The following is a 72,089-nucleotide window of genomic DNA, read 5'->3' as shown; positions in this document are numbered from 1 at the left end:
CAATCACAAACATTTCAATTAACTTCCCTGTAATTACCGGTATTTCATAATGTTAGGTGTTTTTTTACTTTCATAGAGTTGTGAGAAAAGAAAGCTAACAAAACGAAACAGTCAATTGCTAATATTAGTTTCGCCTGGTTCAAAATCAGAATAATTCAGTAACCATAAGTTGCACTAAGATCAAAACATTTTTATTTATTTTATACAGCCGTCTTGTTCAAATCTCAAAACTTCAAAAAATATTTGGCACCTTTTTTTGTCGCAATTATCAGAAAATGTGAAAATTATTTAGAATTCATTTAAACATCAATAGCGACACTTCAAACTGACGTGTTTTGACATTGACCTAATTGTCATCAAGTTATAAAGGGTGATTTTTTAAGAGCTTGAGAACTTTTTTAAACAATAAAACGCATAAAATTTGCAAAATCTCATCGGTTCTTTATTTTAAACGTTAGATTGGTACATGACATTTACTTTTTGAAGATAATTTCATTTAAATGTTGACCGCGGCTGCGTCTTAGGTGGTCCATTCGGAAAGTCCAATTTTGGGCAACTTTTTCGAGCATTTCGGCCGGAATAGCCCGAATTTCTTCGGAAATGTTGTCTTCCAAAGCTGGAATAGTTACTGGCTTATTTCTGTAGACTTTAGACTTGACGTAGCCCCACAAAAAATAGTCTAAAGGCGTCAAATCGCATGATCTTGGTGGCCAACTTACCGGTCCATTTCTTGAGATGAATTGTTCTCCGAAGTTTTCCCTCAAAATGGCCATAGAATCGCGAGCTGTGTGGCATGTAGCGCCATCTTGTTGAAACCACATGTCAACCAAGTTCAGTTCTTCCATTTTTGGCAACAAAAAGTTTGTTAGCATCGAACGATAGCGATCGCCATTCACTGTAACGTTGCGTCCAACAGCATCTTTGAAAAAATACGGTCCAATGATTCCACCAGCGTACAAACCACACCAAACAGTGCATTTTTCGGGATGCATGGGCAGTTCTTGAACGGCTTCTGGTTGCTCTTCACTCCAAATGCGGCAATTTTGCTTATTTACGTAGCCATTCAACCAGAAATGAGCCTCATCGCTGAACAAAATTTGTCGATAAAAAAGTGGACTTTCCGAATGGACCACCTAAGACGCAGCCGCGGTCAACATTTAAATGAAATTATCTTCAAAAAGTAAATGTCATGTACCAATCTAACGTTTAAAATGAAGAACCGATGAGATTTTGCAAATTTTATGCGTTTTATTGTTTAAAAAAGTTCTCAAGCTCTTAAAAAATCACCCTTTACATTCAAGACTTTGACTTCAAAGCATTCTGCATTACCTTCACACTTGAGATTCAAATTTGATGACACTCGCACATGTCATATGACGGAACACTTTATATTTACGAAATTGTTTTCTTAGTGCGTCTAGAAGCATAACATTTACGCAGAGGAAAAAATGTGTTTATTTTCAGCAGTGTTCCGTTTCCAAAGTAACTCCTAATGGCTACTTGACAGCAACTATGGTGAAATTAGCGAGCAATACATCAAAACCACCATATTATGTGTTGAGATATTCTTTTAAGGAATAAGTTTGCATTGAGCTACAATTTTTTGAATAATTTTCTCAGCTCTTCAGCTAAATAAAATTAAATATCTTAAATATGAAATGGATCATTTCTGTGATATATATTTCGGAACTAACACTGGTGTGGGATTCAGAAATTTGTCGGGGCCAAAGCCACGCTGGTCTCGGCATGATTTTCATTAATCTTGGCAGTTTTTTTTCTTCTTTTTCATTAGTAGAAGGCGTACTTTATCTTCCCGTACGTACGAACTTTGCCTAACCATGGCCCATCTATTTATCTGTATAATCTATGGGAGCTTGCAACTGACAGAGGACGAAAGAAGGAATTTGTTGACGACGACGCGTATTTATTGTTATAGAAACCGTGGCCTATCTTCTTGGCAGATTTTTTCGTTGCTGTTGTTGTTGTTGCTGTTGCTGCCGTTATCGGCCTACTGTGAGATATCGTCAAAAACATTCCTGCATTAGCTCACAGCGTAAAAAATCGTGTTGGGGAAACGCTTTATCGCCACCGCAACGAACGAGGCCATGGCCTTTGTTAGATCCATGAGTCCCCCCTCCAACCCTGAAAGGAGAATGTCGATTTTTTTTTCTCGAGCAGATCAACCAACCGCGTTTTCCCGATGTTATCTCATTTGCGTTTTGTTTTTCCATTCCGGCAGCCGGTGGGATTTGGAGGTCCTCCTGGCAGAGGAACAAATCTACATGCGCACTTATCTGCCACTCGTGTCGGAGGAAAGAATTTCAATTTAGATGAATCTTCCATAATTTAATTTAAATACAGATAGCCGTGTTGGTGCGGTAGGAAGAAAGCATGGTGCCTCCAGGACTAATGCACGTTTCAGATTTTTTTGCGGAAAGATTTAGGAGAATCCCGAAATCTAAGTAGAAATAAAAAATTCTACAATTTATACATGAAAAAAAATGCTTAGAATTCCATATATTGTGTTTGACAGGAATGGAACAATTGTTGTGTATATTATTTTCAAGTGAAAGAAAAACTGCATTGTTTCGTTCCGGGCTTTGGAACATTGCATATGATAAAATAAATAAAAGCCCTGCCTCCGGATGACTGACGTTCGGTCGGAATGTTTCCCCATGTCGAACCACTTGTCGGGCCAGCTGTGCGTGTACATTTTAATGATGATTATGATCCTTTTAGAAGCAAACAACGGTCGGTGGAAGATTTTTGCACCCCGACCCTGGGCTCCGACCCCGGGATCCGACTCCCGGATGATGGAGGACTCACTGATGGAATACACTAACTGCAACATCAAGGGCCAATTACAATTCATCATCTACATCCGTAGCGTGCCTCCACGTACCGCCACTTCCAGCTGTAATCATCGAATCAGCAGCCGGCCTCTCAATCATCTTTTTTTTCCCGGTTTCAGTCAAGTTTGATTTTTTCGAGAGCTATTGAATGCTGAAATCACTTTCTTTTATGTGTATAACTGATTTTTTTTCGTCTTCCTGGTATGTACGGTCCCAGCAAGATTTGCTGATGTCACAGGAAAATAGGGAAAAACTGTCCCTGTTACCATCAGGAAAATGACAATCCACGCGGGGAAATTCGGGATCAAAAGGAACAGTAGGATCAGGAATTTTATAAACTTGTTTGCGACTTTCGTTGACAAGGCAAAAAGACACTCGGCGCTTTGACATTGTTGATGAGACTGAGACTGAGGCTGAGACAGATCACTGACAGGTCGTTCGATGAATGTGCAAATGCGAAATGCTGACTCGGTTGCGCGCCAAATCTCATTATCGCAAGTTCAGTCGTTCGGTTTGAAAATTGATCAACCTGTCCAGACCCTAGCTGTGTTTGACTGTTCTTCCTACCGTAAAAATATCTACCCAACCATAGTTTGGTTAGCTAGCAATAGAAAATAAAAATGGCGCACCTCCTTTCGCACGGAATCGATATCGGTTTCGGGCCGTGGATTGAGGTTGTCATAGAGAACCAGAAAATGGAATCAAAACACACGGCACATTTTCTAGGGCCAGGAAAGGAAAAAAATGATGGTGGGTGAAAATCACCCTCGCGATTACGTTTTTTTCGGTGCTTTTATTTTTGGACATAGCAACAACCCCTCGGGATTGAGTTCCCGCGAATCGAAATGTATTCCAAATGCCTGTTAGAGGGTAGTTCTTTTTCGATGTAACGAGGAAAAAAAATGGTGCTTCGTTTCTCATACCCGTTGATTGATGTTGTGTTTTGCATGTATGTTCTTTACGATAAAACATGTTTTCAAGTATTTTCTAAGGAGTGTAGTAATGACAAAGAAAAATTCTGGTTTTGGGGATTTCGTAATTTAATGCCAATTTTTATTATGATCTCTGAATGCAGTATTGTTTTCCTCATCTGAAGCTGCAAATAAAATGTTATGGGTTAAAAATCCTCGGAAAATCGAAAAACTTTGAAATATTTTCGCAGAAACGGTTCGCATGATCGTATTTGTTTCCAAAGCTATTTAAAGAATATACTGCTAAAATCTCCACTTTTTTTAATGTTTATCTCTACATTCATTTCAAGTTTCGAAACGCATTTAAAAACCAAATTCGCTTCATTTATGCTTCAAAATCATAGCGCATATATGTAGCGTCGTTATATAACCTTGGAAAATATCGTCACATTTTAATCTTAAATGTAGAACCGTTTATGTAAAACAATTGACGTATAAGATTAAATCTTATATGGAGCAAAGCGGGTCAAAAACAATTTTTTTAGATCGTTCTATACAATTACTTAACGTAACGAGTATTTAGGATAAACATAGTTTTTAGTCGGGTTAGTGTAAATTTTTATACGCAATAAATATCTCATTTAAATAGTGAACATAATTCTTCCTATAAAACATTTATTCAAATAATTTTTTTATGATTAGAAGGGACTGGGGTCCACTAGGAGATTGTTAGTACCTATTATCTTTCTCCGGACAGTACCAGCCTAGATGCCTTGTAGAATCCGGCGGAAAAAATGAGCCAAGAATAGATCCACTGGGTTCCTGCTTCCATGTCGTAAAAGGCGACAATTGCAGGAGTTCCTTTTTCCTTTCAGTTATTAGATATTTTCAATGTTTCACTTCTGATTACTCTATTTTACTAAATTATCTCTTCATTTAACCTATCAATTTCCGTCTAGCTTCGGAGAAAAGTTTTATTTGGAATGTTTTCTTCTTCCATGTTTTTAATTGTCTTTCAGGATTATGAATTGAATGATAAAAATCAACTATTGCGCAAATCCGTTGATATTACAAAGTTGATAACAGAGATTACATATATCGGTATATTGAAAACATAGACAAAATACTTGATATTAATATTTCAAACAATAAATTATTATTTTTCTCGGTAGCCGGCTGCCCAGATCAACCAATATAACCAATTAATAATTCTAATAAATAATCAAAATAATAAAGCGGAAATACTAAAGAATCAAGACTCTGTTGACCTTTATTTAGTGATTTAAAATGATTTTATAACAACTGTTCAGAATATGTCAATGCAATGAATCAACTATTTTGTCTAAATCCTATACATTCGTTTATTTTGTATCACGTAATTTCATTTATAAAAAAAGGGAAGTTTTTATTCCTTACGCGATAGTATTGCAATTTTTTCTTCCGCTTCCTCGAATAAGAACTGTGAATCAAGACTTCCCGGGACTTCATTACACTAAGGTCTTTTTTTATGAAACTTTTTTATGCGAGTTTTCAGAGTTATGCAGTTTTCTTTTGTGTGTTTTTTTTTATACGAATTATCAGAGTTATGCGGTTTTTATGCGAAGTTTCAGAGTTATGCGGGTTTTTCTTATGCGGTACGTAAACTTGCATAAAACAAGACTTCAGTGTATATGATATTTTTGAAACGTTCACTCGGGAAGTCAGTGGATTTAGTGGTGCATCCGAGCATCTTGAAACCGGAACATACTGAGTCGCGCGCGAATAATACCAATACTGAAATATTTATTAACAAATATCCTTCTTCCGTGACACTTGTGGAGTGCGCAGTAGTATATACGGCCTCTAGTAACAACAAGTGTTGGACTAACATCCCTTCCCAATCCTTAGACGATCTACGTTCGGGCCTGGCCGGCGCCGGTACTGATCAATGAATTCTGGGGTTACCAGAAGATGTACATTGAAGGATGATTTACCAGTCCCAGGTTGGATCATCTAGAAATTCCCTGTACAATTTCAGCTAATCCCGATCAGTAACGCAGTAGCAACCACGGGTGGTCGCTCAAGCTCAAACTCAAAAAAATTGTTTATGATTAGAAAACGTAGTAGCTAGAGAGACAGTTCCTCTTCGTTTCTTTCGTTGCTATTATTACTAAACATACTAACACTTAATGAATACTTATTCGTACCATACCCGATCAAATGACCGGATTTGGTGTTTTCTGACTAAATGTATGAAATATGAATGTTAGAATCGAAATAGAAACAAAACATAAATTCATTAATTAAACGAAACAATATTTTGAACATTTTTTTTGCTTAGATCACCTGGTAGTGTGATAATATCTTTCTCTTATCATTCAAGTGGTCGTATTATACATGTTTTATTCATCAAGGTAATTTTTGACACAAAATCAGGTGGATCCAGTAATATCCAATTCGATTCGGGTAGTTCACCAAGGTGTGATTCAACGCGAGTGCGATTTGGTGATTGCGTATCCAATTTGATCATATCTCCGGAACCGGAAGTGCCCGCCACAATTTATTCACATTTGATTCATCATCACATTGTAGCTTTTAAATAAGTCTAAATTTGTCTAAATCGGTGGAACAAATATTCAGGCAATAAAAACGTCGAAATTTGCGCAGCCGAGAGCTCAGTAATCGTCGCAGCAAAATAAGAACTATTTCGAATCTCGGCAATACTAAATTAGTTTACTGTCAATTATTACCGAGTTTATCAGCAGCGGTAAAAGCGATTATGAACGTAGAAAGGAATTTTTCTCTGATATGTTTACGTTTCGTCTTTGACTCATCAGTGCATAGCAATTCAAATTGAACTGCTTAATGTAAGACTCGGCAGTTCAATTTGAACCGTTGAGCAGACGTAAAGTTGCACTGATGAGTCAAAGACGAAACGTAAACATATCAAAATCGGTTATGTGACCTAGCACAAAATTTGGCCCTTGAATTAAGATTTTTCTTTATTGTATGAAATAAATATCACAAAGGCTAAGGTTTTTTTTTTTGTTTCAATTATATAGGTTTTAACATCTTAAGGTCATTCGCCTCTTCGGACCAGAAAATCTTTCTGGTCCTATGTGCGGGGTTGGGAATCGAACCCAGGTTATCTTTCCATGAAATATAATAATCTCTTTCCTTCATCCAATTTTTTAAATTAAATTAACACTTTGTTCGAAATCTCGCCAACGGATTTGCTGATTTTGGGATATTTTCCAACTAGCAATCTGCAACTACGACTAAACAAGTGCACGAACATACTTTTTATGTTATACTGGTTAAAACAAGGTGACAGCAATGTTTCTTCATAACAACGAAATAGTTATTAAGCCTTGCAATCACCGCATCTTTTTTTCATATTGAATTAATTATAATTATCGCTATCGTTACTTAATCCAAACATATCTTCAATCGAAGCTATGCTTTTAACCACTTGTTGAAAATAGTTTAATTTCACGTCTAATCCGCAACTAGTACTCATACGACTAATCCCAACTCTGTTGTAACAAGAGTAAGAACATGTATTTTTTTAAATTACTCTGTTTGAAACAAGGTGATAGCCTTGTTTCTTCATATCATAGGTACTGAAACAATTATCATTTATAAGATATCGTTACTTAATTCGAACATTATTATTCACATCTTTTAGCTACTAGATGAAAATAAGTTCATTTGCGTTGCGGAACCATTACAAACACGCAAATCGTTACTGTCAATTGATATAGTAATAACATAGATAATCCATACAATTTCGGCACTGATTCAGATTGCTATCGGTAGGTTTTCGTAACGTAATAGAAACGAAAATGCAACCTAGAAAAGTTTTGTTGGTTTGAATATGAAGTATGTGAAACCTAAATAAAACCAGAATATTACCTTTTCTAGAACTAATTTTTGTAATTTACAACAATGAGAATTTAGTGTACATGGATTAATTTCGAGCATTCGAAAAGTATTTGATTTTGATTGAAGACGCATAAAAAACAGTTAATTACAATCGAATTTCGCTCGACAGTTTAAAAATTGTGGTAGAATTTGTAGATCGGATCAAGTTTATAATTTTCATTACTATCTTCCTTTTATTGTTGGTAGAAAAGCATTCTGGATTCATTTATTGTTTACAATGTCGATGGTGACTAAGTTTTTACTACTTAAAACAAGTTATTTTCATGTTATGGAAAGATAAATTATATCAACCTGGCATTGCAACGTAACGACAACTTATTTTTAACCGATCTTCAATGTGTTACTAGTCACTAACAGGAACTGCGCCTTTTTGAGTCACGCAAGCTGTTAAAAATTTTTTTTTTTATTTAAAATATATTTTTATTCAGGCCTATTTACGGTCAAGCTTTACGTGGCCGATTGAGCCGATTTTTTAAATAATTTTGAAATATTTTTTAAATAATCTTGAGTTGGATCTCGTTGTCAACCTTTTTCTAGGGGAGAGGAGCTTCCATTTGGATTGAGGGGCACTTCGTTCGTGGTTCGTCTCGTCATCCATTGTCGCATCGATGGTATTGTGGTCGATTTCCGTCTTCTTTTCGTTGCTAGTTGCTGTAGATGCACCTTGTTGTGTATTGGTTGCAGGTGCTGGTTGGTTGGAGGAGTTGTTAACTGTAACTAGTGTACTTTGTTCTATAGGGGATGATGATGGATTCGTTGAAGGGTTGGTGGCTTCATTGTTGTTGGTGGCTGTCACAGGTGTACTGGGGTTGTTTGGGGTTGGTGTGAAGGAAGCACCGTTGTCTCCTTGTCCAGTTTATCACATGGCTTACCGTAGTGAACAGCTTTTTGGCAATATTGACATGTGGCCATCTGATTGTCATAGGTAACAAGTGATTTGCACGGAATTCTTGTATCCTGACCGAAAGTCACAAAAGAAGGTATAGGCCTCCTCAAGCGCATGCGTAACAAACGTACGCCATTCAGAAAACCGGGAAAAAAGTTCTTCCACTTTCATTTTTCGATAGAGAGAATCTCTCCGTATTGGGACATAGTTTTGCGAATATAAGGATCGATGACGCTTGAGGGAAGATCATGCACACGCATTTCTATAGCACTATCTTCCATATATACTGGAATGTTGTACTTAATGTTCTCGTGCTCCACATAGTGCACATTGTTATTGTCTTTTGCGAATTGAATTGCATCCAACACTTTATAAAACTGGATGTAAACAACATTATTTGTCTTATTGCATTAAAGTAAATGCACAAGTTTAATGTCAAGATGAATTTGTTCCTTAAGCAAACCTTCAAGTTCTCATATCGAAGGTCGAATTTTGCACTGCCTGAAGACCGTTGTATCGTGTCGAGTAATGGAACGATACAAAATCCGGCCAGTAAAGGGTAGGACCATTGTGTGACCTTAGAAGTGGAGATTGACGCTTTCTTAGTCCTTTCATTCACATATATCTGCCCGTTGATCGTTCCGGTTGTTTTAAATAAAGTTCTTCGCTATCGCTATCGTTTTCTACGACATCAAACTTATGATGAGCAGTGGAAAATACGAGTCCCAAAAGATGTTCTTCGTTTCGTTATCCATGATGAGACAACGCGGTTTTATCACCTTCTGGATGTAGGGCTTCCGCGTACGTATTTTTTCCAGCATTTTGAGCTTTGTACCACATCACCACTTTTTTCACCACATCTCTTACAAAACTGTTAGGATTCCTCTTGAAAGCTTGAGCTACCCGCTTGGTATCCTTTTTAATATACGGAGATACATTTTGAACACTTATTCTCTTCCGATGAACAGTTAAACGTTCACCGATGATGATAAGATGAAAGTGATCTGGGTTTCCGAGGTACGAGAGCGACATCAATTGACGCTACTGCTGTGCTTCCAACTCCATCATCGCCACGATTGCAATCCATTGTTGTCATTTACACATTGTGAACATTACACGTTGGACTAGTTTCACCCAAAATTTTAATTGAAAATACTCAATGGGTGGAAAGTTACATCCGTTTGGAAGTGATGTAATTTGATTCCATACACTCTTTATTGCATGGTTCATGAATCAAGTCCATAAAAATCAATGACTCCTAAAAAATAAGTTTCGTTATAGAAAAGCAATTTATTGATCTGATGTGTTCTATGTAAATGTGGAGCTTGAAATTAGGCTACCAAAATACTTAAAAGTAAAAGAGCTAGATTTGGCATGCGATAGTTATTCCCTTCTCTAAAGATAAACTTAACACGTTGAAGGAAAAATTCTTCTTTCAGTAAGACAGTGAATCGGAAAGACATCCCACTCGTTGGTAAACTAGATTCCTTGCTTGGCCTGGACCCTAGCGTAGTTGGGTTCGTCCGCACACGTGGCATGGCAACGGGGGATGAAAATAATAAATTTCTGTTTGAAATTAGATAAATCGGCATTTTTCATATTCTAGACTATCATCCTCGATCTACGTTTGAACTTAAGTTCCCCGTTTTCCGATAGAAAAATGTTGAAACGCACGATTTGTATTGCTGTGTGAAAAATAAAAGTGTCCTGCCTATTTTCTACTATTGGCCTTCCGCCGCAAACGCACAAGATAATGGCCGTTCCCTGTTCCGTGCTCGGTTAGCTGACAGGCAGTAAAGTAGGTGGTTGAGTCACGACCCGGTAGCGGAATATTTGATCGTGCCTGATGGATATTAAAATCATAATTTATGTTTACGTTTATGTTGGTTTCTGGTTTTGTTGGTGCTGCGCTGGCTCAGCTGTTGCCCGAAATGCCTGTTTTTTTTATTTTATTTTCGGGCGTCGTCCCTGTTTATAGACGCTATCAGATTTCAGAGCACGAATTTGGGGGTCCTTGGAAATCGTAACTACTTTACGGAAACATGCTGTCCTGCCGAGATCAGCACGTTTCTCATCAATGATTAATTGCCGGAGCACGCAAGCAATTAAAGCTGGATTAGTGCGGTGAGCATGTTTCAGGAAAAACTTCGATTGAGAAGAATTTGCATACTTTCGTAAGTGGAAGCTAAGGCCGGAAAGAGTCCGAAGAAAATAATCTTTTTTTTTTCGTTGGTTTGCCGTTTGTTTGTGCCAAAAAATACAAGGGCAAAATAATTATCCTGTCAGAAGCAGACAGTACCCTCCTAAGCAAACAAAAACAGCAAAAAACTTTTCTTTCCTGAAAAAAAAACGAAAACAGAATCCTCACTCATTTATCCAAATGCATTCATCATTCATCTCTTCGTAGTCCTCCGGCTTGGCGATAGCAAAGTGATGAAGATTTACATGCCGCTCCGCCGAAAAAGGGAAATTAAATTAGGCGACATTTGTCTTCCCCCTTTTGTTGCCCATCAGGCGTCCACCTGACTTCCCGGCCCGGTCGCTGCCTACGCTGACTACGGAGTTTGTCATGTCCAAACCAGACCAAACCACCAGGAACCGTCGGAGGAGGACGTCAAACGAATGCATCATCATTATCGTCAGCACCCATCAGCAGCATCTTTGTATGCTAAGCGAGTGGAAGAAGTGGAGAAAAAAAATAACGGTCGAATACGCCGAATATGGAAACGTTGTGATAATTATTTGTTGGAGGGATTAAGAGATACTTACAGCTTTTTTTTCGGAGGTGTCTGGTTTGACACTTCATTAATTACAATGTAGCTTGCTGACAGATCGGGGGCGTTTGGCCATCAGTCAGTAACGTTCGAAATTTGAGAAAATTTCAATAAAATATTGATTGGCTGGTATTTCCTCACAACAGGATACGTTTTAATCGCGGTCATTAGGGTATTAGTTTTTCTTCCTTTGATATATTTGATATGTACATTGTTATATTAGGACAAAACAAGCATGATTATAAATTCTTAGGCCACTACCATTAGTTTTGGCATTGAAACACATATTTTGATAATATTTGCTTGGTTTTCTATGATATCCTTCAGTAGAGTATGTTTTTTTTATCCCTTTTCTAAAGCTTCGTTTATTTAAAGTCACTATAAAAATGACATGCATTAGATAAAAATCTATTACCGGTACCATGATTTTTTCATCGATAAATCATGAACCATGTCTTCTCATGAAACTTCAGCAAAAATGAAGCAAAATGATTGATAGCATGAAAATTTTCATGGAAGATGTGTTGTTGTTCATGATATCAACCGTTTTGCTCATGAAATCTTGACTTATTATTCATGATAGACATGATTTCATGGTTTTTAATCATGCTACTGGGAATTGATTTTTATACGTGTATGTCAAAGCGAGACCAATGGGATCAGTCACTAGTCGCCTCGCATCACATCGAGTTTTCAATACTGCAATACTGTAATTTGTTTGGAGTTGTTTTGACAGTCGACGAGTTTTATTGTTATTTAAAAATAGTAATTTCATTAAAGCCAAAAACGAAAAAAATTCCCTAAAAAATCAAAGAAAAGTTGATCGAGTGTTAAGAAACTAAAAATGCCTCCAGATTACACGGTGAAATATTGGATGCGAGCGATTCGTGGTGGTGCAAGATACAGGTGAGACAAATATAAGGCAAGATACAGGTGAGACAAATATAATTCTCTTGTTTTAGTCAAAATTGTCACAGTAAAAAAAGACAAAATTAAAATCTCCAATCAGCGTCACGCCAATCACGCCGGAACAGAAAGTGAGAATAGACTTGTGATGCGGTGTATGTTGTTTTCTGTTGGATAAGTTTTCATAAAAATGGGAGTATAATTGAATGCTGTAGCGGTCAAGTAAAGCGAAACATGCTTGGTTCTTCTAGTCAATTAGGCTATATCTTCATGTGATTTCACATGAAAAATAGTTTAATTGGCAAAACAATTTCCCCGGTAACGAGCTAGCTACCGGTTCGAGTCCCGTCTCTGCGGTAAAATTTTCGCGGTTTCATTACATAGTTGTATTCGGGCGACATTTTGTCAATCTGTTTTCCTTGTTAGATCTTAACAAAACTAAAACAAATCGTCTAATTTTGAGTTATTTGGGGCTATCTTATACAACTAATAATTTGATCATATTTCCGTTAACGTGTAGTAAAAGTTATGTTGTCGTGTAAAGTACAACAAGAGATATTCACGATTAATTCTACCCATTGTTGTAATTTCTCCATATAGTCCCAATAATTATTGAAATAAATTTCCGACCACACTAAATCTGTCTAACAAACCGGTTATGAGATGTAGCTTTTAGAATATTTTCAAGGAATTTTTGCTTAGGTTTAATAATGCTAGGTTTGAAATAGCAAACTAATGATGCAAATTGTCCTAAGGAGTGTATCGAAAATAAGCTATCCACAAAATGTTCCTTCAAATTATGATGAAAAACGATATTTTATTCAAACTAAAAATGGATCTTTCATTGTACGAGGCTAAACTTGAGCATAATTAAAACCGGATGAAATTTAAGTTATTCCTTCATGATTTTTCGAACTTTTGATCGAACGCTCTTCATCAAGTTCCGGACAAGTGTTGCATCGCATTTTTTGGACGCTTGAGCCCAAATTTTTTTGAACTCCTGCATGTTCCCAGATACCTTACCAGTCTTCTTGAAGACCCTTTTCACGATTGCCCAGAAACGTTTATACCCTTTTCCACAAGCTAATTGAGAGTGGTTTTGGGATAGTGAGGGATAGTGTCACTTCTGGAGACACTCAGATCGATAGATTTCTGCATTTATAGTTCCGTAGTGTAAAAAGTGATTGACTTTAAACCACAGGAACATATTGCTTGCCATACCAGTAGCTTTCGACCGAATTTCTCCACTTGAATCGACCCGTCCGCATCGCTCACATCCTCCCCAACGACGACGGTAAAGTATTGTGGACCTGGAAGGGTTTTTGAGTCCTCCTTTACATAAGTCTCATCGTCCATCAAAACGCATGCATCCGGACTCTGCAAAAGACGCGAATATAATTTCCGGGCCCTTGTTGCTGCACGCTTCTTCTGTTTTACACTTTGTTTCGAGATTTTCTGCTTCTTCGGATGATTTCGCCTCTTGATACGCTGGATCATTCCGACACTCGTTCCTACTTTTTTGACCAAATCACGTTTTGATATTGATTTGTTCTTCATGATTAGAGATACCACTTTCTGGCTAAGTTTCGGGTTGGAAGAACCGGGTTTTCTGCCTCTTCCTGGTAGCTCACCCAAACTTATTAATTATGGTTTCAACACTGGCATGATGAATTCTAAACTGCTTCGCCAATTTTCGCATAGTAATACCCTTCTCACTTAGCCATGTGTCCAGAACCTTAATTTTCACTTCCTTCTTAATACGCGACATTTTGAAAACGTAGAATTTCAACCGCACAAGCAAGTAAACAAACGAAAGCTGACAGCCAAACGCACAGCATGCTGTGATTTGAGCATAAAAAACCATCACAAATACATGCGTACAACACGAATGTATGTGGATAGCTTATTTTCGATACACTCCTTATTTGTTCATTGAAAATACTTATGCAAAATTTGAAAAAAATATAAAACTTAAAAATTAATTCAACTTTCGATTTCATATGGAATTGCTTTCTTTAGACCTTTCCTTTGAATCTGCATTTGTAATAATCGTTAGGGACATTGTTTTTCACACACACTGATATTTGCTGATCTCGCGAACTGATTCGAACTGTTCATGGCCCCTCAGGCTTCGGTTCAAAAGTCGGTTTTCACGTTGATAGCATTTCATTTTGAAAAATGCAAAAAATTAACAATTAAAAGAGAAAACAACTTCAGTAAAAATTCTAAGAATGTTTTCAAACTGAATTTTTCCTCAAGGGGTACGCACGAAGTTGCTTAAACTAATTAATAAATTTCTATTGTCTTTCAACTACATTGAAATGAACAAATGCTCATTACAAAAGTGCTTTAGTCTAGCCTTGAATATGATACGAACACTGATACATTGAAAAGTTCACAAAGAATATCGATATAATGGAATAACGATATAACTGAACAATAATCTGAACCTTGGGGACGGGTATAGCGTGATGGGTAAGTCGATGCCTTTCACGCAGCCCGCCTCTGTTCGATTCTCAACCCCGCACATAGGGCCAGATAGTATTTCTGTGTTCAAGCCGTGGGTTGCTACAAAATTCTTTTTTTTTATTTCAATGAATTTCATGTCATGGATTTTTAGACACAATATCAAATGTTCTTCACGTAAATTTGCGTGAATTTGACGCTCCATTTATGTGCATCTAATAAGATGTAAAATTGTGTGTATGCTTTTGTGAACTATCCGAATCAATCTGATTGAATTAGTGTTAAAAATGTGTCTAAATTAGTGTGAGCAATTATATTATTAAAACCTGTTTTAATCCACCAAGTGGTGTGATGACTTATATTTAAAAAAATACCACAGAAGATTTTGTCAAATTTTTTTTTTTTTAAACTTGTATGAAATTAAAGACTTTCTTTGGGTTTATTATAACCATTTCAATTTGTAAACAGTTATGTCGAGTTAATAAAAATTTTTCTTTATTATTCATCGTCGCACTGAATGACGGCTTAAAATTTTAAACACACTATACTCTATAGTTCCGGAACCGGAAGTCGGACCCGACTAAAATTCAACAGCAACCTATGAGACTTAGGTCCTATTTTCATTTGAACCTAAGTTTGTCAAAATCGATTAAATCATCTCTAATAAATTCAGAGTTTTTGACCACTATTTTCTGTTTTTTCGGAACTGTGAACTGGGAACCGGTATACCCGAAGTCAGTTCGTTTAGTAAGTAAATAATATAGCCTACAAAAGAACCTCTTAACGCCCAAGGGAAATATGTTTCCCTGCTATAAAAATCGTTATAGATGCTTCAATAACTATTAAATCGATGTTTTTTTTACTGAATGTTAAAGAAAACTTATTTCCAAGGCGACAAATGTGTTTCTGAACGAATAAGTAAAAAGAACTATCAAAATCGTAGAATGCCATAACTAACTATTTATTTTAACTATTCTGATAATTAAAGCAATAAATTACATTACGTTATAATAAACCCAACTCTTCTTTTATTTATTTCTAAGAATAATATGGAAAAATATTTCCCATGAAATTATAGGAAACTTACACTCCCTGCTATGTTTTTCTATGGTGATATTCTCTTAATTTACACCCCCAATATTTCGTCCTGCACATCTTATGGTCGTGAAAGGGTTAAATCAACTTTGAGCCAAACCTAAGAGAATTTAACCCTTTTGGTATCGTCGATCTAAATGACGGTGAGCAATTTAGAAACACACTTTAGCCTATGAAAACAAAATAAAATTCAATAGCAAACTATGGGACTATGAGAATTTTTATTTCAGCCTAATTTTGTGGAAATCGGTGAAACCATCGCTGAGAAAAATGAGTGACATTATTTGACATATACTCACACATACATACATACAGACATTGCTCAACTCGATGAACTGTGTCGAATGGTATAGGACACTTAGTCATCCGGGTCAATTTTCACTAGTCAATTTTTCAAGTGATTGCATAAACTTTCTATATGAGAAATAAGGCAAAAAGTATACTTTTATAGAAACGAATGGTTATCATGATTTTGTGATAACACTAACAAATGAGCACAAATTGTATAAAAGAGAATATCAAGGATGGTAAAACTACAAATGCTTTCAGCTGCTAATGCCAGTGTGCCTATATTAACTTTCCTTGCAAATTTTTTAGTATAATGCAAATGTTGTTTTCAAAAATTCCTTCTGATAAGATTGGAAGATGGTTGTTTTAGTCATAATGTAAGATATTTAAAAGAAATGATTACCAATTACATTACAATGCGCTACCTCTAATAAAAAATTAGCTGTCATTTTCATATTTGATTTAATGCATTTCGTTGCGCTCGGGTAGGCGGTTCAATGGGATCAGGGTCATTTCGCCGAAAGCCATTTCGCCGAAAGCCGTTTCGCCGAAAGTCATTTCGCTGAAAGGGTTATTTCGCCGAATCCTGAAATCGTCTTGAAATTGTAATTAGAATTGATTTAAATTAAAGACAAACGAAAGATGATAGCGTTAACGCCCGTTATGCTGACCTACCATTGTACTTCTTGTTGTACTCTTGAATAAAGATTGATTCATGAACCCCAGAAAGTAGTTCTCAAGAAAACTTGTTGACTATTAGCTAGTCAGCATCAAAGCAATTGCATAGGTGTATCTACCAGGCAAATGTAGGTGGTATTTTCCGTTTATTAAGTGAAAATGAAAAAATATCTAATGCGGCTACGCCACATCGTTTGGGATCATGTGCTGCCCGACCTCGCTACCGCTCGTTCGGACTAAAGCAAAGAAACCTAGCTTTGAGTAGACCTGGCAAACGAGGCGGTTACAGGTTTGTATGCAAGAGGCCGCCGCTTTCGACGGCGGGTCGGCGGCCGACTCAGCTGGTGTCGGTTCGGCGGCTTTGTGCTTGGCTTCGGTTATGTGGCGGTTATGACCCTTACGGCGAAATTACCCTTTCAAATGACTTTCGGCGAAATGGCATTCGGCGAAACGACTTTCGGCGAAATGGCTTTCAGCGATATGACCCGCTCCCGGTTCAATGTATAGGGCGCTGGTTTTACAAGCCAGTGGTCGTATTTTCGAGCCCCGACCTGGAAAGATTCTTAGTGTCAGTAGAATCGTACAAAGTCTGTTGAAACAGAAAGGCCAAATTCCACAGAAGGAATGAAATGCCAAAATTTTGGTTTGCGCTTTAATTTCTTATAATTTTCGTATACAAATTAAACAATACACAATTTTTATCCCCCGAAACATACTTACCTTTCAGACTTTCTCCTGAAAAATATAGATATAAATGTGGCAAGGGTATGCCATACGAAATTGAACGAAGCAAGCTGTGTGCTTTGTTCGCAAAGGCGGTGGTGTTTTCTTCTTCCATATCAGCACGTACCGATGCGCTCCGGTTTTGCATCATTATTTTGCATGACGGTCTGAAAGTTTCGACACTCAGTGCCCTGTAATTAAGGAACCAGAAATCGAATCTGGATGAAATCGCACAATATCCTTAAAGACAATAAGAGCTTTAATTTGAATTATGAATTGTGAAAATTTCTTCAACCGTTGCTGAGAAATCGAAATGAGTTCCGTTTTTGGCGCTTATCTTCACTATTGTCGGTGGATTCGGAAGCGAAAGCCGGGGACTAGTTGTAGTCCCAAAGTAGGTTTATATATCTACTAACGAACAAGATCTGCCAACTAGATGAATCTACCAGTAAGGTTTACACAAATTTACACTTCGTTTTGCTATGGCGTGAAAAAATACTCATGAAATCCAAAAATTATCAACTTATCGCGCTGTAATACCGGAACCGAAAGTCGGATCTGGATAAACTTTTCGGGGATTTTTTAAAACAATTTCAAGACCTTTTCTTTGGATTTGAGTTTGTGAAAATCGGTTGGGAAATTTTCGATAAAATTTGATTTCACATATCACCCTGTAATTCCGGAGCCGGAAGTCAGATAAAAAACATAACAAGTTATGGGACCCTAAGACATTTCATTTGGAAGGTTTGTGAAAATCGGTTCAACCATCTCTGAGATGGTTGTGATGTCGCATATCATTCGACGAACTGAGCAAATGTCTGTGTGTGTATGTGTGTATATGTATGTATGTATGTATGTATGTATGTGTGTATGTGACAAATAGAATCATTTGATTTTCTCAGAGACTGCTGAACCGATTTTCACAAACTTGGATTCAAATGTAAGGTCTTTCGGTTCCATTGATTGCTATTGAATTTTATCCCGATCCGACTACCGGCTCCGGAATTACAAGGCAATATGTGCAAATCTATGAGACAATGCGTCTATTTTCTCGGAAATTTCTTAACCGATTTTTACAAACTAAGATGCAAATGAAAGGTCTTGAAATTCTTTGAAAAGTCTCTGAAAAATTGATCCAGATCCAAATTCCAGCTCCGGTATTACAGTGCGATAAGTGAAAATTTTTAATTTCTTGAGTATTTTTTCACAAGCGATGGCGATACGAGGTGCACATTTTTATAACATTTGCTGGTAAACTCATCTAGCTGGCAGATCGTGTTAGTTGGTGGATATATAAATCTACATAGGGCTACTAGTGTCCGGTTTCCGCTTCCGAACGCACCGGTAATAGTAGAGAAAAGCTCCAAAAACGGAGCTCACTTCGATTTCTCAGCGACGGTTAAACCGATTTTCACGAACCATGATTCAAATTAAAGCTCTCAGTGATTCAAAATCGGCGCGCATCGGTACGGTCTGGTACGGAAGAAGAAGAAGAAAATGCACTCACCTAGCGTGCTTTGTTCAGTTTTGTATAGCGTGCAGGGTTGCCACATTTAAATCAATATTAACTTGACATAACTGTTTACAAATTGAAAAGGTGATGATAGTTTACACCAAAGAAATTTTATGATTTTATTCAAGTTTGAAAAAGAAAATCTTGACAGCATTTTCTAGTGATAAAAACTATAAGTAATATGAGAAAGACATCATTACACCACTAGGTGGATTAAAAAAGGTTGTTTTGTTCCACTAGGTGGATTAAAAAAGGTTGTTCCCTGTAATTCCGGATCTGGATAAAATTAAATACCAGTCTATGGGCCTTCAATTTGAGTCTGGGTTTGTGTAAATCGGTTCAGCCATTACTGAGAAAATCGAGTGATATTATTTATCACATACACATAGCCACACATTCACACAAACATATAACACTGACATTTTGTGATCTCGACGTGTCGAATTGTATATCACACCCGGGCCTCTGTTCAAAAGTCGGGTTTTACAGTGATTGCATAACTTTTCTATATGAAAAAGGAAAAAAGGTAAAAAATGTTTTTGTGAGACTATGGCGATGACAAGAGAAAGGCACACCACTAGGTGGATTAAGAATAGGTTTTTAATGTTTACAGTCATGCCGTTTCTGTCGCACCATTCAATAACGCTGCCAACGTCCATTTGTAAGGCACAGCAATCTACAGACTATAGAAGGCGATTATTTTCTACATAGGTCATTCACAAACAGTACAAAAAGTAGTGGTCCAGGATGGCTTCCTTGAGAAACACCAGGTATAATATTGAATGAATCAGATATGTGATATGTGAGATACGAAAAAATATCTCATTAGTCACTTAGTCAGGGAATCTACTTCGCCTCAATTTTTCTATTGCGAGCTGATAGAGAGCACAATCGAAAGCTTTCGGAAAATCAACGTGCAACACCTCAAATCAGACTTCAAACATAGTTCCGATTTACCGGAAATTAGAGTGCCTATAACCATTGAGTGACAACTTGTCATCCGTAATGTTGGCAACAATTCAAAACATTTAATCCGAAATATTGGTAGTGTCGTTAGCTTTTCATTGCTATTGACAGGTCGTTTGTTCGTTTGGAACTGGAAGCTGTCATTCCAAACGAACAGCTGTCGTCGCTCTGGTTCTAGGCACTCTACTGGAAATCATTTTCTTGGTTTTGAAATGACTTCAAACATCACTTTCTGACACCTTCTTAACGCATCCGCTCCGAAAATGACCACATCATCACGTTTTACGATATTGCCTATACAAAAATTATTTTAAGAAGCAAATTTCACTTAACGAAAACTTTTTCTATGAATTGATCCGATTTACGAGTCTCTCTTTAGTTCGTAAATGGGAAATTGAGTACACTGGATTATGAAGGGATGTACGTGAATAATGAAACATATTTTTCTTGCATAAATTACTGGATCACTTTAACAAACTAAAGTAATCATTGGAAAGATTTAGAGTAACATTCCGGTTAATTTATCTCTCCAAACTGACTTGTCATTTCATTTGAAATGAGGAAGCAAAGACATCTATTTTGTGTCGTTGAAATCACACTGAAATACATTCTGTCATATATTCCACGTTACATAACATCACATTTGCATAGGTCGTAAGCCTAGTGTAAGGAAGGGAAGAGAAACACATCAGTGCCGTCAATCAACCCTTAATCAACAATTTCTTTCTTTTGTTCGAAGACCTACCCTGACACGAAAGCAAATCGCAGCTAAATCGTGAGAACCAAATCCGATCCTAATTGCCTCTAAATGAGATGACAAATTTGTAACCGATACCGCGGTACGCTGCTGATTAGCATAGAGATTACGAACGAGCCCTGTTTGACGGGGGCCGCCGCCTTTTGTCTCATCAGGCCAACAACGGCCGCATGGTCGTCGCCGTGATTATTCAGAATAAGGCTGCCTGCATGCAGACAAAGTGATTTCACCCCTTTCTTTATTCTTCTTCCATTCCTGGATGGGGACGCGTCGGTTGTCTCCCGGTCTCAGGTACCATCATCGGTACCGGGAACAGAACATTCATATAGTCATTCAAGATCGTTCCTGCGTGATGAGGAGTCCAAATCAATCCGTTGTACACTTTCTCACGATGATATGACGCTTCCTTCGCTTTCACACGTGACATGCGGAAGTTGTTCAAACGTTCATCGTTCGCCTGTTCCACGGTTCGGCTGATCTTCTGCAGTCGGCAGAGGACGTGAAGGAGCGAGGAAATTACTTTCTCACGTCGTTTCATACAGGCATATGACAATGAACCGAGAATTTCTTCTTTCATTCTTTCTCTCTCTGTGTGTCTTGATAATCTTCAAAAAGCAACTTCCTTCAAATGCAAAACCCTTTGCGGAAGTTGATCGAAATTTGAATGAGAATGGTGCGATTCGTCACAAAAAAATAGATTTTTTGTTGCGGTTGAGCCCTCCGTTTTTTATTTGCCACCTCTTCTCTTCTATTGAGATCTTTTTTTTTTTTGTTGTTTGGCAATATTTGCCAAGAAAGGTTAGGGGCTTGAGTTTGTAATTTGCACTGTTTGATGTTTGATGGGCTTTCAGGGTTTTTTGATGTGTTAATTTCCTTTATGCGGACTACAATAAATTGCACGCTTAATGCACTCGAGAGCTCAGAAAAAAGTTCATATGAATGTGCATTTGATCTTTTGTTGAGCTTGTACCTTTTGCGAAAGGTGCGTGCATCAGGTTGATTGCGTTGATAAACTGGAATGTCATTTAAAATCGCCCACCGAAACGGTTCAAGATACTACGAAGAACGGTTTCAAATTCAGCCGTATTCGTACCGAGCAATTTAATCAAAAATATTCCAAGTTTTTGATTAGTGCCGAAAAGTTCCATCTTGTTTGCATCGGACAAAACCCAATATTTCCATCAAATTCTAATAAAAAAAACCCTCCTCCGTTATCTGGTTTATGCAAAATCGACCACCATTGATGCGGCACCCACCAGCAACCACCTTCGTTTGCTTTCCCCCGAAGAATGCGGAAAACCCGACCGGGGGAAAAGGCAGTGAAATGGCTGCCACGTAGGGATTTTCCATGGCACCGAAAAAAATCTTCCCAACTGCTGACAGTCGGTAGCAAAATAGGACCGAACTCACGACGAATGGCAGAAAAAGTGGGAGGAGGGATGCCAATCCAATCTAATAAATAATATCTGATTTAAATTTTTATCAAGTCAATTTGGCACCAGCGCGCGGACGAGTCTCGCGAGGAATCGTAAAGAACCAAGCCGAGCGGAAGTCAAATAACAGGACGGAGCGTTTTCTAATCTGGTGGGTGGGCGACGGTGGCCTTTCGGTTCGGAAGTTTGATTTTGTCCTCGCTTACGGCTTACGGTGTGGTTCCACCATCATAATATCGATTTTCCCCTACTCCTATTATTATCACTACGAACGACAGTCGAACAGACAGTCGAACAAAAAAAAATAAAAGAACTACAAAACCGGGGATTGCCAAAGTGTGCCGATTGTCAGTCGGCTTACAGATGTCAGGGTAAGCAAATAATAGTAAAAAAAAGACGAAGGGACTTTTCCTCGCTGCCGATCACCAGGGATTGTTGCCTTTTATTCAACTCATTTACTAATCGATTATCGATTATAGTCAATTGACATCGATCCTTGCCATTTTCATGTTCACTCTTTTGTTGAATTGTGAATGAGGACTGTTCTTTTGTGCAGAGGGTTTTCTGCAGTGCTAAATTGCAACTGAAGAGGGGGAAAACTGATCTATATTTATTCACTCATCAGGCCATAAGTCAGAAAGTTAAAGTGACGAAATTGGAACAAATTTGCTCCTATTAACTACTGAGGTAATCCTAAAATATCCAAATGATTGAAACCCTGCTTTTTTGGAAAAGTGCGTCTTTCTACCATTTATATGAGAAATCGAGTTCAAGTTGCATTTTCAAATTGCTGGACGCTATTTCCGGTATTTCCGAAAGGTTTTAAGGAATCACAAGACCTTTCAAAAGACTCTAAGCTAGAGGATATAGGTTTAACCATCTCTGAGAATTCCATGTTGGAGTTTTTTCCTATTGTTTCAGATACTTCCGGAACCTAAATTATCTAACCAGTTCTAAGGATTTCGCTATATTTTACTCCACTCCAGGAACTAAAATTTTCACATTGACCCTTCAATTTCCTGACCGGTAAATGGATCTTATTGAAATTCAGGAATTTTCTATGGAATCTAAAGAGTTTCTATTTGTATCTAAATTTTCAGGAGGTCAATTACGCCCTCTCTGTTCTCTTTCTTTCCTTTGCTAATTTCATCTCATGGTTGTGTTTTGGGACCGGAAGTCGGATCCGGATAACATTCGGAAATTTTGAATGTGACAAAAGAAATTTCAATTGAATTAAAATTTATGCAAAGCATTTCTACCATCTCTGAGGAAAAATTACGCTTCAAAATGTCAACAATAGAAAAATGTGAAGTATTGGTAAAAAGAAACATATGAAAAACAGGCAAAATTGGGAAAAATGGATAAAATTTGATAGAAACAAATCCAAATGGGGGAAATCCGAAAAACAAGAAAATTTGAATATATGAAAAAGTTGTTTAAGTGAGAAAAAAAGAAAAAATTGAAGAAATAGCAAGAAGTATGAAAAAAAGGAAAAAGTAGACAAAATAAGAATAATGGAATAATTTGGATGAAAAAGAAAGAATAGAAAAATAAGAAGAACTGGAAAACTAGGAAAAATAGCAAATAGGAAAAAGTAGAACTAACAGGAAATGCGGGAAGAATTCAAATATAGGAAAAACAGGAATAAATGAAAAAGGAAAAATAGTACAAAATTGAGAAAATGGATCTCTTTCTTCCAAAGACAAAGAGGAATAATTGTTAAAATAAGAAAAATTTTGGAAATAAGAAAAATGAAGAAAATATGCATTAAGAAAAAGAACAAGAAAAATAGTAGGAATGGGAGCAATAGGTAAATGAAGAGAATTATTTAAAGTGAAAAATAGAAACAGTAGGGAGGAATGATAAAATCGGATAAATAAAAAAATTCTAGTGAAATCGGAAAATGGGGACAATTAAAATTAGGAAAATGGAAAAAAATGAGAAAAATAGGAAGCTTATAAAATGAAAGACAAAAAGGAATAAATTAATATCGAAATATTAATATTGAGGAAATAAAAAAATAGGAAAAGTGGGACAACAATAAAAATAAGATTAATAATCAAAATAGGAACAAATAAGAAAAATAGACAAAACAGTAAGATAAAGAACAACAAGAAAAGTAAAGAAAATAGGGAATATTGGAAAAATAAGAAATATAGCAAAAATTGGAAATATAAAAACAGAGGGAAAAATAAAATGTACAGGGTAGATATTAAAAAAAGGTAGAAGAGAAAAGATAAAAGGAAAATATATTTAATACGTAAAATAGAACAATATAAGGAAAAATTTGAATAACTGGAATATTTGGGAACATTAAAACAATTAGAAAAATGGGAAAAATTGGAAAAATTGGAAAAATTGGAAAAATTGGAAAAATTGGAAAAATTGGAACAATTGGGAAAATAGGAAAAATTGGAAAAATTGGAAAAATTGGAAAATTGGAAAAATTGGAAAAATTGGAAAAATTGAAAAAAAATAAAAATTGGAAAAATTGGAAAAATTGGAAAAATTGGAAAAATTGGAAAAATTGGAAAAATTGGAAAAATTGGAAAAATTGGAAAAATTGGAAAAATTGGAAAAATTGGAAAAATTGGAAAAATTGGAAAAATTTGAAAAATTTGAAAAATTGGAAAAATTGGAAAAATTGGAAAAACTGGAAAAATTGGAAAAATTGGAAAAATTGGAAAAATTGGAAAAATTGGAAAAATTGGAAAAATTGGAAAAATTGGAAAAATTGGAAAAATTGGAAAAATTGGAAAAATTGGAAAAATTGGAAAAATTGGAAAAATTGGAAAAATTGGAAAAATTGGAAAAATTGGAAAAATTGGAAAAATTGGAAAAATTGGAAAAATTGGAAAAATTGGAAAAATTGGAAAAATTGGAAAAATTGGAAAAATTGGAAAAATTGGAAAAATTGGAAAAATTGGAAAAATTGGAAAAATTGGAAAAATTGGAAAAATTGGAAAAATTGGAAAAATTGGAAAAATTGGAAAAATTGGAAAAATTGGAAAAATTGGAAAAAATGGAAAAATTGGAAAAATTGGAAAAATTGGAAAAATTGGAAAAATTGGAAAAATTGGAAAAATTGGAAAAATTGGAAAAATTGGAAAAATTGGAAAAATTGGAAAAATTGGAAAAATTGGAAAAATTGGAAAAATTGGAAAAATTGGAAAAATTGGAAAAATTTGAAAAATTTGAAAAATTGGAAAAATTGGAAAAATTGGAAAAACTGGAAAAATTGGAAAAATTGGAAAAATTGGAAAAATTGGAAAAATTGGAAAAATTGGAAAAATTGGAAAAATTGGAAAAATTGGAAAAATTGGAAAAATTGGAAAAATTGGAAAAATTGGAAAAATTGGAAAAATTGGAAAAATTGGAAAAATTGGAAAAATTGGAAAAATTGGAAAAATTGGAAAAATTGGAAAAATTGGAAAAATTGGAAAAATTGGAAAAATTGGAAAAATTGGAAAAATTGGAAAAATTGGAAAAATTGGAAAAATTGGAAAAATTGGAAAAATTGGAAAAATTGGAAAAATTGGAAAAATTGGAAAAATTGGAAAAATTGGAAAAATTGGAAAAATTGGAAATATTGGAAAAATGGGAAAAATTAGAAAAATTGGAAAACTTGGCAAAATTGGAAAAATTGGAAAAATAGGAAAAATCCGTTAAATTTGAAAAATTGAAAAAATTGGAAAAATTGGAAACATTTGAAAAATTTAAAAAAAATGAAAAAATCGGAAAATTTTGAAAAATTGGAAAGATTAAAATAAATGCAAAAATTGAAAATATCGGAAAAATTAAAAAAAAATGAAATAATGTAGATTTTTTTTTTGTTTCGATTAAGGTGGTTGGAACCTTGAGCTCATATGCCGAAGTCCTTGGTTTGGAATCGAACCTAGATGGGCTGCGTGAAAGGCATCGTCTTACTCATCACACTGTACCCGTACACACTTGGAGAGATTGAAAAAATGATGAAATTGGAAAAATTGGAATAATTGGAGAATATGGAAAAAATGGAAAAATTCAAACAAAAAAGAGAAATAACAAAAACATGCAAAAATGAAAAAAATGGAGAATATCGGGAACAATTGAAAATATTGTATAAATTGTAAAAATTTGAAAAACTGAAAATATTGGCGAAATTGGAACAATAGGAACGATGAGAAAAAACCTGTTTTAATCCACCTAGTGGTGTAATGATGCCTTTCTCATATCAATCAAACTATCATATATAGGGTGATTTTTTAAGAGCTTGAGAACTTTTTTAAACAATAAAACGCATAAAATTTGCAAAATCTCATCGGTTCTTTATTTTAAACGTTAGATTGGTACATGACATTTACTTTTTGAAGATAATTTCATTTAAATGTTGACCGCGGCTGCGTCTTAGGTGGTCCATTCGGAAAGTCCAATTTTGGGCAACTTTTTCGAGCATTTCGGCCGGAATAGCCCGAATTTCTTCGGAAATGTTGTCTTCCAAAGCTGGAATAGTTACTGGCTTATTTCTGTAGACTTTAGACTTGACGTAGCCCCACAAAAAATAGTCTAAAGGCGTCAAATCGCATGATCTTGGTGGCCAACTTACCGGTCCATTTCTTGAGATGAATTGTTCTCCGAAGTTTTCCCTCAAAATGGCCATAGAATCGCGAGCTGTGTGGCATGTAGCGCCATCTTGTTGAAACCACATGTCTACCAAGTTCAGTTCTTCCATTTTTGGCAACAAAAAGTTTGTTAGCATCGAACGATAGCGATCGCCATTCACTGTAACGTTGCGTCCAACAGCATCTTTGAAAAAATACGGTCCAATGATTCCACCAGCGTACAAACCACACCAAACAGTGCATTTTTCGGGATGCATGGGCAGTTCTTGAACGGCTTCTGGTTGCTCTTCACTCCAAATGTGGCAATTTTGCTTATTTACGTAGCCATTCAACCAGAAATGAGCCTCATCGCTGAACAAAATTTGTCGATAAAAAAGTGGATTTTCCGAATGGACCACCTAAGACGCAGCCGCGGTCAACATTTAAATGAAATTATCTTCAAAAAGTAAATGTCATGTACCAATCTAACGTTTAAAATAAAGAACCGATGAGATTTTGCAAATTTTATGCGTTTTATTGTTTAAAAAAGTTCTCAAGCTCTTAAAAAATCACCCTGTATAATACTGTGGTATTCTTCAAAATTATTTTTATTTCGATTCTCAAAAGAATAATCGAAATAGATTTGTTTGACCGTCCACTGATAAAAACTATCAATTGGAAAAGATTTGAGGTCGATTAAGAAAACTTTTTACGGTTTCTCGCTCTTTTCAGTGATGGTATAAAAGTTTTAACACACTTTACCCTATATTTCCGGATCCGGAAGTCGGATCCGGATGAAATTCAGGAATTAGGTATGGGACCACAGGACCTTTCATTTGAACCTAAGTTTGTGAAAATCGGTCGCGCCATCTATGAGAAAAGTTAGAACACATATTTTCATTTTTTTGCACATTTTACCCCATAAAGTTAGTGCAAAAAACGTTACATACACAAATACGCACATACACACACACTCACAAACACACACACAGACATTTTGCGTACTCGACGAACTGAGTCGAATGGTATATGAAACTCGGCCCTCCGGGCCTCGGTTCAAACGTTCAAACGGTTTTCACAGTGATTGCATAACCTTTCTATATGAGAAAGGCGAAAAAAAATTTTCTTCGATTCTTAAAAGAATAACCGAAATCGGTTTGTTTGACCGTCTACTGATAAAAACCATCAAATTGGAAAAGATTTGAGGTCGATTTAGAAATTTTTTTAAGGTTTTTCCCCATTTTCAGTGATGGTGTACAATTTTTAACACACTTTACCCTATATTTCCAGATCCGGAAGTCGGATCCGCATGATATTCAGGAATAACGCATGGGACCACAGGACCTTTCATTTGAATCTAAGTTTGTGAAAATCGGTCGCGCCATCTATGAGAAAAGTTAAAACACATATTTTCTTTTTTTTGCACATTTTACCCCTTAACTCTCGAACCGGAAGTTGGATCTAAATAATATTCAGGAATTTTGTATGGGACCTCATGACGTTTCATTTGAATCTAAGTTTGTGAAAATCGGATCAGCCATCTCTGAGAAAAGTTAGTGCACTTATTTTCACAATTTTTTGCATATTTTACCCCATAATTCCGGAACCGGAAGTCGGATCCAAATAATATTCAAGAATTTTGTATGGGACCACAAGACCTTTCATTTGAATCTAAGTTTGTGAAAATCGGTTCAGCCATCTCCGAGAAAAGTTAGTGCAAAAAAACGTTACATACACACATACGCACATACACACACACACACATACACACACACATACACACACACACACACATACACACACAGACATTTTGCGTACTCGACGAACTGAGTCGAATGGTATATGACACTCGGCCCTCCGGGCCTCAGTTCAAAAGTCTATTTTCACAGTGATTGCATAACCTTTCTATATGAGAAAGGCAAAAAACATATGAAAAAATAGTAAAAAATCAATATTCTTATTGAAAATCAAAATATTCAGAGAAATATGAAAAATTCAAAACAAAATGAGAAAAATAGGAAACGTGTAATAGATTTTAATAATAGTGAATATAGTTGAAATAGGAGATATATTTTCAAGAAAAATTTTAAGCAAAGGCAATAGTAGAAGTAGAAAGAATAGAAAATAGGATGAAAAAACGAACAAAAAATAAGAGAAATAGGAAAAAGGGATAACAGAGAAAATTTATCAAACACAATAATAAAAGGAATAACAAGAAAAGTTGGAATAGCATGAAAAATGGAAACGACAGGAAAAATGGAACAAATCGTTAAAATGCGGAAATAGATATAATTGAAAAAAAAAGAATAAAAATAAGAAATGCTGGAGAAGCAGCAAAATAGCTTAAAGTAGCAAAACGAGAAAAGTAGCAAAATGGGAAACGTTCTTCGGTTCTTTGATTTTTTGGTTCTTTGGTTCTTTGGTTCTTTGGTTCTTTGGTTCTTTGGTTCTTTGGTTCTTTGGTTCTTTGGTTCTTTGGTTCTTTGGTTCTTTGGTTCTTTGGTTCTTTGGTTCTTTGGTTCTTTGGTTCTTGGGTTCTTTGATTGTTTGGTTCTTTGGTTTTTTATATCTTTGGTTCTTTGGTTCTTTGGTTCTTTGGTTCTTTGGTTATTTGGTTCTTTGGTTCTTTGGTTCTTTGGTTTTTTGGTTTTTTGGTTCTTTGGTTCTTTGGTTCTTTGGTTCTTTGGTTCTTTGGTTCTTTGGTTCTTTGGTTCTTTGGTTCTTTGGTTCTTTGGATCTTTGGTTCTTTGGTTCTTTGGTTCTTTGGTTCTTGGGTTCTTTGATTGTTTGGTTCTTTGGTTTTTTATATCTTTGGTTCTTTGGTTCTTTGGTTCTTTGGTTCTTTGGTTCTTTGGTTCTTTGGTTCTTTGGTTCTTTGGTTCTTTGGTTCTTTGGTTCTTTGGTTCTTTGGTTCTTTGGTTCTTTGGTTCTTTGGTTCTTTGGTTCTTTGGTTCTTTGGTTCTTTGGTTCTTTGGTTCTTTGGTTCTTTGGTTCTTTGGTTCTTTGGTTCTTTGGTTCTTTGGTTCTTTGGTTCTTTGGTTCTTTGGTTCTTTGGTTCTTTGGTTCTTTGGTTCTTTGGTTCTTTGGTTCTTTGGTTCTTTGGTTCTTTGGTTCTTTGGTTCTTTGGTTCTTTGGTTCTTTGGTTCTTTGGTTCTTTGGTTCTTTGGTTCTTTGGTTCTTTGGTTCTTTGGTTCTTTGGTTCTTTGGTTCTTTGGTTCTTTGGTTCTTTGGTCCTTTGGTTCTTTGGTTCTTTGGTTCTTTGGTTCTTTGGATCTTTGGTTCTTTGGTTCTTTGGTTCTTTGGTTCTTGGGTTCTTTGATTGTTTGGTTCTTTGGTTTTTTATATCTTTGGTTCTTTGGTTCTTTGGTTCTTTGGTTCTTTGGTTCTTTGGTTATTTGGTTCTTTGGTTCTTTGGTTCTTTGGTTCTTTGGTTCTTTGGTTCTTTGGTTCTTTGGTTCTTTGGTTCTTTGGTTCTTTGGTTCTTTGGTTCTTGGGTTCTTTGATTGTTTGGTTCTTTGGTTTTTTATATCTTTGGTTCTTTGGTTCTTTGGTTCTTTGGTTCTTTGGTTCTTTGGTTATTTGGTTCTTTGGTTCTTTGGTTCTTTGGTTTTTTGGTTTTTTGGTTCTTTGGTTCTTTGGTTCTTTGGTTCTTTGGTTCTTTGGTTCTTTGGTTCTTTGGTTCTTTGGTTCTTTGGATCTTTGATTCTTTGGTTCTTTGGTTCTTTGGTTCTTGGGTTCTTTGATTGTTTGGTTCTTTGGTTTTTTATATCTTTGGTTCTTTGGTTCTTTGGTTCTTTGGTTATTTGGTTCTTTGGTTCTTTGGTTTTTTGGTTTTTTGGTTCTTTGGTTCTTTGGTTCTTTGGTTCTTTGGTTCTTTGGTTCTTTGGTTCTTTGGTTCTTTGGTTCTTTGGTTCTTTGGTTCTTTGGTTCTTTGGTTCTTTGGTTCTTTGGTTCTTTGGTTCTTTGGTTCTTTGGTTCTTTGGTTCTTTGGTTCTTTGGTTCTTTGGTTCTTTGGTTCTTTGGTTCTTTGGTTCTTTGGTTCTTAGAGCACTTGTTTACAAAACTTATAGCACTTAACACAAAACCGTTACCAAAACAAATAAATTGAATATAGTTTTTTTGATACTACTTCAAGGTAGTACGCTCAGAGTGCCGTTTAGTCATCCATGTTGATGCACGTAAAGCTTTTAGACATAGTTTCCGAGTCCGTATTTTCATTAGAATCCGTCTGAATATGGTTGCGTTTCGATTATTTTTGTTTTCGGCAGGTCTGAAGGAATTTGCATTCCTTAACGCTGTTGAGATAATCTTTATTGATTGATAGCTCAAAATAAGTTCCAGTATTTTTCAAGCAGAGCCTCAAAAGTCTTCATACCATGGCTTTAACATGGACAGCTTCTCTATTTTTACTTTTTCTGTCAATTGTTGTGACCAGATTGTTGCGATTTCTTTTTATTTTGTATGTCTGACCGAAACTCTAGGCACCATTTTAAACAAAGAGTTGAAAGGTTATCGTGACTACGGCTTGATAATTAATAGCAGAGAAAGAAAACAAAGGAAAACTGTCATTTATTTGTAAGGCTTATGGATGGTTAAAAATTAGGAAAATCCAACATTCATAAACATCAAAAACAGGTTTATGTCGAACCGCGAGGTGGCATTAGCAGTGTTTCAACATAAACTGCTAGTGAATTGATTAGTTTAAGACGAAACGGAAAAAAATAACTCAAACATGTCCATTTTGCACTAGCCTTTAAATAACTTATTTGGTTTGGTGAAAATAGATCCAGCACAAGAAACAGTCATGAAACATTCATTGAATAGTAGCATAGACTCACGCGTGCTTTTCTTCGTCATCAGCTCTTCATTGATCGAAGTTTGTAGTTTACTTCGGGCGATATTTAAAAAAATTCATGGTTAAACAAATTCTGATCCAAACTATCAACAGCGTAGGGTGCAAGCTAAAATTTGTTGTCATAGTCCAAAAAAAAAACTAGTTCTATTCGGTTGATTCAGGAGAAAAAAAGTGGATGAAAAAAAATCCTTTTACATTAACTTTTTTTTTCATTCCTGTGCCGATCGCCGCTTCGTCTCTTCCTATTGTTTGGAGTAGTTGCTCTGCTTAGACATGGTTTTAATCCATAAATAAATTATACGTCATGATCCCGTCGCTTGATTTCTGAGCACAAACAGCAGTCAGTTCGGATATCAGATATGCAGATGTCGTACAGTTTTTTTTTACATTTCGGTTCTTGCTGCCTGGGATGGTAATTGATATCGGAAGGTAGGCGCTGTAGGACCGAGAAAAAAAAACAAGTCCCGTTTTGGGCGAGAGGACATGCTGCAATGAGTTTTTAAGTTTGGTAATGGAGTTAGTTTTTTTTTATTATTATTGTTGAATTCAAAAACCGTTACACGTTCGTTTGCATGGTAGGAGCACGAAATTATCCCTCTGGCAAAGCATGTTGTAGGTTGTTGACCCTTGGAAAGAGTCATATTTTTGAAACCGAGTGTATTAACATTAAGCTTCTTCAGAAAATCGAATCACGCACCTTCAATTATAATTTTCCTAGCAGGAATCAATTGAATATGTTAATTAAGGCTTCTGGTCGGACTGAGAGTCCCTCCATGTGCACCTTTGGAATCCGGAAAGCCTTTCTCGTGTGTCCCAAAGAACATTGCTTGGCTCTGTCGCTGCGTAAGGGGAACGGCAAACGCCTTCAGTTCCATATATATGTAAATAACTTAGCGGCGGTCGTAGTCGAAAGCAAAGAGCAAACCTCGGGATGACTTCGTCGGGAACGGACTTTTACTTTCCATCGAACATCAGGAAGGCATCTGCTGCGCTCCCGGTAGCTAAGAAAGTAAAAGCGGAAGAATAAATCATTACAATCTCGGATTGAACGTACGGTGCGAAACCGCACCGCAGGTAGCCCTAATTTATGCAACATTTGGTTGATGAGGCTCACGTAGGCCAGAGCAGATGGATTGCTGCTGCTGGATCAAAGTAGGTGTCCTTTCCGATACAGCGAGATCCAGTAGTAGTAGTGGCAACAAAGTAAGCAAAGTGTTTTTTTTTTACTTTAAGTAATTTTACTTATTGAAAATAATTGTTTGAGAGGCTCACAAGTAATTGAAGTTCTTTACAGCAATGCACACATTTGTAATGCATTTCATTTGAGGTTTTAAAGAATACCCACTTTTAGGCAGATGTTAGTTTGAACGAAATTATCGGACCTATTTACGTTAATTGAGTTTCAACACTTACTGGCCATGTAAGAAGACACTCTGGATGATTTTATAGGATTCCAGTAGTTCTTTGACAGTGAAAGAGGGAATTTTTTTAATTAGGTTCAAAACTGTTCCAATTTGTAGGTTTTGTTGCATACAAAGCATCTTCGGCTATTCCGGTTCTCGGAATCCGGTTTCAGAAGTATTAGAAATGGTTAGTATGTGGTAGTATATGTATATTTTTAAATGAATGTTAAAGAAAACTTATTTCCAAGGCGATAAATATGTTTCTGAACGAATAAGTAAAAAAACTATCAACCTTTATTGCACTGAAAAAGTTTGTGCAAAATGATGTATAGATAATAGAATACATAATAAATGTGTTATGTGCAACGTCCACAAGTACATGAAATCGTTTCGTAGAATGCCATAACTAACAATTTATTCTACTATTCTGATAATTAAAGCAATTAAACCAATAAATTATATTACGATATAATAAACCCAACTCTTCTATTATTTATTTCGAAGAATCATAGGGAACAATATTTCCCATGAAATTATAGGAAACTTATGTACCCTGCTATGTTTTTCTGGTTCTCTCTTAATTTATAACCTCAATAGCTAAAATATTGTTTTGTACTGACTTATTTCGTCCTGCACATCTTATGGTCGTGAATGAGTTTAGGCATTACCAGTGTATGCGGGTAGACTTACAGTAGATCCGAATTTGATTATCAGATAGCTTAAACATAAATGCTGTTAAGAAGGCCAATATGGGTTTTGAGGACCCGGCGCTTCCCAGAAAGAACATCCGGCCGTATAATAAAGAATGTACCAGCTTAAACCCACCTGATGGTTTGTTTGTTAGAAGAGTACGTTTTAATATAATATAGTACGTTATGGTACACTTCAACATAATAAAATATAAATAATTATAATATAAAATAATATGTGCTCTGATACAATATATAACAGTTAATGTCGCAGTGTAAGTTATGCTCTTCTTTCGTCGATGTACTGCAGGAAATATAATATTTTTTTATTATTAATCATAACAATAATAATATTAATAATAATAATAATAATAATAATAATAATAATAATAATATAAATTCTATAATGTAATGTAATATAATTCCATTCAATATATACAGGGTCCGGCACTCGAAGTGTAACCAATTAAAAAGGCCATAAATTCAGTTTGGAAAATTACTTTTACTTAATTCAAAGTACAAAATGTGTAAAAATAATACAAAATTGAGAATCAATTCACTTTTGCTCGATATGACCACCTTTTGCCTTGACTATGGCCTTGAGACGGTCAAAAAACGAATCGCAAGTTGCCGAATGTGACTTGCAGGTATTTAGGCCCACTCGCGGACAATAACTTTTTTCAGCGCCTCGAGACTGGTGTATCTTTTAGTTCGGACTTTGCTCTCCAAAATGGCCCAAAGAGAATAATCCATTGGATTCGCATCTGGTGAATTCGAGAGCCATTGTGTGGACGTGATGAAGTTCGGAACGTTGTTTTTCAGCCATTCTTGGTTCACTCGAGCTTTATGAGACGGTGCCGGTGCCTGCTGAAACGTCCATGGTCTGCCACCGAAATGTTTGTCTGCCCACGGCTTCAAAGCAACCTCCAGAATACTTTCCCGATAATATGTCGCATTTACCTTGACGCTAGGCTCGATGAAAACGATTGGAGAGCGCCCATCTGCGGTTACAGCGGCCCAAACCATTATCTGTTGCGGGTGCTGCCTCCTGGTGGCCAATCGATGACTCAAATTCTCGTATGAACGGTCGGTCAAGTAAACCCTATCGTTTTGAGAGTTTACGAATTGCTCAATTGGAAAAATTTTCTCGTCAGAAAATACAATAATACAATGTTCGGAAATTGACCGCTTTCGGCCAAACGAAGCAACTCCTTCGCTCTCTCAAGTCAAGATTTTTTTTTCGCGTTCACTTTTAGCAAAATGCTTTCTTGCGCTTGTAAACAATACAACTCCGAACTGTCATTTAACAAATTTCTAGAGAGCTGATGCCCGTGCGTCAGCTGCGCGAGCGGTCTGAAGTTGGTTACACTTCGAGTGCCGGACCCTGTAATGATGATATCATGATACATAATAATGTCATAAACAACAGAATTATATGTTGCAATATACTATGATAAATATTGCAATTTAGGATGGGCTTCGACTTATAAGCCACTGTCCCAGAAAGTATGGACGCACTTTGATTTCGCTGTAAATAATTCACAAGTATTAGATGTTCAAATTCTATTCGATATACTGATAATATTAGACTACAACAACAGAATATTATTATCAACATTTGGTACTTAGCCATTGTAGACTAGCTGGCGCACCTTCTCGCGAACGTTCCTCATTAAACTCCGTACAGACTTCTTGGCGACAAGTTTTGACACGTTTTTCCAATCTTTTTCGAACTGTTGAATGGTTTCGGCTGCCGAGACATGTTTCCTAAGATGTGCCGTCGTTAATACCCAAAATTACTCAATTGGTCGAAGTTGTGGGCAATTTGGTGGATTCATGTCTTTTGGGACAAAAGTGACATTTTTGGTAGTATACCATTCTACCGTTGATTTCTAGTAGTGGCAAGAAGCAAGATCTAACCAGAAGACAACAGGATCCTTGTCGGTTCGAATCATGGGTAGAAGTCGCATTTGTAAACATTCCTTGATGTATATTTCGCTGTTCATTGAAGCAGTGGTGATAGCTTAGCTACCAAATCCCGAACTGAAACCTCATTCTTTTGCTCGAACGCCTTCAGTATACGTTTATCCAACTGAGGGTTAGCAGGACCTTTTTTTTCGACCCGTTTTCGGTTTATTCTCAAAGGAGTTATCCTCACCGAACTTCCTGATTGCATTTTGCACGGCTTTTTCACTTACTCCTTTCATTTTTGCTATCTTTCTCAGTGACAGTCCGCGTTCTGTGCAATATTTGTACAGAATTTTTCGACGTTGTTCTGCTGAAAGTCCACGCATTTCGAATCAAACTAATGAAAACGAATAAACAACTGCACGAGTGGTTAGAGAAGAGTGTAAACAACAGGACGCAGCCATAAAAATTGACAGATTCTGAACCATTGCGAAATGGCAGCGGTTTTTGGTTGCGTCCATACTTTCTGGGACAGTCTTTACCATGGCAACCCCACGAAAGTTGTTGAGCAAATAGATGAAAATATCGCGAAATCACTTTTCAGCTACTTATCCATTGAATAGTAAATCAAAATTTCTGAAAAACTTTGAAATGGCATTTAAAGACTGCTAAATAAAAATCTGTTCTTTCTGATTAAAAGTATTCAAAAGTAAAACACAGTAAACAAACACAAATTTATTTTCAATTTTAACCACACAAAATTTGAATATTAGCATAGAGTTTACCTGCGTGAATCGAGGAGACCTGCACGGTAGTCACCGTTGGATTGGCCGTTCCGACTCCTCCGGTAGTGACCGTCGCATAGAAGGGGTGATAATTATCCGTCCACACTCGAATATAACGTACCGTCAATTGGGCAGCCTGAAATGTAAAAGCACATATTTTAGACAAATAACTAAGACTACTCCATTGGACTTACCGTTGGCGTGAATGAGAAAATCTGCGACACCGGAACAAGACTGAAGAGGTGCCGATTGACGGTGTTTGAGTAGCAGACGGTGTAGGCGTTGGAGTAGGTTCCCCACACAAATTCACTGGCCGGGAAAAGGTTTCCGGTCATTTGTGCTTCCGAACCTTTCGGACAGAACGGGCCCAGAAAGCCTACGGCAACGAGGTAAACCACTATCACAAAACGCATCTTGTTCAGTTGAGTTCCGCCGGTGGACAAAATTCTGCCCAAGCAAAGTGAGAGCATATTTATAAACTTTATTACTGCGTGTCTTCGTTACGGCGTGGCACGATACGGGATACCGGTCCCTGTCACTTGTTGAACTGGATTTGCTTATCTGCTAAACAGAATTCGAAGCATTTCAGCTAAAATTATTTTACCGAAAAAAAGAGAGAGTTTTGCGGTCGGAAATGTAATAATCCAGTTGTATATTTATTTGGCATCTTGGGAGAAAGTGCAAAACATACCGTGGTTGCACCATATGCAGCAACGTTGAACATTTGATCGAAACTTTTAACAGAATGCATTCTGCTTGATAAGGATTACAACAATTAGAGATGCTGAGTGGAGTACTTTTCGTTATTTTTGATCGAATTTTGAAGCATTTCAGTTAACTTACATTTTCGGAGAAAGTAACAGTACCCCGAGCACTACTCATATTGGAAAACGGAAATTATGTGAGTTGAGACAAGCTTAAGGCTTATGAAAGTATAAATAGTCGTGCCGAATAAAAACACTTTCACCAGTTTGATACAGTAAGTAAGTCTCACCGGAACATGTTTCCGTTTTACACCCGTTCCGGTTTCGTTATTATCCTGCTGGGAATCCTCGTAAGTCAACCTCGGGTCCTGGTGGTTGTTCAAGCCCAGGGCAATAATTACGTCAATGAGTATACCTGGGGAACGCTCGCGGCAACCAACACGATCTGCTTTTCCGATTCCATCAATGTTTGGAGTCTGATTCGGATAGCGTCGAAAGTGTTTTCATTCACACCCGCCGTAAGTAATGACACATGCCTTTCTATCGTTTTTAACCTTCCGGGTTGATCATACTAAGCTGGGGTTTAATTTTCATATCTAGACCGCCATCACGTTCATACGATGCTGGAACAACCTACCACTGCATCCTTTCATGGCCACCGTCACTTCCGGTGGTGTCGGATCAACAGCACTTACCACCATCTCGTTGGGTTCGTATCACCACGGCAAGCTGGTGGTGCAGTGTCAGGTGTACTGCACTTAACGGGATAGTACCGGGAATAGCTTGTTTTGTATGGTTAAGATTTTTGTTAATAAAATATTTTGATACAATCTAGAATCAGTAGTACATTGATAGCGATTAGAATAACGAAAAAGTATTCACCGACATCACAATTGAAGCTTTGGGAAGTATCTGAGAAGTTTTTATTTTGAAGATTCCGACTGTATGTTTGTTATTGTTATTAGACAAAATGTCGGCTTAGCAGAGTGTTTATTTTTAAACAAATTATTTACCATTACTCCTGTAAAAGAACAAAAATTTCATTAATTAAAATGAAAACAGCTAAGTTGAAGTCTCTAAGTGGTTCTAATAAATTGAAAATTAGGTCCACCGTATATAGCACTGAGGTACCTGTTCTAGGCATGAATGTATCAAATCGTGAAAATGATGGCCTCAACGAATAGTTGGGTGAGTAGAAGAATGCAACAGCAGCTGAAGTTTTCTAAGGTTTTCCATATCTTATAATTAGCTCCTCCTGAAATCGAACATTGCATCGCACAGTGCACAGTGGGGAAAAACGATCCAAAACGCGACTTCGCTCAATAGTTTTATAAACACCCAAGAACCCTTAGAATCGATTGATGATAGCTAGAAGATCCGCAATATTCACTATCATACCTGGTATTGCTCCAACTTCAAACATTTGGTCCGATACAAAATTGGTGAATTTGATCCGATTCCGACTTCCAGTTTTGAAATTATAGAGTGAAAAATTTTTAAAATTCAACCCGTCATAGAAGATAACGATACCAAAAATTCTTCAAAATAGAACACAAAACTATTTCAATTAATTGGTCATACTAATTCATGGACATACGAACTATTTTGGGTTATGCTGATCTCTGAATACCGTTACTGGGAGTATCATAAATAATGATAAACACTTCAAAGAACGTATACTTCTACATCCCATGGAATGCTTAATCGATTGCCGCACGTTTAGATTAAAAGGAATAATTTTCAGCTTCCATACAATTTCTATCTTCGATTCGTCTTTCAGTTCCAAAATTTTATTTACAATTCATTTAAAACGACGATCATTAAAATATTTTCATGAAAACTAAAAACATCGAAGAATATTTACGCAAAAAACACAAACGGAATAAGAAGCACGTTTTAATGTTACACAAAGTTATTCATCATCAAAAACTACCCAACTTTCTCGAAAAAAACTTTACTCCTATCATTTCAATTCAATGAAAGAGATTAATTTTTCATGTTATTTCCATATAATTCTTACTTGTTTTTCATCAAAGGCTGCAAGAAGGTGCAGATGAGATCACTTGCATATAAAACTAATTCAAAAGGGCTTTCATACCGTAGTTGAATTACGCGTCTGCGACCGTCTGCAAGAGAGATAAAGACTGTACCAGGAAGTATAAACGCAACCAAAAACCGCTGCCATTTCGCAATGGTTCAGAATCTATCAATTTTTATGGCTGCGTTCTGTTGTATACACTCTTCTCTAACCACTTGTGCAGTTGTTTATTCGTTTTTATTAGTTTGTTTCGAAATGCGTAGACTTTCAGCAGAACAACGTCGAAAAATTGTGTACAAATGGTGCACAGAACGCGGACTGTCACTGAGAAAGATAGCAAAAATGGAAGGAGTAAGTGAAAAAACCGTGCGAAATGCAATCAAGAAAATCCGGTGAGGATAACACCTTTGAGGATAAACCGAAAACGAGTCGAAAAAACCCCTTCTTAATCCACTTAGTGGTGTGCAGTGGTGGTAAATTGCGAACCGAACGCCGATGCTTCTTCAAATTTACTCAAAAATGTTCGCCGAGCGTATGCATGCGATAGGTTCGAAAACTATTCCCTCGGTTAATGCGAAGGTGTTCTGTGCTCGGTGTTTGGCGAAGCAATCTGATTCGAACCGTTCGGTTGACGGACCATCGGCGAGGGCCGAGTAAACTGCCTTCGATACGATGGTTTGTTGATTTCAATTTTCGCATCCTGGTTTTGAAATTATCAATGCACACGTGATCAGCACAAAAAAATAATTGTTTTGTTCGATTGATAAATCGATCAATAGCAATTCAAATGGTATTATTTTGGACATTTACAGTGTGCGTAGGGTGGCTCGATATGGAAAATAGTAAGTTTTGGATCTTTTGCTAATTTTATGGTTTTGGTTATAGAATCTATAACAATAAGAATTTCATATTTCGGAAAATTTCAGCAATCGTAGAGTGGCTCAATATGAAAAGGGATTTTTTTTACTCTTGCAAATTCGATGTTTAATAAACTGGTGAGTCAATAACAAAGAAAATTAAGTAATTTCAGGTATTTTCAACGAGCGCATTTAAATTTGATGTTCTATTGATTGTTGAATCAATAGAAGTTCGACTTGGATAATTTTAGACATTTTCAGAGAGCGTAGAGTGGTGAAATTTGAAAATTTGGATTTTTTTACTAATTCGATGATTTATTAAATAGTAAAAAATCTTTGGAAATTATCTGCCACCGTAGGGTTTTTTTATTTGAAAAATTGTAAATTTTTTGATTAATACCAATTCGATCGTTTGTTGATTGTTGGATCAATAGCAGTTCGAATTGAATAATTTTGGGCATTTTCGGTGAGTGTAGGATGGCGCAATATGAAAACTTGTAAGTATTTTGACTTTTGCTGATGAAATGTTTCATTTAATAGTGGATTAATATCAATTACAAATTGCTCATTTTTGAGATTGTCAGGGACCATAGGATGGTTCTATCTGTATAATGGTAAAGTTTTAGACTAATGTCATTTCGATGCTCTATTGATTGATGAATTAATAGCAGTTCAAATAAGATGATTTTCATGATGATGATAAGAACATTTTCAGCGATCGTAAGGGGGTTTAATATAAAGATTTGAAAATATATTGATTTTTGGTATTTTAATGTTCAATAGATGAGCGAATCAGTAGCAGGTAGAATTGGATGATTTTGGACGTTTCTAGCGAGCGAGCGACGTTTGTTAATTTTGGATATTCTTAATATAGAAATTGTAATTTTTAAACTACTTACAATTTCATGCCAACGGTAAAGCGGGAACCGAGCACCAATGCTTTATACATATTTGTTTAGAAATGTTTTCCTAGCAAAAATATGCAAAAGCTGTTCATTCGGTTTATGGTAAAGTTCGCTTGCTATTCGGCGGAGCAATATGTACCAAACCATTCAGTTGGCAGACCATCGGCGAAGGTCAATTGAGCTCTATTCGATGCGTAGTTTCATTATTTATGGTTCGATGAAATGCCTACCTACAGCATCAAAACTAAATTCTATTTCAGTTGATGAGCAAAGTAATAGCGCGTTAAAAATTACAATCAAAATCACAGGCACTTCGACGATTTGCATGTTTAAATCCGATGGTTCACCACCACTACTATTTATATATTAATCAATACAGCATCCGATTTGTAAAAATAGTTCACAATTTCTCATATAAAACTGCCTTACCACCGAATAAAATGCTTAAAATTCTAATATTCCAATTGCTATCTATTAAACATTGAATTAGCAAAAGGTAAAGTATTCCCAAATTTTTATATTAAGCCATTCCACGCCCACAAGATATGAATAAAATTATTCTATTCGAATTTAATTCATTCATCAATCAATAAAGCATCGGATCTGCAAATTCAAATACTAACATTTTTCAAATAGAACCACACTACGCTCGCTGTAAATTGGAAATCCTATTGGAACTGCTATTGATTCATCAATTAATAGGACATTGAATCGACATTAGTCAAAATTTTTAAAATTTTCCAAATAGCACCACCCTACGCTCGTCGAAAATGTCCAAAATTATCAAATTTACATTGCTCTTGATTCACTTTTAAATGAAACATGAAATCAGCAAAAGTCTAAATATATGCAAATTTTCATATTGCACCACCCTACGCTCGATAAAAATGTAAAAATTTATTTCCAGAATCAACAGACCATCGAATTAGTCTAACATACAATTTTTGTCGATTTTTCAAATAGAACCACCCTACGGTCACAGAAAATGTCCAAAATTGTTAAATTTTAATTGCTTTTGAATCAATATTTAATAAAACATCAAATTAGCAGAAATCAAAAAATTTACAAATTTTCATATTGCGCCACCCCCGCTCGCTGAAAATGTAAAAAATTATCCAATTCGAACTGCTATTTATTCACTAATCAATAGAGCATCGAAATGAGATTAGTCAAAAAAATTTCTATTTTCCATATACAGGCACCCTACGCTCGTTGTAAATGCCCAAAATTACTCAATTTTAATTGCTATTGACTCACCAATTTATTCAATATCGAATTTGCAAATGATAAAACATTTTCAATTTATCATATTGAGCTACCCTACGCTCACTGGAAATGTACAAAATTACCATACTCTGCTAAGCTACCCAAAAAACTGAAACGTTCAGCCGCAGCTGACAAAGTTCGGTTCATCCGAAGCAACAGCCTATAGTACTCGAATCGGATGTTCATGAACATACTAGTAACGATAGGCTCACAAACTAAAGCGGCGGTTCTTTCACCATCAGCATCGCTTCTTGGTTCGGCGATGCTCGCTCGAACGATGGTATCGGCAAATTCATACTCGCGATGGTGGTTCGCTTTTTTGGTTCGGAACGAACACGTTTTGCGTGTTCGGAATCGATGCTTTACCACCACTGGTGGTGTGATAATGCCTTTCTCGTCTTTCATAATAGTCTCATAAAAATATATTTCTTTTAATAATTTGTATTAGTATTTTTATTACTTTTATTATATTTTATTACTATTACTATTTTACTATATTTTATTACTTTTATTAAATATGTTCGGATACAGATTTCGACACCAATTGATTCAGATTGATTCGAGTAGTTCACAAAAGCATGCTTCAGTGTTTATGTCACACAGTCTGCATCACTTTTTCAAACTAGTGCTTGGCATTTGCGTTGCCTATTTGTATGAGAACAGTGAAACTAATCTAAAAAACCCTTCTTAATCCACATAGTGGTGTGATAATGCCTTTCTCTTCTTTCATAACAGTCTCATGAAAATATGTTTCATACTTTTATTAAATAATTTTGAATACTAATTTTGACACCAATTGATTCAGATTGATTCGAGTAGTTCACAAAAGCATGCTTCAGTGTTTATGTCACACAGTCAGCATCATTTTTCCAAACCAGTGCTTGACATTTGCGTTGCCTATTTATAATCAGTGATGCTAATCTAAAAAAGCCTTCTTAGTCCATTCAGTGGAATTTTCATATATCTTGAAAAATCATCATAGGGGGGAGTACATGAAATTTTCGAAATCGAAAAAAATTGTTGATGCCAAAAGGCTTAGAATTGCATGAAACGTCGAGATTTAGTGTCATCTCGAAAAAAAAATTTTTTGAAAAAGTCGACTTTTTGGGACTTAGAAAAAATATGAAAATTTTTCTAAGTCCCAGAAAGTTGATTTTTTCAAAAAATTTTTTTTTCGAGATAACACTAAATTTCGATGTTTCATGCAGTTTTAAGAGTTTCGGCATCAAAAAAAATTTCGATTTTGGAAATTTCATGTACTCCCCCCTATGGTGCTTTTTCAAGGTCGAAAATTGTCAAACCTTTACCACCGGGCAGCACCCCTTACGCATGTCCGATTTAGGTCAAATTTTGCATGAAGGCTTTTTTCGAGGTGCTTAAACTTTTGAGCACTAGAGTTTAACGAAAATAGAGGTGATTCTAAAATTTTGGCACCCTTATATATATAAGAGCGGTAAAAATCAACGTGTTTTGTCGGTTACGTCACTTATACCATCATATATCTGGAACCAAAAGTCACAACCATTTGATCTTCGAACCTGATCAACGGCTCGACAGTAGCTTTCAAACGAGCCCAAGTTTATTAAAATCGGTTCAGCCATCTCTGAGAAAATTGAGCGCGTTCAAATAGCACGATTTTTGTCGGTTACGTCACTTATACAATCATATCTCCGGAACCAAAAGTCACAGCCATTTGATCTTCGAAGTTGATCAATGGCCCGATAGTACCTTTCAAACGAGCCCAAGTTTGTTCAAATCGGTTAAGTCATCTCTGAGAAAATTGAGCGCGTTCAAATACAACGCTTTTTGTCGGTTACGTCACTTATACAATCATATCTCCGGAACCAAAAGTCACAGCCATTTGATCTTCAAACTCGATCAATGGGCCGACAGTAGCTTTCAAACGAGCCCAAATTTGTTAAAATCGGTTCAGCCATCTCTGAGAAAATTGAGCGCATTCAAATACAACGCTTTTTGTCGGTTACGTCACTTATACAATCATATCTCCGGAATCAAAAGTCACAGCCATTTGATCTTCGAACTTGATCAATGGCCCGATAGTAGCTTTCAAACGAGCCCAAGTTTGTTAAAATCGGTTCAGCCATCTCTGAGAAAATTGAGCGCGTTCAAATACAACGCTTTTTGTCGGTTACGTCACTTATACAATCATATCTCCGGAACCAAAAGTCACAGCCATTTGATCTTCGAACTCGATCAATGGGCCGACAGTAGCTTTCAAACGAGCCCAAATTTGTTAAAATCGGTTCAGCCATCTCTGAGAAAATTGAGCGCGTTCAAATATCTTCGGAAAGTGCACACACACATACACACACACACACACACACACACAGACATTTTCCGATCTCGTCGAACTGAGTCGAATGGTATATAACTCTATGGGTCTCTGAGGTTCCGTTCGAAAGTCGGTTTTTCCAGCAATTCTAATACCTTTCTATAGAGAAAGGCAAAAAGGTCCCGCTAACCCTCAGTTGGATAAACGTATACTGAAGGCGTTCGAGCAAAAGAAGGAGGTTTCAGTTCGGGATGTGGCCAAAAAAGTGGGCAATTCGAAGTCAAATGTTCTTCGTGCTAAAGAACGTTTGAATCTTCGAACCTATAAGAAGCAGAAACAACCAAAACGTAGTCCGAAACAAGAAGCATCGATCAGGCCGAGGTTTCGAAAGCTGTACAATACGATTCTTGCTGGAAATTTGAACTGCATAATCATGGACGACGAAATCTACGTGAAAATCCTTACCGGGACCACAATATTTTACGGTGCGAGAAGGGCAAGTGTTAAAACAGTCCGAGACATCGATTGAAGTCGAAAAATTTGGTAAGAAAGCTATGGTCTAGCAAGCAATTTGTAGCTGCGGTAAGATTTCGAAACCCTTCATCACCACTGATTCAATGAACAGCCAAATATGCATTAAGGAATGTTTACAAAAACGACTTCTACCCATGATTCGAAGCGACAAGGATCCTGTTGTCTTCTGGCCAGAGATCTTGCTTCTTGCCACTACTCGAAATCAACGGTAGAATGGTACACTACCAAAAATGTCACTTTCGTCCCAAAATACATGAATCCACCAAATTGCCCACAACTTCGACCAATTGAGGAATTTTGGGCATTAACGAAGGCACATCTTAGGAAACATGTCTTGGCAGCCGAAACCATTCAACAGTTCGAAAAAGATTGGAAAAAAGTGTCAAAACTTGTCGCCAAGAAGTCTGTACGGAATTTAATTAGGAACGTTCGCAAGAAGGTGCGCCAGCTAGTCTACAATGGCTAAGTAGCAAATGTTGAGAATAATATTCTGTTGTTGTAGTCTAATATTATCAGTATATCGAAAAAAAATTGAATATCTAACACTTGTGAATTATTTACAGCGAAATCAAAGTGCGTCCATACTTTCTGGGACAGCCTTTAAGATTGTTTGAACTGTTAATGTGTAACAAGGTAAACAAAATTTTAAACAATTGATGTTTTATTTTTTCTATTCAACAGTAACGATCTGTTGTCATACAAATTCACAATTAATGTGCAATCGTAATAACGCAATATTTGATCAATAATACCGTCGATCGATCATTATAAACCTTATAAACAATTCAGCAATTTTTCACATCTAAGCGCTCGGGTAGCGTTTTTTATCGAAATCTCTTTTTTCAAAAATTCGTAGCTCTTTATACAGTCGAGCGATTTTTATGCGTTCAGTCTAAAAAAACAGAGACTCAATTGTTTAAAATCTTGATTGCTCTTTCGACTTGCCATCAACTAGTATAACCAATGAATTGAAGAATTTTTGAGTCATATGAAATGAATAATTAATGAAGTTACTAATTATTTATTACAAATTAGCTCATGTGTACATAGGCCCGTACCCAGGTTTACTTATGTACCTAATTCTCGGTGTGCCTGTTACGGGTGTTTTTAACATACACTTTTAACTTTTCCACTGGAACTGTTATTGTATTACATTTTCCTTACGGTTACTGTCTTGTTATTTCTGTAACACATGTTTCAGACCTACTAAATAATTATATATTTGTTTTTGATTTCGGGAGGGGCCAGGGCCTCTCGGGCACCCCCTCTGGGTACGTGACTGTCTGTACATCTTCTTTTATAGATGTAAAAGTGTGGTTTCTCACCCATACCTCTTTAATGCCGCAATTGGAAGTCAGATCCATTTGAAATTTAAAAGAATTGTTTTTACCAACATATATTGCAAGCATTTTAATAGTGATATACTTTACCAGTCACGTACCCAGAGGGGGGCCCGAGGGGCCCTGGCCCCTCCCGAAATCAAGAACAAATATATAATTATTTAGAAGGTCTCAGACATGTGTTACAGAAATAACAAGACAGTAACCGTAAGGAAAATGTAATACAATAACAGTTCCAGTGGAAAAGTTAAAAGTGTATGTTAAAAACACCCGTAAAAGGGAAACCGAGAATTAGGTACATCAGCAATCTACAGTAACATTATTTTTTTTATCTTTGGGCCCCTCCCGAAACGAAATCCTGGGTACGGACCTGTACTTTAACAAAAACAGCAACTGATCTTTTCATGTCTGGATACATTGAATCTTTTCGACTTGATGATTTATTCGGAAATCTGCACGACAAACATGGAACTAACTGGAAATATTTTCTAATGAAATTCGGGAGGTTGCTGTCATTCAAGTTTCATGCAATAAAAAACAAGTAACGTATGAATTGTGTGTTCAGATTTGTCCTAGTCTCTAACAGATGTCAGCACGAACCAATTATCCTTCTCTGTCGCCTGTGAGCTATGCTCGACACAAACCAAAACCGGTTGAAGGGATGCTCTTCCTATCTGGGTTGTAGGGTTTGAGCGTTGGACATAAAATAGAGGAAGCTTTCAAGCTTCCGCTTGCTATAAAGGCTAGATAATTTTTGTAGGGTGATTGAAAAAAAAAGAAACGTGAATAGGAGGAAACTACAGACAGGCTGTTTAGAAACGTTGGTAGGGGAAGCTTTCTAAATTCTTTCACAATACATCTCAAGTATCTGTTGTTAAACGAAGTGGGTGCAGCGAGTGGGATTTACAACGGTAGAGGTTGTTTTATTATATCCGCAAAGTATTGTAATTATACTTCCACTTTAGCTTAGTTTTCATTAAATAGACTTTCTGCCGACGGTTGGTTCGTGTCTAAAGGCATCCTTTTAGTCAATCTCTCATAGTGGGAAAAAGACATACGAAACGTAACTATTTGTTATGTGACAAAGAGGAGGTTACAGCAAAATGGTCAAATTTATAGAAGGAACTCGAATATGATAATCTGAATCGAGTTAATCGTATTCAATATTCAAATAGTGATATTTTCGATAGAAAACATTGCCAACATAGTCACCATTATCATTACAAAGCATGTAATATTCACTTTTCCGATATCAAGATTCAAAATATCAACAGTCAGAGCTTTCTACACAACATGGTTTCAGAAGGTCACATTTAATCTGCTTCGAAAATGTGGGCCATTTCTATCCAAAAGACCAACAGAAGAAATTTTGTGGAGTAAAACGGGTTGGACGGTTTCTGTGAAAAAGGGATAGACTGCTGTAAACAGATTCTTTGGGTGTCTTACCTTCACAATTTTAGTCCTCATTCCAAATTTATTTTAAGTAATAAAGACAAAAGATTTAGATAAATTGTAGAGCAGCCAAGAAGCTTTAGATAAATTGTAGAGTGCCTTAAAAAATTCTCATTCTTGATTATTTTCGTCAAACTTTGGAATACTCTGAACAAATGAGGTCGACCTTACTTAATTTTTTTTTCTTGCGGATATTCAAACGAGAAAAAAAAGCTAATGTGTGTAATTATCGAGGAACTGAAATTATCTCCTGCATCAGCGACAAACAGTGAAAAATGTTTTATCAAGTTTAAAATAGAATCAGTAACATGCAACAAGGGCTTATAAAAGTCGTTCTATGCCCTTGGCATCTAAGAGCTTAAGCAGTGTGCCTTCAAATATGTTACTATTGAATAAATGATTTTCTTGGATCTACGCCACTGGGCGATAACGCAGTGTAAAGACACAGGATGTCATGAATCTTTCTTACAAAATAAAAAAAAAAGTCGCTCGATTAATACAAATTTACTCGAATTCGTAAATTACTCACTGGCTGTAATGGATAAGGGCAACCATAAAAAGGTCTCTGTAATGACTTTAGCAAAGCATTTGAACGAATTGATATACCTATGTTATTATTCAAATTACTAAAAAATAGGAACTGGCCCTGAGCTACTCCTATGGCTCGGGGTCGTATCTGACTGATCTGACTTCAACCACAGTTCCACAAGGTTCTCATCTAGGGCCTTTCTTATTTATTTTATTTTTGAATGACATATTTCACCTGCTATAATAATTTTGATATTTGCCGATGATATGAAGCTCTTCCTAGAAATAAAAATCTGAAGTAGATAGAAAGCTACAATGCCCTGCAAAAGTTTGGACTCACTTGGGGAAAGCGTTTAGTTTTCTATTCATCATTCTACATTTTAATGTACGTATTTGTATGGCAACACATTTATGAATGATTCCTGAATAATTTCTTAGAATTATCATTTATTTATTCTATTGAAATATTATAATACAAACATTGTGACAAGTGCAACAACTATTTTTTTAACTCAAGTTCGATGCATCGACACTTGAAAATGTGCTCCAATGACTTCGAAGCCCACCTGCTTCAAATTGCAGAAAACATTACGGCAATTTAGACCATTTGACAATTGGAGGATTGCACAGAATTTTCATTAGAATTGCTGCTTTAAAACTCTGTTCAAAATGTTTAAAACGACAAGAGCAAAATCAATATCGAAAGAAAACCAAGCTCAGATAGTGATTTTTAATAAAACCCTGTAAATAACGCAATGAGAAATATCACAAATAGTGGATATGTTTAAACTCATTTTACAAATGGTATTCTCAAATTCGATAATTGAATACTGTGGCATTGCACAGTGGGGAAAAAATGATCAAAAATGCGACTTTGCTCAATAATTTTATTAAAACCTAAGGATGTATTTTCAAAGCTAGTATTTCTTATGCAAATTTTTCCGTAGAATCGATTTATGATAATTAGAAGATCCGCAAAATTCACTATCACGCCCATTTTGCTCCAATTCCCCTTTTTTCTTACTTTACCTCGAAAACTAACTGTGAAACTCAGGAAAAAATTCAATTCGACCAATCGGAAGGTATTCCTGATATGCTCATAAATTATATAAATGGATTGTTTTTAATAAGATTCACCACAAAAAACTATATTCTGTTTTACCCCCAGTCATCTTCTTCCATGAATTTACAGAAAAAAAGCTTACTGATCGGTGTTTGGACCAATATTGGTTAAACAAGATAGTTCTATGTTTCGTATATAACTTCAAATAATAATTAACAGATAGTCTCCAACAATATTATAATTCAATATGTTATCTAGATTAATATTTACGTTCATTTTAGGAAATGTCATATGTATTATAGAATGAAATCAATGTAATGTAATGCCATACTACAGATTGACGTCTGAAGCTATATAACGTTTAACCTGAGTCTGACAGCAATGGGGAAAAAGAGCGTCAGTTCTCCATGTTAGGAGCGGCTCAAAACAACGCCTGACCCGGAATGCGTTGCGTGATAGAGAACTCATTTCTTCAGAGAAGTTGTAGACCATATTATCACAAGAGAACACGTCGAACACATGAACTCTTTAGAATGGATTGGTGTCGAGATATAAAGCATTTTTTATCGAATTAAATTAAACAAAAAAGCTGAAGCGTTCAAATAATTCTATTAACTGTTCTAGCTAACTTGCTTCACTAAGGCCTAAAATGTAGTTTTATTACCATAAATTTCTTCAATGATTTTTAAGAATTTTCTAATATTCTACAAATATTAGAATGTACTCAAACTATGAAAAATTTTTCTGGGGCCCGCAGGGCCTAGTATCGTATACCAATCGATTCAGCTCGACAAACAAAGCAAATGTCTGTATGTGCGCCTGTATGTGTGTATAGCAGTAGGAGGCGTAAATATCAGAGATGTCTGGGCCGATTATGATCGGACTAGTTGCAAATGAATGGTCTTTCTGTCAGCCAGAACGCTATTTTTTTTGTTTTTTTCCTTTGATCCCTTGTTAAAGACAGAGTTATGTCAAAATTTGTAGTTTTTTGAAAATATCTGTTTCAATTGATTTCAAATATAAAGCAGATTCCGATCCGTCTATTTCTAACGGAGATTTTTCTGAAAGTAACTTTTCCTTTCTATCCCAGTAAAACGAGTTTTGAGCACTTCATGATAAAGCGATGTTTCGTAGACCGCCTGAGGTTCCGGTTCGGGATGTGTTGGCGAGTCGGGATAGTTCATATATGCTTCTCATCTACTTGAATCTGGTACTTGAAAAACATCAATCTACAAGTGGATTCTTGTTTCCTTCATTTCTCCCCCCTGTGAAATCCATTTTATGCATGATTACTTCTGACTGTTTCCCTTTTTCTTATCTACAAAATTACCAACAGAGCCGCACTTGACGATGACCAGCAGGTATTTCCCGCGGATCCACACGGACAGAAGGATGCGGCCACCATCGATATGTGTCAACGTCATCGAGATAAGCTCCAACCCCCAACCATTGCAGATTATCATCTAGAGGCAGAATTCTCCAGAGTAGATCACCGTTACCCCAATGCGACATTAACTCGATAGTTGAAATTATACTAGTATTAAGTAAATAATTTTATAATTTGAAAAAGCCCTCGGTATCTTAGAGCTTAAGCGTGTGCATTTAAACTTATATTATTAAATAAAAAAAGCGATTTTTGGAAGCAAAATGAAACACTATTTGTAATACCCACTTGAAAAATTGTGTACAGCATTGGCATCCTTTTTCGTGACATTTTTGCAGGGAGATGGAACTTTTTTGCCTTTAGAATCGATCGTCATATACCGTTCGAATCAGTTCTTCAAGATTATCAAATGTCAGTTTTTGTGTGTATATTACAAAAACATGTAGTCGCTTTTCTCGGAGTTGGCTGGACGAATGTTCACAAACTTAGATAGGCTATAGCCTGCTTTTGAATTTCACTTGTACCAAACTCCAAACTTTTCCAAGAAACTGCTTAACCGATGAAATTTGTTTCCGACTTCTGGTTCCGGAGCTACAGGATGATACGCGTAACGAATTTGAAATAATGGCTTTCTTTTTTTCGTAGATTTCCTCCATCTAATATTCAAATGAAAGATCTTACGATCCCATAAAATTTTTTGTAAAAATGTCAATTTATCGGGTTTCTGGAATTTGATAGTCGATGACCAAATAAACTTATTTCAGTTTTAACGATGCTCGGTTTTCGATCCTGGGAGGATCCCAACAGTTTTATTTTGAACACACTACGATTGATCAAAGATGGCTACGCAGATTTAAAAAAAATCGAATCAAACGAAACGGTTTACAATTCTTTAGGTGAATTCAATTGACTTCGGTTACACCGATTTTCGAATTACGATTTCCGGTATCGTTTTCATAAACAAAAATTTAAAATAAATGACGTACACAACTGGTGAATTTTATCCGACTGAGCAATTCCAGGAATGAGTAGACGAAAAAGTGACAAAATCAGAATCGACCTTCTCCGATTTGGATGAAACTTTGCACATGTCTTCAGTATGGCAAACCATAAGTGTTGAACCGATGGAGAGGTTAATCCGACTCAGGACTGATTTTTAAAAAGGGCGTATGTATTTTTGCATTTCACCAAAATTGCCTTTTTCAAATTGTTGTAACTCGGAAACCGTTAATTGTACAAAAATGACGTTCAGGAAGAAGTTGTGGGGAATTGATTAAGCACTCTAAAAAAATATACACTGAAAACCATTTTTGATTTGTTTTCTCAATAATTACAAAATAATCCGAAAAAGTTAAATAGAAAAAATCAGGATTTTTTTTGTTAATTTTTATTTTAAAGCTGTTAATAAAAGCTACAGATTGACCTACAGATGGCTATCCCATCCGTGCCTTTTGAAAAATGAAGAAGTTACAGCTAAAACAGTTTACGGGTGCATGCAAATGATCAAGTTCTTCTCGTTGTAATTCGGAACCCGGTAATCGTACAAAAATGACGTCCAGGAAAAAGTTGTAGGCACTCTAAAAAATATACACTGGAAAAAAAAATTATTTCAAAATGACCCAAAAAAATTAAATATAAAAAAAATCCGTGCCTTTTGAAAAATGAAGAAGTTACAGCTAAAACAATTTACAGATATATTCGAAATGGGATGGAATAGCCATCAATCTGTAGGTTTTAATAACAGCTTTAAAATAAAAATTATCAACAAAAAATTATAATCCTGATTTTTTTAAATTTAACTTTTTCGGATTATTTTGTAATTATTGAGAAAAAGATCAAAAAGTTTTTCAGTGTATATATTTTTTAGAGTGTCCAATCGATTCCCTAGAACTTCCTGGACGCCATTTTTGTAGAATTAACGGTTTCCGAGTTACAACGATTTGAAAAAGGCAATTTTTGTGAAATGCAAAAATACATACGCCCTTTTTTAAAATCAGTCGTGAGTCGGATTGACCTCTTCATCGGTTCAAAACTTATGGTTTGCCATACTGAAGCCATGTGCAAAATGTCATCCAAATCGGAGAAGGTCGCGCCTGATGATCTGCGAAGCATTTCTGGAATTGCTCGACTCCAACTTCCGACTAAGAGTGATGAGTTTTTAGAATTTTACCCGTTAAGGATATCCAAACAAAATTTAGTTTACAATACCAAAAAAAAATCAAAGTTGGGCTCAAAACTATTCAAATTTATCGTCATAATACACCCAAACCTACGTGTACGTAAACTTTTTTTACGTTACCTCTTTTTATGTAACTCTTTTTACGAATAAAACCCCAAACAACGTAATCTCTTTTTACAGATCAAATCCCAAATAACGTAAAAATTTTTACGTAAAAAGAGGTTTTTACATACAATGAAAATGATTTCCGACTCATTAATATTCCATGGAAACTATTACAATATCAGTATTTTCGGAACGAGTTTGATGAGTAGATGTCGGAATACGATATTTGAGGTGGTTCAGAATTCCAAGATGGCATTTCCATCAGCTCCAGTTCTTTATATCCAGAATTTCGCTTTATTTATGGCTTTTGTTCAGATTGAAATGCCTTGATAATCTGAAACTGATTTGATTGGTATCACAGATATTACACTACTACTTTAAAAATGTAAGCGCCTATTCATGAAATGACCAATAATTCTAAAGTCACTTCGACTCTTAATCGATTGTCGTACGTTTAGATTCAAAGGCACAATTTCATGGTTTCGTAGAATTTCTTTTTTCGATCCAACTTGCAGTTTCGAAATTACAGGGCTCATAAGGAGTGTATCGAAAATAAGCTATCCACAATTTTTTCTTTCAAATTATAATAAAAAACGATATTTTATTCGAACTAAAAATTTATCCGTGGTAAAACTTGAGCATAATGAAAACCGGATGAAATTTAGGTTATTCCTTTACGAATTTTCGAACGAATTTTTGATCGAACGCTCTTCGTCAAGTTCTGGACAAGTGTTGCATCGCATTTTTGGACTCTTGAGCCCAAATTTTTTTGAACTCCTGCATGTTTCCAGCTGCCTTACCAGTCTTCTTGAAGACCCTCTTCACAATTGACCAGTAACGTTCGATGGGTCGAAGCTGAGGGCAATTTGGTGGATTGATATTTTTCTCAACGAAATTTATACCCTTTTCCGCCAGCCGATTGAGAGTGGTTTTGGCATAGTGAGCCGACGCTAAATCCGGCCAAAACAGTGGAGGCAGCAATCTGTTCTGGAGACACTCAGATTGATAGATTTCTGCATTTATAGTTCCAGTAGTGTAAACAATGGTTGAATTCACATCACAGGAACATATTGCTTGCCATACCAGTACCTTTCGATCGAATATCTTCACTTGAATCGACCTGTCCGCATCGCTCACATGCTCCACAACATCGACAGTAAAGTATTGTGGACCTAGAAGGGTTTTTGAGTCCTCCCTTACATAAGTCACATCGTCCATCAAAACGCATGCATCCGGACACTGCAAAAGACGCGAATACAATTTCCGGGCCCTTGTTGCTGCTCGCTTTTTCTCTTCTACACTTTGTTTCGAGATTTTCTGCTTCGTGTAGGTCTTCAGGTGATTTTGCCTCTTAATACGCTGGATTATTCCGACACTCGTTCTTACTTTCTTTTACAAATCACGTATTGACATTGATTTGTTCTTCATGATTAGAGATTCTGGTTCAGTTTCGGGTTGGAAGAATCTGGTTTTCTGCCTCTTCCTGGTAGCTCATCCAACGAATAGTGTTCTTAAAACTTATTAATGATGGTTTTAACACTGGCATGATGAATTCCAACCACTTCGCCAATTTTCACACAGTAATACCCTTCTCACTTAGCCATCCCAAGTAACATTTTTAATTTTAATAAATACTTGTAGCTATCTTCAATGCTACATAATAAATCTTGCATTAAAACTTTAAACTCTACGAAAGCCTACTGAAAACCTCTATAAGAGCATGTTCCTGCCAACTGGACCATTCTTCATAAGGTTTATAAAGCAAAGTGAAGAATCATCATAAAGCTGCGTTAAAACTTCAAATTCAAGAAAATTTTGAAACCAGCTTTACGATCAACATTAAATTTATTTGGATGGAATCAATCCCACTATGAATAAACTGTCGTTTTGGCAATTTTTTTCTTGATTATATGTGCATAATATCTGCTTTGAATACAATCAGTAAGAATTTATTGGATTTTATTTACAAGTTTGAGGCTTTTACCGAACGTAAAAACTTCATGCGCTTTTATTTTTATCGTGAATGTATGGATAAAAATAAGAATTATAACTAATCGCCTTGGAATAAATACGGTTTTTGCGAAAGTCTCCATGATTTATGAAAATTATTTCTGTGATTTATCGTCTTTTTTGTATAAAACTATTTCGTGACTATAAAACTTGTGCATACGTTTTGAAAATGAATCATAAAAGTCCATTATACTTCCTCGTTTTTGCATTTCGAAGTTTATTTAATCTCAATAAAGGCTACGGCAAAGAACATCATAATGGCGGCCATGAAATTTTATTTAATGCAAATTACACTTAATCTAAGAAGCAATAAATCAAATAGCCCACAACAGGAGTGTCATAAATGTACTTTAGAGTCCTCAAATTTGCTCTGAGTGAAACTGTCATTCAATGAACACGCACACACACAAATCTAGATTTATGAAAGAATTTTACTGACAATAATGTTTTAAAGAAAAATTTTTAAAGCAATATTAAGAGCGTTTGCATGGTTTTATTCTAGTACAAATTGATTTATTTTTAGTCCAGTTGTTAGTCTAGGTAAAAGGTTTTATAGAAGCTTGAAAAACTATGATATTACTTGTCAAAAGCGACACTTATTATAGTTGTTATAAAACAAGTAGTGATTGAACAATCAATTACAAAACTCCTATAAATTATAATCAAAACCATAAGGCATTTGAATTGTTACTTGGGATGTGTCCAGAACCTTAATTTTCACTTCCTTTTCAATACGCGACATTTTGAAAATGTTGAATTTCAACCGCACAAACAAGTAAACAAACGAAAGCTGACAGCCAAACGCACAGTATGCTGTGATCTGAGCATAAGAAACCATCACAAGTACATGCGTACAACACAAATGTATGTGAATAGCTTATTTTCGATACACTCTTACTGTCATTTACAACAACGGACAAGGAAATAATTTCATGAAAACTGAAAACACCGAAGAATATTTATGCAAAATAACACATGCGGACTGATAAAAAAGGTATCATCTCCCTGCTAGGTGGATTAAGAACGTTTCATATATAATAAATGTAAAAAACGAGCAATCACTAAGAAGACAGGACCAAAGGTTTAATTTTAGCTCATTTTCGTACTCCACAATTAGGTCATTGCCCAGTTTTACGATTATAATCAAAGACAAGCTGTTTGCACTCCACAGAAAAAAAACCGGAAAAGAAAAGCCGGTCAGATTTTTTTTTTTCATAAATACGTTTATTTCTTAAGGCAGTTTACAAAAGTTTTTCTTCGCCGTAGCATCACTTTTACATAATATTCTTATCCTAATTTAATTCTAACATAGTCACAACGTTTTGAATTTATTAAAACATATTCTCTTATAGCTTAAATATCATCTTAAGTAACTCGTCATTAATTATGAAATCTACTCGGAAATATTATTTGAACCAAACGATTACCTTCTATAAATTATAAAATAAGCTGATTTTTTTGACATTTTGTTGATAATTTCATAAACTGTTTCGAGTTTGTTTGTATCATTACATAATTTTTATTCTAATTTAGCTATTGGTTGAACTCATGGACGCAGCTGGGATCAGAGCTAAGTCTTAAAAGGGGCCTTTATTAAATTGAAACTCCAATTTTCTTTATGAAATGATAAATAAGTTTCATGTATGAAAGGTCACGACAAGCAAGAATGTCTCGAAAGGCCGGTCAGATGATTCTGTGTTTTTTTTTTTCGAGCTACCAGTTGTCCCGACGGTACCGTGTCAAGCGGAAGGAAGGAAGCAAGAAAGGCAACGCAGTGATGTCACAGTGAAAGGGTTCGTCAGGCAAGCTCAGCCAATGACATGTGTGGTGGTGCCTCCAGCAGTAATTTGCATAACACATGTGACTGGATGCGTTTTGGATTGTTCGATACATGACATGATCGGTAGATTTTTTATTGCCTTCAAGCAACCAACCAACCAACCAACCAACCAACTGCAGCTGATCTGTTTCGGTGCCCGCACTTTCCGGCTATGTCGAGGACCCGAAAAGGTCCTAATTGATTTAACACATAAATCAAGCATCTGCGCACGGGAGATCGTTGCAATCTCTTGGATTTTGAATCACATTTGAATAATTTGGGTAACAACTGCTGTTGCATCAATGCTTTGGCTTGCAGGTATACTGAATGGCACGTTTTTATGCTTCCAACATTCGCAACAATGTAATTAATTTGCATATTATTCGGGCTAGGTTCAACGTGCTCCGGCTCCGGTCTCTCGGATGCTGTGAGAAAAGGGAATCTGTTTTCGGTCCCTTTTTTCGTCCCTTCCGCCATGTGTGTGTGTTGCGAATCTTCGTCGAGACCTGTTCAATTCATCGGTTACCTGCTTGCTCCTGATGCCACCGAACGACGAGTAATTCAAATCTTTTTCACTCGCAGATGGAAAAGGGGTTCCTTGCAATAACAATAACAGCAACAACAGCAAAAGTATCAAATTGACTTTGAAGGTGATTTATAATTTCTCACACTCGGTCCCGAAAAAATCGAATGGCTTTCTGCATATGATTAATGCATGCAGCGATTTAGCGAAACATTTGCATATCGATTGTGCGTTCCGCCGTCCCCAGCCAAGGGTTCGAGAACGAGAGTAAATTAATTGACAAAATCGTCCTTACCACTGGTGAAGACTTAAGCCTTTTCCTCCGATGCCGAACGGCAGGAAATCAATCTTTCGACCGTAGGGCCAGATGAGGTGATTGTCCTTGTGGCGATGAACCCTTTTGATTGTGCTGCGTGTCTCGAGACCAACGGCATTATTACAGGATGCTGGAAGAAATCTTCCAACGGTGATTGATTTGCATGACTTTTTTTTCGCGTTGGTCCACATTGACGAACGTTGTTACATCAAAAGTTAGCGGAGCAGCGGGAGTTAATTGTGATTTAAATTTTGTCGGGCGCGTCTATAATTCAATCAATTTTAAGACTGGTGAAATCAGAAACAGCATTTATCGGGCAGGGCGTTTCGAACCCGCAGGCTTTTTTGGTGACAGTTGGCACGGTGGTCCTGCTTCTCGTCGGTCGTTGACTTTCCGATCGTGAGAAAACTTTACGAACATTTCGATTCAATTCAGTGAAACATTCAAGTTCATCTTTGACCACGTACTCGTTTTACAGCGCTAATTAATAGAGCAACATTAAAATATTTCAGTAGTCAACATTTTCCAAAATAGGTGAAGTCGGCAGTCATCAACATTTGAAAAGTTCAAACACATCTACTGAAGGGTTTTCTTCTGCTTTACTATTTTCCGAGCTCGCACGTGTATTCCGCCTGAATTATGTGCAGCAACTGCGCATGAGCCCAGCTATGGCCACCATCAATTTCCTCTCCCCGTGGAGATTTCTCTCCAACACAGAACCAGAAATATAACCATCGTGTGAAACGAAAGATTTTCCATGTCTGCTTATGTACTACCTGCGAACCTTCCAACAAGTATTCTCAAGAAGCTGTCGTATCGTCTTCGTCCCCGTTTATCTCCTGCCATACTTTGTTGGGTTTTCCTGGGGAAACGCCAAAGAAAACGCTGTTTTATTAACACCACCATAGCTTCGGCACAAACACAGTCGCACAAAACACAGTACGGAACGAAGAAGGCCGGAGGAAGCGGGAAACTCAGGGAGGCATAATTATTTGAATCACGAAAAAAAATTTGCTCTAAAATACAGTCTTAGCGTTGGCGCGGCGAGCGCCCGAATGAATGAATGAATGAACGAATAAATGGTGGAAAAGGAAAAGCACGTGGAAAATGTGTTAATTGTGCCAGCAAAACAGAGAGCGCGGTTCAGCCGGCAGGAAAAAACAGACCCAGACAAGTGACGACCTACCCGGACCCGTCTCCCCGCCGCTTCCTAGCGTGAAGGGCGCGACCTAGGTCAATGCAATTCATTTACTTACGCTTTTCTGTGGGGCTTCCGGTTGGGGTGTTTTTAGGTGACGGTGAAGTTATGATTTAATTTTAAAGGAAATTTAAATCACTGCAGCATTTTATTGTTGAAACTAGGTAACATGGTTTTGAATATGTTTTTTCATCTAGATAATTTGTTCCTAATTTTTCAAATTCTTCACTTATTCACTTCTTCACTTCTTCACTTCTTCACTTCTTCACTTCTTCACTTCTTCACTTCTTCACTTCTTCACTTCTTCACTTCTTCACTTCTTCACTTCTTCACTTCTTCACTTCTTCACTTCTTCACTTCTTCACTTCTTCACTTCTTCACTTCTTCACTTCTTCACTTCTTCACTTCTTCACTTCTTCACTTCTTCACTTCTTCACTTCTTCACTTCTTCACTTCTTCACTTCTTCACTTCTTCACTTCTTCACTTCTTCACTTCTTCACTTCTTCACTTCTTCACTTCTTCACTTCTTCACTTCTTCACTTCTTCACTTCTTCACTTCTTCACTTCTTCACTTCTTCACTTCTTCACTTCTTCACTTCTTCACTTCTTCACTTCTTCACTTCTTCACTTCTTCACTTCTTCACTTCTTCACTTCTTCACTTCTTCACTTCTTCACTTCTTCACTTCTTCACTTCTTCACTTCTTCACTTCTTCACTTCTTCACTTCTTCACTTCTTCACTTCTTCACTTCTTCACTTCTTCACTTCTTCACTTCTTCACTTCTTCACTTCTTCACTTCTTCACTTCTTCACTTCTTCACTTCTTCACTTCTTCACTTCTTCACTTCTTCACTTCTTCACTTCTTCACTTCTTCACTTCTTCACTTCTTCACTTCTTCACTTCTTCACTTCTTCACTTCTTCACTTCTTCACTTCTTCACTTCTTCACTTCTTCACTTCTTCACTTCTTCACTTCTTCACTTCTTCACTTCTTCACTTCTTCACTTCTTCACTTCTTCACTTCTTCACTTCTTCACTTCTTCACTTCTTCACTTCTTCACTTCTTCACTTCTTCACTTCTTCACTTCTTCACTTCTTCACTTCTTCACTTCTTCACTTCTTCACTTCTTCACTTCTTCACTTCTTCACTTCTTCACTTCTTCACTTCTTCACTTACTGTATGTATCTTCATTACTTTATCGCTTGCTAATTATTTCTCACTCTTCTCTAAGGAAGGGGCTAAGGTATTACATTTTTTTGAAAGTATAATATCTCAGGAATATTTCAAGTCAACTAAGGTAAAATTGACGAAGTTACGAGTATTTTTATACCTTTCGTATGCCGAGTTTGCTCCAAGCAACTCAATTTGAACTGCTCTGCACTGAGAAGTCTAAGACGAAACGTGAAGAAATAATAAAATCGATTATGTACACCTGAAGTACAGAATTGTCTTTTAAGCAAAAAAAAAAAAATCCCTGAACATGTCTATCATATATGTATATATCCAATATATGTTTCCACTCAGTCATTGCAAAACCGAAAAAGTTTAGTTGTGGCGACTTTACGTCAAACCAACTAAAATTAATAAATCGTTAAAAACAATTGCGGTTTGATTTTTCGTAACAATCTGCTTCTGGATGGAAAGGGCAGACTATCAGTACAACCTTAATAGGGATCTGTCGCTGACGATGTCCAGCCAAAGAATGTTACAAGCGATTATAAATACACTCTCCTAATCAGTGCTTGCGCGGAAAATAGTTATAAAGCTAGATGGTGTCGGTCGGGTGACGGCCAGAATGTAGACCATGTACGTTCTACCATGTCTGACTGCATTTAAGAGTGTCTATAACAAGCTTCAGAGTGGTGAAATGGTAGCGCGTATGCACGGAATGCATAAGAACGCAGGTTCGATCCCTGTCTCTTAGCTTATCTTTTTGCAATAAATAATCTTTTCTGTTAGTTTTCTATTCATTTGGCTTCTCGAATATATGTTTCCACTCAGTCATTGAAAAATTGAATCATATTTTCATTTCTTTTCCTCTTCATAAAACTGTTCATATCTTTTTCTTGTCTTTTATAGTATATCGCGTATTTATAATTAACCTTTAACATTAGTTTTGCTTGGACTTCTTTGTTTTTCTTTCGTCTTGTTTATTTCATATTTTGAATCATTTTGCTTTTTCTTCCTAACTTGATTATCACTTTTTTTGTCATGGTTAGTTAACAATTTCTTCACCAAATATTCATATTTTTCAAAAAAGTTCATATTAAATTCATTTTTAAATTATTTATAACTTTTAAACAACCTTTTCATAGTTTCTTCTTCTTCCCTTCATCGAAACTTTTCCTAACATTTGTGGAATCAAGGGTTTCCTGTCTAATTGCTGTTATTTGTCCTGGGGTTGGGTTTGTTCAAAGCGGAAGTATACGCATCTTGTTGTACATTGGTTGTCAATAATGGTTTTGTTGACGACTGACCCAGGAGTACATACTGGAGTTGTTTGGGACCGGTATAGAAAAAATACCGTTGTTCTTGAGTGTAGATGGCTTGTAGTCCAGTTTTTCTTAGGGCTAACCATCGTGAGGAACTGTTTGACAGTATTGACATGGAGCCAGCTGATGGTCATAGGTGACAAGTGTTTTGCATGGAATTCTTGTGTCCTAATTAAAAGCCACTTGTGACGGTATAGCCTTGTTCAAGCGTATGCGTTACAAATGTACTCCATTGAGGATACCGGAGTAACATTCGAATTCTTTCAATTTTTAATTTACTATGGAAAAAATCGTTCCGTACAGTAGTATGGTTCTACGAATGAGTTCATCGGTACTGGCTGAAGGAAGGTAATGCACGTACGTATGACTATGACATGATTCTTCGAAACAATTCCGATAATTTTTTAATAACACTCAAATACTTGCTCTTCATCATTGAGGAGGTTTTAATTCCTTTTGGGTGACCAGTTTTTGCAAAGTGCACATTGTTCTTTTTTCTTATTTTTACGTTTCGTCTTCGACTCATCAGTGCATCAATAGTTTACGTTGAACTGCTAATGCCAGTTCATAATAAACCGTTTGGCAGAGTCATGTGCATTTTGTACAAAATCAAAGGTTCAATATAAACTGTTGATGCACTGATGAGATTTTTATTTTTATTCTATATGTTTAGTTTGTTTTGGATCACAATTTCCTTAAATAGTAAAAATTCTTTGAAACTATTCAGTAACCTGAACTCAAGTTTTTTATGCGACTTTCATACAACTTTTCTATGCGACTTTTTGGTTCGAATTTTCAAAGTTATCCAGTTTTCTTGTTTCGTTTCAGAAATGCCCGAAACTTTGAGATATCTAAGTATCTAAATATTTAAAAGAAAAAAAAAGCGGGTGGGTAATATCAGAGACATAACCAGATGATGTGAATACGAATGAAATATATGGTTTAGGCCCTGATTACCGGTTTCACTTCATGGTGAAAACCAAGTGGAGTGAATGAAGGTCCTCACTGCGGGTGTCGCTTCAGTTAATAAAAGTAATTACTTGGATATGCTTGACACTATTATAAACATTACGTTACCAACATTTTGATGAACAACTTTTGTCGTGAATACGACTTACTTTACTATGAGGTGTCTTTTCAAAATTTACCCTCTAAGAGAGTGATAAGTTTTTAATCGTGAATATCTATTGTTGTATCTAACAAATCAACATAATTTTTGCTACATGCCATCGGAAATATGATCCCAATTTTATGATAAAGTTTTCAGTTTTGTGATATAATTTCAAATAATTCAAAATTAAACTTTTCTGAAATGTTTGGTATAAACGAGTATCAAAGATGATAATTCCTAAGGCGCGTTTGCTTTGCTCGTATTTTTAAAGCTCATAGCTCGTTGATCTGTGAAAGGATTTATATAATCTAACTACCAACAGAATCGAAATTTTTCAACTTAAACGTGTATTGCAACAACATTGAAGTATTTCAATAGTACACTATTGAAAAACCTGTCTCATTTGACCCATGTCAACACCTGCCAATCAGAATGCGTTCTGAGGAAGAGAACAAAATATCTGCTGCTGTGCAACAAATTGTTCGAGGAAAATGTTCCGAACAGTATTTAATATCGTAGTGAGTTCCACAATTTGGTCCTTCTGAAAGGCGGGAATGAATCCTGTACAGCACCCTGATAGTTTTTTTCAATGAAATAATCGACATTACAATACTGTATGCGGCTATTTTTATAGCCGTTAGGACCGCCCATTAGTGAAAAAGCTACAAACGAAACCACATAAAAAGAAACCTCTTAACAAAAATTGAATCAGTTTGGATTCTATCGCCACTGTGAGCAGATAGGTTTTGTGTCGTCTGCACAGCTAGTTTCGCTTTCGACAAGAGCGATTACGTCACAGCTGCCAGTCATTAGCATTGGTGAAAAAACAACGGTAAAGAGCATTACACAAAACCAGCCATTTTAATGGCTCAAAAGTTTTCTAAAGAACTATTAGGATTTGTTGTTTGCAAATCGAAGGTAAATATCCTCATTTTAGTGCAAATCTAGAACAGTTTGGTTAGATTTGTGCACTTTTCGCTGTGTGAAATTCACAGTAATCGAGATCAAGTGAAGCCTTTTTTTTGCGAAAACTGTGAAAAAGGAGAATGCTTGCATAATTCATACAATTGATCAACTAACTGATATTCGGAAGTGTTAAGGAACATGTCAGTTGTTTTCGTATTCACGACATCCAGTTATGTCTCTGACATTACTCACCCGCCTTTTTTTTCACTGAAGCGACCATTAAGTTGTGCGTTATAATGGAAATAGTTAATGAAGCAATAGTGAAGGTAGAAGTGGAAATGATAATAAGATCGTCAGTTTCTTTAATGTAAAGAATCAGAAAGAATATAAATAAACCGAATTTTGGACTCGAATGCAAGAACTGGGTTCTGAACGTGAGTCCTGAAGCTTGATATTGATTCTAGATTCTGGAACTGAACTCAAACCCTGAGTTTGGGAAATGAATTCTGAAACTGGGTTCTAGAACGAAATCCTGGATCTAGGTTATTGAACTAATCACTGAATCTATGATGTTTGACTGAATTTTGGGACTGAATTCAAGACCATGTCCGTCTCCAACATGAGGACCGGTATTTTATGAATAAATGCTTCAATATTGGCTTCCAGTTCGTCTACCGTTGTTGATTTATCCTTGTAGACATGAGCCTTAACCACACAAGAAATAGTCCGAAGGCGTTAAATCACACGATCTAGGCGTCCACTTGACGAGCCCAAAACGTGAGATAAGCCGTTCACTGGAGGCGGCTCTCAATTTGGTCATTGTTTTGCGTGCCGTGTGGGATGTGGCACCGTTTTATTGAAACCACTTGTTAGCCATGTCCAATTCTTCCATTTAGGGCAAAAAAGAAATTGTCAATCATCACAAGGTAGCGCTCGCCATTCACAGTAACGTTCCGCGCATCGTCGCCTTTGAAGAAGTACGGCCCGATGATGCCACCGGGTCATAATCCACACCAAACAGTGACTTTTTTGGGATGCATTGGTAGCTCTTGCAGTGCTTCTGGCTGGTCTTCACTCTAGATGCAATTTTGGCAGCAATCAGAGCTGAGCTTTGTCGTGGAACACAATTTTTCGATAAAAAAGTGGATCTCTTAATCTCTTAACCGAGCATGAATTTTGATAGTTAAATTCAATAATTTGCAACAGTTGCTCGTATGTAAGTCGAATCATGATTAAATTATAGAATGAACTCAATAAGTTTGATTTACGCGTGATCTGTCAAAAACAGTGTTGCCGAAAAGATACCAGAAAAAAATCACTCTTTAAAACTTGTGTTGTTGCATTTTTTTTTTCTCATAGGATATATTTATTAGGAGGCGGGTATTTATTATTTTCTTTATATTTTCTTATGGTAAAAAATTTAAAGAATTTTCTGAGAAATTTTCAAGCTTTTTGGAATGAAACTCTGCAAGGTATGGACTTCTATCTGTGGCTATCTCATACTACGAAAAATCAAGAGCTCGGCGCACAGGCCCAAGATTTCTACTTCGATTGGATACAAAACTTAACAAAACATTTTTGAAATGTTTCATTATAATAAATTATAAAAAGAAAAATATGATTTTTCGATAATGTTAGACCCTAAGGGCTCCCTGGAGTAATTAATTGATTCCATTGATTTTATAGACAAAAACCTTTAAACGCGTGTTTCTCGAAAACAGGTTTTGAAAGTCCGTGTCCATCGTCATTCAAAAACTACAGCATCAATGAAGGATTTTTTCGTGAAAAATGGTAGTTTTCACTTTGAACTACAACAAAAAATTTAAAAAATAAAAAAAAAATAATCAAACAGAAACGTTGGGGTCTAGAAAAACTTCTTCTCTAACTATGCTGCGTTCATTTGTTCACTTCTTATTAGTCTGCGCTGAGATACAGTGGACACCGCAAATCATGATTTTTAAGAAGCATCCTCAAAAATGCCCCTTCACCGACTTATTTCTCAATATTTTTCTCCGAAAAAGTTTGGGCAGAAGGTGTTGGTCTGCAAACAATTTGTACCTGTGGTTTGCAGTCGTCGATTTTTTTCACGAAGGGCACAATTAACGCCAAGGTGTACGAGGAAGAATGTTTGAAGATGAGAATACTGCCACTGTACAGAAAGCATAAGTCTCCTCCTCTCTTCTGGCCGGATTTAGCTTCAGCCCACTACACCAACTCCGTTCTACAGTGGTTGTCAAAAAATAATGTACAATTCGTGGAAAACGACATCAACCCACCGAACTGCCCGGATCTTCGGCCAATTGAAAGGTGTTGGGCAATTGTCAAACGGCACTTTCGGAAGGAAGGTACAGTGTCCCAAAACATGCAGGAGTTAAAAAAAAAACTGGACAGCTGCCACCAGGAAAGTCACAAAAGTAACTGTGCAGAATTTAATGAAGAATGTCAAGTCCAAAGTGCGAGCGTTTCACAGAAAATAGGATTTTCTTCAATATAATTAGTGAAATGCATAAAAATGTAATTTTTCTACAATATTTTGAAAACTGATGTCAAAATATGCTTTTTTTCGCTTTTTTATTCAATAATCAATGTCGCTAACTACTTTTTGATACACTCTTTATTTTCAATATTGGGAGGATCAATTAGTTCGATCCGTTCTCAAAAGATGGCTATTCTCGATGTAATGAATGTTGAACAGTTACGGCTGATGTCGATAGTGTCAAGAGGTTAGACATTTGTCATAAATATTTAGTTCATATTGCTTCGAGTTTAAAAAAAAAACTTGGTTTTTCACTGTGTAATTATGAGTAATTTTGTGTTGACTAAGCAACATTTGCGGGAAGTTTTAGTTTTCTGTTTTATTTGAACGAAAAAGGTAGCTTCAGTGCAACAAAGACTTGATTCAAAGAAGATCCGAGTCAAATGCAAGAGTAATTTTCAGGATAGGAGATGTGTTAGTAGGGATAGGGAGGGAAAGAGATCCGGATATGTTTTGGTATACAATATGATCTCAACAAAAGCTTATTTTCGATACTCAAGAGAAACGTAATAAGGTACTATAAGTTGAAAAAAATAAAATACCACCAAGGAACGATCTCACTTGTATCCTTCTTCTCCTATTCGCATTGCGACTGCTGAAAAAAATAAAATAAAATAAACACTCGCGAATGGGTTTGCTGCAGACTAATTTTAGATTTTCAGTTTGAATAACACGGTTGACTTGCAAATTTTCGCACATTCCAGTAAAAATTTGACAACACCGACAATGATATGCAGACGGCGCTTAGATCGGTTAATATCGTTGAATTTTGGAGCGGTAAATTCATAGTTTCCTCCGCTTGAGCAGTTTTAGTTTTGCAAATCTACATTATTCAATAAATAGTACTCTCACTACTAAACACACACTTGCCACAGCTGCACTATCACTCAAAATAACTGTTTCGACCAAATTTTCTACTATACGTTTCGTACTCCCAGTGATGCCAAATCTTCTCTTCGATACATTTTTTTTATATCGTTTATTTATACCCAACTTTAACCTAATTTTGGTCGATTTTAGGCGAGTAGCTAATTAAAAGGGAATAAGAAAAGAGATTTTTACATCAAATTGTTACTAGGGAAGGGAAATAAGTATTCTATGATAACCCAAAGAAAAAAAAATTCTACCCCATGCCGAATATTTATGGTTCGAAGGTCATGCTGCGCATCCGCTGGGACCAAAAGGGTGTTGTGTACTGTGAGCTGCTACAACCAGGCAATAATATAACGGACGATCAGTACAGGCTGCAATTGGTGCGTTTGAGCCGTGCATTACGAGAAAGACGGCTGGAATACAAGCAAAGATATGATAAAGTTATTCTCCTGCATGACAACGCTTGGCCTCCTGTCGCAAAAATCGTGAAAAATATTTAGAAACACTCAAGTGGGATATTTTACCGCTCCCGCCGTATTCTCCTGATATTGCTCCTTTTGATTACAGGTTGTTTCAACGGATGCAGCTCGATCTGGCCGGTCATCGGTTCACTTTTTTCGCATAAATCGAAAATTAGCTTCAAACTTGGATCACCTAAAAAAACGAGACATTTTTCAGAGATGGAATTTGAAAATTGCCTGAGAGGTGGGAAAAAGTAGTAACTAGTGATGAACGATACTTTGATTAATTTTTAATTTCTTTTTAATAACTTAATTTGTACTCCCAATGCTTTCAATAGAGCTTAGGTTTTTGTTCGATTCCGTCAGATTTGATAAAGTCAAAACCATTGTTATTTTTATTTTCATATTTAAATATTGATTGAATCTCCTCGAAAAATGCTAGTACAAAAGTTATTCGTTTTGGGCAGGATTTTGTGGATGTTGTACTACATATTTAAACGTTATCCAAAAATAAAAACGAATTTACAGTCTGTCTTGGAGCGAGACTTCCAACGAACATCCGTCGGATGAGTGACAGTAACCATAAAAACGGAATCGTAGCCCCCGTTCAGCATCGAACGGGGAACATTGTTCGGGAGGTTTTCCATGCCATCTCCGTGGAAACTCGCACCGGCGATGTGCTGCTCCTAAGGCCACGGGATGAAAGTTATTGCCATTCTAGATTAGATCAACCCGTCACTTTGTAAGCATCAATTTGCTCGCTCGCTGAAATCGCATTATCACAAAATCCATTTGGGATCGAATTTATTTCCATTCTGCCTTTTACGGATGGAAGTTCCCCCTGCCCCCGGGCGGCGCTTTTCTTCGGTATGCCATTTACTTTCTAATGCCAGCGAGCACCGCATCACAAGTACAACTTGTTTCGAATAAAGATAAGTTTTATTTTACAGCCAAGCAAACGCAGCATTGGCGACGGCAGCACCAGCAACAGCAATAGCGTGTGTTCCGTCAAGTCATGTTTCAACTATAAAATAAGACCATCAGCTTCTGATGGAAAGGATCGGGAAAAACGGCAAATAGAATAAAACCTGAGACCCCGTCTGCTCTGCCAGCGTTCGCCGACCGGTCGGTTTGTGTGGTTGGTTCCGCACTGATGGGTGGAAATAAAAGCTTCAAACTCCTCGTTTTTTTTCTCTTCTTCTTTTTGATAGGTTAAGATTCTGGCTTGGCGAAGAGGGATGTGGGCTCACATATCTTGGAGCCACTTTTGGTTCTCGAGACTATTGGATCTGCTGGTGCTGAAGCAGCTGAAATAGCACTCTTTTATTGCCGTCAATATTGGCCGGGGCTGATGACACACCACTTGTCGAAGGAACGGCAGCCGGGGAGCGGCATTTTCTGGAAAATCCCACCCGAACAAGACGAACATGACGCTCGTAACAGCATAGCATCAAGATCAGAAGGAAGCTTTCCGCAGTCGGAGTGGTACAGCAATAAAGTGTAATATTTCATTTCGCAGCGCAACATAAAACATCCATAAAACACCCTGGGAATGACGAAAATATATCACATTGTCAGAGTACGAGAAATGGAACTTATGGGAAACGGAAGGATTGAGCTGAACCGAAGGGCTCACTGGTTTGGTCGGAAAAGGGTGGAACTTGACAGAAATGGGTGGTGGAGTTGATCGAAAACGTTGAGTGGGTGAAGGGAAACACCGGCAAAGGAAATGGAAAACACTTTCTTGTGCTTAGCATGGGTAGAACCCGGTTCTACCTCTCTCTCTCTTCAGTCGATTCCTACTCAACAACAACGAGCTTCTTATGTAGGAAAAAAGCTCTTTCTTTCGATCCTTTCCTTCACTAGTCAATACATGTGTACCAGCGAAAGAATACGTGTGTGTACTTATGCAAATGTGTTTTCTCCCGGTATTTTCCATCCTCCCGGCGGCTGTCTCTTACCAGGGAACGCGATTGCGACACACAAAAGGCACCCAAATTCGAAGCAATCCCACCGATTCTTCGATTCCGAGCAAAGGACCCTCGGTGCTTTTGGTATGTGAGGGAGAATCATCCATGTACAAATTTGATTGCGAATTACAATTTCTCAATCAATCATCCCAATATTGATTCGGAACAAATAATAAGAAAATCCCCCGGCTTCAGGGGGTTTCCTTTTTCCGTAATGGAAATGGATTTTAGTTTAGTTGATGTCGATTGAACGGGAATCCCAACGGGGCGGAGGAGCTCTGATCCGTGCCATACAATTGCAGATACGGAGAGCATTATGGTGACAGTAAAGTATGCACCGGAACCGACACCGGGTTGAGTAACCAAAGTTACTTGTTTTGCAGGAAAGATCCTGGTTCGTTGGGCGAGTAAAATGGGACAAGATTACTGCCCAGAGATACTCCGAATGAATTGGTGTATTTTGAGAACCAAGCAAAATTAAGTTTGAGTCAATTTTTCAAGTGATTGCATAAACTTTCTATATGAGAAAGGCAATAAGTGTACTTTTATAGAAAAGCATCGTTATCATGACCTTGTAGTAACACTAACAAGTAGGTACAAATTCGATTCAAGAATATTCGTCGACGACAATATCAACGTTCTCGTGATCCTGCTATGACAAACATAGTTAAGGATTTACAAAAAGAAATTAAGCATAGATTTACTCTTTTGCGAAATGAAAATTTCGCTAAAGAAGTTGAACAAATTAAACCATATTCTAAACCTTTCTGGAAATTTTCTAAGGTTCTTAAGAAACCTCAGAAACCAATTCCTGCTCTTAAGGAAGGAAATCAAATACTTCTTACAAATGGCGAAAAAGCTCGAAAACTTGCTCAGCAGCTCGAGAGTGTCTACAATTTTAATTTGAACGTTGTGAGTCCTATTGAAAATGAAGTCTCACTGAAATATGATCATATTTCAACTCAAGTGTTATTACCAAATGACATTATTAAGACGAATTTTGATGAAATTAAATCAATTATTAGGAAATATAAAAACATGAAGGCTCCTGGTAATGATGGAATTTTTAATATTCTTATTAAAAATCTTCCCGATGTTGTCTTGAGACTCTTGATTAAAATGTTCAACAACTTGTGTTTATTTCCCAACAAGATTGAAAAACGCTAAAGTAATTCCTATCCTCAAACCTGATAAAAACCCAGCAGAAACATCAAGTTATCGACCAATTAGCTTACTTTCTTCTATCAGTAAACTTTTTGAAAAAAATATCTTGTTGAGAATGATGTCTCATATAAATGAGAATTCAATTTTTTTACCAGAGCAGTTTGGATTTCGTCCCGGGTTGGCAGTTTAATGCATAGGGCGCTGGTCTTACAAACCAGTTGTCGTATGTTCGAGCCCCGACCTGGAAGGATTCGTAGTGTCAGTACAATCGTAGCACTAGCCATGCAATGGTTCTGTACACTCTGAATCGGCTGCGAAGTCTGTTGAAACAGAAGGTCAAATTCCACAACAGGAATGTAATACCAAGGCTTTGCTTTTTTGGATTTCGTCATGAACATTCAACTACTCATCAACTTGTCAGAGTAACGAACATGATAAAAGCAAATAAATCTTCTGGGTTATCCACTGGAGTTGCTCTTCTAGACATAGAAGAAGCATTCGACAGTGTTTGGCACTAAGGTTTAATAGCAAAAATGTCTGATTTCCAGTTTCCTATTTATTTGATTAAAATAATTCAAAATTATTTAACTGATCGTACTCTTCAGGTTAGCTATCAGAATTGTAAATCTGAATTGCTACCCGTACGAGCCGGTGTTCCGCAGGGTTCGAGTGTAGCTCCAATCTTGTATAATATTTTCACTTCTGATCTTCCAAATCTACCCGTTGCACAGTGGTTCGAATCAATGAAAACGTGGACATAAATCAGTAGCTGCCAAACCGTTCTTTTAATGCATATAGTTGCTTTGAAGAAATTATTTACAAATATATATCGCGTAATTTGATCATATCATTAATTGTTCATTGCCTACTTTGACAAAAAATGTAACCATAACTTTTTTTTCTGAATAGATAGAAATTTTGTTTCTTCTACAAAGTTTTAGAACTATTAAAAATAATTTACTTTGTTAAATATACCAAAAGTCTAGGTCGCACCGTTTCGGATATACAAAGTGTTTTTATGGCAACCCCCTTAAAATCAGTTTTTTATTCATAAATTGTTTCGAGTTATTTTGTTATGCATACTTTGTTTGGAATAATTGTAGAATTTATAAAATCGCATATTTTTGTTGAAGATAGTGCATAGGTTTGTTCTTTCCTGGCAAAGTTATGCAACATTTTACCTTTTTTTACCTAGGATAAAACCTTGTACCGAAGCGAAATATGCAACTTTATGCAGCTGATTTTTACAAAATTTGTAGGAAAAGATGTGCCCAATATCATAAAAAAAAATCTAAGTGGAACTCGGTGGAACTTTTTTTTTAGGATTTTTCAAAGTTAGTTTTAATAATACTTATAGGAGAACATGTACCTTATCCAATTTATTTTCCAATGAGAATATCTTGAGTACTCTTCGTGTGACTCATTTTCACTATGGCCATGCTGAAACCATGAATGGTTAATAAACAGAGGGCGCCACGCGTCTGTTATTTCTGTAACTCACTTTTGCAGTGAGCGTCGCCCGATCAACATCTCGTCTTAAAAATCGTGTTGCTTCGCGATAACTCAATTTATTTACACATTTAAACATGAAATCTCTTCGTAAAGGTTTGTACTTTAACAATACTTTATCATATTTTGTCTAGAAAACATTTTTCCATTTTTTAAATAT

The 72,089-nt window shown here is 36.3% G+C and overlaps 2 protein-coding genes across 2 annotated transcripts; one reads left to right on the top strand and one right to left on the bottom strand.

Moving 5' to 3' along the window:
- Window positions 1–36,317: 36,317 nt before the first annotated feature.
- On the bottom strand, window positions 36,318–36,820 carry LOC131439618 (uncharacterized). The gene is made up of 2 exons (XM_058610862.1): window positions 36,587–36,820; window positions 36,318–36,528 (listed from the first exon to the last, which is right to left on the bottom strand). Exons 1-2 carry the CDS (start codon window positions 36,803–36,805, stop codon window positions 36,355–36,357), a joined length of 393 nt encoding a protein of 130 aa, XP_058466845.1. The 5' UTR covers window positions 36,806–36,820; the 3' UTR covers window positions 36,318–36,354.
- A 552-nt stretch (window positions 36,821–37,372) lies between these two features.
- Window positions 37,373–37,926, top strand: LOC131434562 (uncharacterized). Its single transcript, XM_058601387.1, has 2 exons — window positions 37,373–37,614; window positions 37,697–37,926. The coding sequence occupies exons 1-2, from the start codon at window positions 37,393–37,395 to the stop codon at window positions 37,856–37,858; spliced, it is 384 nt and encodes a 127-aa protein (XP_058457370.1). The 5' UTR covers window positions 37,373–37,392; the 3' UTR covers window positions 37,859–37,926.
- The last annotated feature ends 34,163 nt before the right edge of the window (window positions 37,927–72,089 follow it).

This window comes from Malaya genurostris, chromosome 3 (assembly GCF_030247185.1).
Source record: "Malaya genurostris strain Urasoe2022 chromosome 3, Malgen_1.1, whole genome shotgun sequence".
NCBI classification, from domain to species: domain Eukaryota; kingdom Metazoa; phylum Arthropoda; class Insecta; order Diptera; family Culicidae; genus Malaya; species Malaya genurostris.
Note: the sequence above shows the minus strand (reverse complement) of the source record. Positions and strands in the feature narration are given on the sequence as shown.

Excerpts from the sequence above, each read along its gene's own strand:
- LOC131434562 (XM_058601387.1), top strand. The coding sequence starts at position 37,393 with ATGTTTCCGTTTTACACCCGTTCCGGTTTCGTTATTATCCTGCTGGGA. Across the intron at positions 37,615-37,696 it reads TGTTTTCATTCACACCCGCC|ACCGCCATCACGTTCATACG; the intron begins GTAAGTAATGAC and ends TTTCATATCTAG.
- LOC131439618 (XM_058610862.1), bottom strand. The coding sequence starts at position 36,805 with ATGCGTTTTGTGATAGTGGTTTACCTCGTTGCCGTAGGCTTTCTGGGC. Across the intron at positions 36,529-36,586 it reads TTTTCTCATTCACGCCAACG|GCTGCCCAATTGACGGTACG; the intron begins GTAAGTCCAATG and ends TTTACATTTCAG.